The sequence below is a fragment of the Prosopis cineraria genome, unplaced genomic scaffold, assembly GCF_029017545.1.
Source record: "Prosopis cineraria cultivar Desert tree isolate PC_DT_omini unplaced genomic scaffold, ASM2901754v1 PC3, whole genome shotgun sequence".
NCBI lineage: Eukaryota > Viridiplantae > Streptophyta > Magnoliopsida > Fabales > Fabaceae > Prosopis > Prosopis cineraria.
The window spans coordinates 20898185-20970273 of record NW_026555334.1 but is presented as its reverse complement, the minus strand read 5'-3'; the positions used below and the strand labels follow the sequence as shown (position 1 = coordinate 20970273).

Below are 72089 nucleotides of genomic sequence, written 5' to 3'. Positions count from 1 at the left end.
CATTGACCAAGTACAAATGGACAATACACACCTAATTGACCACACACATGCACAATATATCACACATACACACATTTGGCTTATAAATTGTCCATTTGACACTTTAGACCAAAATCACATTTTTCATTTCTATATTCTCACACATGGCCAAATCATCTCAAACATTCTTTATACATCTCAAAGTCACACATATATACATTCCTCCATGAGCCCATCCAAGCATTTCATCATTCACATATATACAAAGGGCTAGGGAAGTGAAAACCAATCAGGCATACCACAATATGCACATGCTCAAGTCCTAAGGCAACTTATACATATTTACAACCATTAACAACAAATTCATTCCACCCACTCTTACAAAGACTTAGGTGAGAGATCTCAACTCAGCCAATGTCTTTACCTTTTGAACTACTAGCACCAGAGGCTGAAAATGTAAATAATCACAAGTGAGATAAAAATCTCAATAACCAACATAGCTCATTTAATGCCTATTACCACGAATGACCATGCTAAAGTAAAGAAAATAAAGTAATATCACATATATATTAAAGTAAGAAAAAATATCATCTTTTTAAGAGTGTTTCCAAACAAATACACACTAGCATGATCGTCTAGCCATCAAACCTCCAATGCTCCCCAACATGAAACCATAGGCTCTCTTGAATCAACCACTTATTGACCTGAGCACACTTTTAATGGTAGAAACACTGAGCCAAAGGTAATCTAACCCACCTATGAACTATAGTTTCCCTCTTCACACACTTGTGATAGAGGTGTCATTGACTCCTAACTGCACCCTATCAGGCATCTGACAGTTCCTAGATTGCTCAGATGTTCCTGGTAATAGTCCCATAATATGCTGTAATGGATTAGCCATGGTAACAACCCATATAATGCTATATCAGATATCACATGGTGCCAGCTCGACCATATAGATGTTTCACTCACATATCTTCACACACACACATCCCTACATATCCTGGGTAAACTTCCACCCCCTATGATCATGCTCTTTCATAATTTCCAATACTTATCTACATTTTCACAACATATAGTGTCATAATATATATATATATATATATTATTTGAAATCAATTAACCTTTCAGATTGCATTTTACAAATCAATGTTCATGCTAAAACCATTTCAATAACAATCATGCATAGAACTTACAAAATTCACAATTTATCATTTGATAATCATTTCTACACAATTATAATAGTTAATAAATAAAAAAAACTATATGGTTACCTCAACCCTTCTATTTACTAAAAAGAATTACCCCTATTCCAACAACCCTATTCAAGCTTCTTTCTCATAATTCATGTGTCACATACTAGAATCTACATAGAATTGGCATTTAGAGTCAATTTTATTATTGACAAAAAGTGTCAATTATCGCAATAACATACCTAATCACTATCAAATCCATATTTCACACTCAATTACACATATTACCACTAATACCCCTCATTTCAAGCTTTAACATTTTATAACCAATTTCTCTCACTACTCTCTCTCTAGATTAGGGCAAATCTTGCCTATAGCTTTAAAACTTTATCATTTTGATTCAAACCGGTCACAAAGTACTAGTTTAGTTTTAAATAACCTTTTTATTACTATAGGGTAGAAAATCAACTCATTGAAACTATTGAATTTAATTTCTCACTAGTTAAAACTAAGAGAAAATAAGATAGAATTGAAGGTTAAGGCAGTATGTGACTTACTCGATAAGTAACAAGTCAAAAACATCATCCTAACTCCTAATCATACTTGCCCTAACACATTGTTCTTCTCCACACTAGAACTATACTCGTATATTTCTCCCTTCTATTTTACTAGCTGGACACGTCCATATTAATATAATTTTTGCTCCATGCGCCGTGACACATTTATCCCCTACCATAGTATATGGCACAATGAGGAAAATCCTCACTATGCCCACATACTTTACTTCGAAACTCTGCTCTTCTACTCATATTTATTCACATAACACCCTAATGAGTCAATATAACACTTCACCACTCATAACCCTAATCTCACATTAAATCACTAATTCATTCTTAATCATTCATTATCATAGGATTAAAAATTCAAGATGTTATAGTTGTAGACTCAAATTAGCCTAAATGGTTAAGTTGATACGGGTGAGAATGCTAGTTAAGTGAGTAAAAAGGGTGTTTGGGTTACTTTAATGGCCTAAAGGTATGTGATTGTGGTGAGTAGGTTAAGTGAACTAAAAAGTACCATTAAAATTATTATAGATGTTGAGTAATATAGTTTAGCCATATTAGAGCTTTGTATTGATCTTAAAAACCCTTTTAATAGGTAACTGAAATAACCCTTTTATTTATTAGCTTGTAAAATTATTTATAAGTATTTTATGTTAACTACATGTATTATGTTCTGTAAAAAAAGTAGAGTAGAAATGTTGTAAAAAAGTGATGCATGTGTGAGTAAGTAGAGATGCTTGATATGTGTGTGACATGTGTATTTATAGCCATAAGTACACCGTAGACTAAGGTAGGGGGTTATGGCCCTACTCTGTCTAAGGCTACAAAATTTTGAAGGTCTAAAATGTTGATTATTATCCACTAGTAAGGACTCAAGAATGCAACCATGAGTGTACTCTAGACAAGAGTAAGGGGTCATGGCTTTATTCTTTGTAAGGCTAAGAAGTTTTGGTAGTCCAAGCATAAATTTTTATCTACTAGTAAGAGTACAAGAGAGCATACCACCATATGTGATACCCTAGTATGAGGCAGTAGTGGTGGGCCTTATTTTGTGTAAGATTGGGAAGTCTTGGTCCAAGCACAGAGCATGCTTCATTAGTGGGACTGAGATTGCATGAGCATAGTGTTTATTTGTGTGAAACTTGACTAAATGGTAAGGTTGGCCCAATTTGTGTAAATAAAGTACATTGTTGACTCTTAACTATATGGTGTGGCTTAGCCTTATATGTGGAAGTCAGATGTATAAAAGTAGAACAAGTATGGATGTGTATGTGTGAATGTATGTGATACCTCATATAAGACCACAAGTGTATAATATGGCATTGGAAGGTTAAAATGTGCTTGATATGTGTTGCTTATTATATAATGTGCCAATTAGGTATATTTAGTTCTTTTAGACTTAGTTTAAGGCCCAAATTGATCTAATGAGGCAAGGGGTAGAAATTGAACATTTAGGGTACTTATTTTTAAAAAAGGTAACTTTTTGCACTTGGGCATCCAATTATGATGAGACTATTAGATTGTGTCCAAACTTGTGTTATTAGATAGTTTATGTTACAACCTTAATATGAGCACTTGAATCACTTTAATCGGACATTAGATATGAAAATAGCATGAGGTGGAAGTTCGTATCAAAAATTTATCATGATTGTAGATTTTGATACATGTGCCATGGTGCATGGTAGCAAGCTGTAGTGCATGGCATAAAGCAAGAACCTGTGGCTCTATGCCACATGCTGCAATGCATGTGGTACATACCATAGTGCATGGCATGCTTTTGGGGATAAAAATTTATGCATTTTTTTTATACATGGGTATGGCATCTATGCTTCTATAAAGCCCTTTTTATTAAACTTTAAGATTATGATAAATGTGTTTTCAATAAAGTTATGATCCCACATTTTAAAAATAAATTAAGTGCTTATTTATATTTGTGGTATTGTAATTATGTTGTGATGTGTAGATTAGAGTAAGGAAAGTCCGAGGGTGGAAAGCAAGACTTTACACACTATAGCATGTAATACAGAACCATAGGGCCTCACTCTATGCCATGCATCATGGCATGTGCACCCTACGCCATGTATCAGTTTCTACTATTAAAACAACTCAACTGATATGAACTTTCAATGTGCTTTGTTTCTTCATATGATGTCCAATTGGAATGATTTAAGTTTTTACATATAGCTTATTTTATAATCTAACTAATAACATAAGTTTCACCTTAATCAAATATTTCATTTGAAAATTGGACATCTAGATGCAAAATGACAACTTAATGACATTTTCACCCATCTGAGCATCCCAAATCCAAACTATATGTCATTAACCAATTTTAGGGTCTTGACCACATCTAATAGGATATTATCTGCCTAGTAAACCATATACATCATCAATAATATCATCATACATAATTTTGGCCAATTAAGTGCCCTTCTCATACGATAGGGCCTTTTGTACACTTATGCATGAATAAATATTTTTTGACCAAAAGTTCATATAAACATTTCAAAACACACAATCATGCACTTATACTAGTATCTTGGCCCTCCTAGCCTCAATTCACTTATATATCTAGATTTGCCCATAATTCTGCCCTTCACAATTGAATAAGGCTACTTTTACACAAATTTATAGAAAACATACGCGCATAGCCAAAATTCCTCACCATTAAAGACATTATCACATCCTAGGGCTAAGATACATATACTCACACTAGTGCATCAAACACCATATATGCATGCATTCCTTTAGTAACTTATAAACATATTTGTTTGTAACATTACTAATTCATTACATTAAACTTAGGGTCTCCAATAGTCTCACTACTCCTAGGCTAACTCTTTTCCCTTATTGTTTCTAGTCTCAAGACTTGTAAATTGTTAACCATAAGAGGAGATAAATATAACACCTTGAGAAAGAAGACCTAAGTGATAACCATAATTTTGAGGGTTAAGGGAGTTGATTTAGGGTCTGAGTATCCCTAAGCTAAGGTAATGACCTTAGGTTTAGACTTGAATTAAGTGGGATTGAATTAGACACTCGCCTAGGTGAGTAGGTTAGCTCGTTTGGGCGAGAATGAAAAGACACATTAAGGTAAGTGTGATATCTCATCAAGGTGAGTAGTGCATTTTTAGAAATTTATAAATAGACATCTTAACCATAAAAATATAACTACAACTCAATTTTAAACTTTTTGAAATGTAATTTTTAGAAAAACTTTACTAGGGTTAATCTCCAATGACCTAAGGAGCCTCAATTGAGTCAGACTCTTTAAAGGTATGCCTTTTAAGATCAATCTATACTTTTGTTCTATAGATTTAATGTCTAAGGTCTTGCTTTGGGGTTGAATGCTATGTCTAAATTCTTAGAATTTATCCATCTAAGTCTCAAAAAGGGATTTCTAACTAGTTTAATTATTGATATGAAACCTATTTATGGTGTGAGTTCATCCTAGACACTATTAGGATCCAAGTATGATAAAACTTAGGAGTGAGAGATTAAACCTTTGATCTCTCAAAGGTTTGTAGTAATTGGGAATTCAAATTAATATATCTTATAGTTTGTAACACTGTTTGGGAAATTATTTGTGTTATTGAGAAATTGATTCTACATGTCTTGCATCAAAGTAATGAAATCCAAATATGAATGAGACATGTTGATTATGTGAGATGTTATGAAATTGATATGAGCATGTGTGGTAAGCTTATTTGTTATTTGGTGTATTAGTAATTTAATGATATACATGGTAAACTATTGTAGATTGAGAATTGGATCATATATATTAACTCTAAAATGAGAAATTATGATAAGTTATCTACATATCTATAAATTTGATAATCCAAATGCATGTATCATGGTAGGAGTTCACCTATAGGGGAGTGGATATAATATGAAAAATCCATAGTCTGCTCTACTAAGGTTTCCCCTTAATAGTGATTTATATAATTATGTGTGTTTGTGTATGTGTGTGTGTACTTAGTTTCACTACTCCGATTGGCAGTATTGGTCGAACACTTGCTCAAGTTCACTACTTGGATTGACAGTGATGGTCAGGTATATCATGACACCTTGAAGGTTGAGTAAGGGGAACTGTGGTCCAAACTAGAGTGAGGAAGCCTTTAACTAAGTAACCCTCCTAATTTAGAGAGTAGAATTGGCCTAGTAATATTAACTAGAGCTACAACAAGATGCCCATAAGTTCATTCAAAGGTGATAAGAAGGTTAAAAGGGGAAATTGAGCATGCATCATCTGGTATATACTCTCCTATAAAGTTTGATTAAATAAATGGTTGATATAAATTTTGAAATTTATCTTTTATATGATTTAAGTTAAATATGTGCATTGTATGAATTGTATGTTACCACTATTTTATATGCTAGTTTAAATATCTTTGTTAGAGATTTTGTATGAAATCTCATTCCATTACATTTACTTATTTTTAGGAGAAGAAAAGGGCAAGGAGAAGGTCAAAGCTTTGAGAACTAGACACTAGAGATCTTTGGACTTTAGTAATTTTTGTAATGCATGGTTATCTTGTGATTTTGCCCACTAAAAGGAACTTTAGCTACATGTCTAGTTCATATTAAATTGTGTATTTTGGTATTTGAAGTTTCTTACCTAAGCTGGTTCAGAGTTTTGCATTTATATTCATAACATATTTGAGCTAGATTAGCTCTATTTTACCTGTTAAACTCTAATTTATATTGAAAGCATACTTGGAAACAATTTTTGGATAAATTATTATTTTGTAGACAATCTTGATAATTATACGTTTGAGTTGTTATCTTTAAATATTATGAAGGATTGAATTTTGGCGAGAGATACATGTTGGCTGCCAAGGTAAGTACATGCATAAGTAAGGAATTTGACTTCTTGCCTAGGTGAGGTGCTGAACTAGTCGAGGCGAGTGACGCTTTAGTGTGCAGGCCAATTTCATGGCTGAAACATGAAAGTAAATAACTATTAAAAACCATAATTTAATTGTTTTGGCATAATGTGAAACTATATATGGGATTTATATGTTTGTCTTATGGATAGTAAGTCACAAAGGCTAGTCTAAGTTGTTAAATTGATAACAATATGTGGCATACTAGGAGTGGTGAAAAGGGGTCTTTACAATAAATATCTTAGTAACTAAGACAATTTAAAACTATCTATTAACAAGAATAATCAAGAACAAGTAATTATAACTTTGCCTTTTTCAATTTCAAAGTGTATATATATTTTTCGTGTTGGGATTGTACACAAAATCAAGATGGTTAAAGCTCCCACAAGTACTCTCGAGGATTGTTTTTGGTGGAGAAAATATTCACATGGAAACTTCAACATTTGTTCAGCTTACAAATTTTTTCAAAACTATGAGAATCATCATTTTGATCTGTTATGGAAAAAGATATAGTGATAGTCAATTCCAAAGAAAATAAAACACTTTATGTGGCAAGAAAATCATGAGAGAATGCCTTTCAACTCCCTTAGAGCTAAAAGAGGATTAAGTGAGAATGGTTTGTGCCTTTTTGAGTGTAATAGTGAGGAAACACCTTTACATATTCTTCACGACTGTGAGATTGCTAAATTAATAGGGTCTAATTTAGTTAATCCTATATTTGTGTATTCTTTTTTAACATGTGATTTACAGGTATGGTTAAAAAAATGGTACAAATGCTTTTGGTGGTACAGCTGTGAATATTTAGAAATGGTCTATAGTGTTTAGCACCACTTGCTAGACGCTTTAGAAGAATAGATGCAAGAACAATTGAAGGGCAACGGCTTAGTGCATATGAACTAATTTACATCATCAAGTATCAACTCATGGAATAGGTGGACAATGGAAAGCTTAACATAGAATATTTTAAAATTGCAAGGAGCCTGAGGACAAGAAATCCTCAAATAGAGGTTTATCTCATATTGGACATGGATGGCTCAGTCAATCAATAGGGACATGCCACAAGAGGAGGTATACTTTGGGATACATTTGGTAATTTTGAATGGTTTGGATATCTAAACCTCTTTGGATTCCAAAAGAGGTTTGGATATTATTCTCCTACTGGTGCTGAAAATTTGGCTTTAAAAGAGGGACTACACTTGTGTAAACAATTTAACATAACCAAGGTTCAATGTCATATGGATTCTTTAGAAGGCATCCAACTAATCAAAAAGGGAGGAAGGATTAACCATCCACTACGATATGTTGTTCAGGAAGTGAGAGACTTAATTTTTTATGACTATAATTTAGAAATTATTTATTCACCAAGGGAGGTGATTAGATTAGCAAATTGGTTGCTATGGAAGCTCAAAATAAATAGGATGAATTTAGCACTTTGCATAAACCTCTTGTAACCCCCTCTCATATAGCCACACAATATAAGAGAAGATTACAGTGTTACCACTACCTCTTATCATTCAACATAATAAATTTCATTTTAAAAGCTTCGGCTAAAGACTTATTTTACAAAATCAATTAAATCACAATACAATTAAAGAAAACAAAGCAGAAATAATTCATGCACTCCTTAATTACATAATGGACAAATCCACTAGCATTACTATCTCCATTGCATGCATTCCGGCACATAAAATAGAACTGAATTTTGGTCCGTGCGTCATGGCAAACGGTCAATGCACTATGGCATGTTCTTCCATGCACCGTGGTGCACCTGTCTGTTTTTCTACTGTCATTTTGACAGCAAAAATGATGAACTTCTAGCGTGTGCTAATTTCTCATATGTCATCCGATCGGAATGATTCAAGTGCCCACACGAAGCTTAACTCGTATACTAACCAATGAGATCGGTTTGGACACGATCTAATAGTTTGATCAAAATTTGGACACCCAGGTGTAAAAAGTCACTTTTTCTAAAAATTTACGCACCCAAGTGCTCAAATCGATCCCTTTCTCTCATTAGCCCACTTTAGGCCTTGAACTAAGTCTAAAAGGATCTAATACACTTGATTGACCACCATTATTTACAATCATACTCATATATCAAAATATGACCCTTCTACAGTTAATTTTCACAATTCACTAACTTAACATATTATGCCATTTCTTGGCATAACTTAGCCTACTTAGCTATTTCTCAACTCATACATATGCAATCATATTCACAACAAAATCTTAGCCCCTAGATTACTCATTTCATCATAATTTGTCCTTTGGCTTAAAATTCATCAATCATAATCACAATACAATCTTAGCCCCTAAATTACTCATTTCATCATAATTTATCCTTTGGCTTAAGATTCACAAACACATAATCATTGTAACTCAAACAACATTTTACACATATACTCCAAGTCATAGCCTTTTTTTGTTTCATTTCAACACATATACAATTAATAGGCTAGACTTCACAGAATCTCAATTCAATACATACATGCAATCATATGGCAACTTATATATACCTATGTATACAATCATTCAATTAAGTTCATTACACAACCTTAAAGTGCACGGCTTCTCAACTCAAGCCAGTCCAAACTCTCTTTCCCTAGCCTGATCACTTCCCGATCCTGTAAACATGTAACCATGGGGTGAGATAAAAATCTCAGTAACAAAATAACTTACTCCTATTAACTATCACATGCAACAATATAAAAGTAAACATAGTATACCATTAAAACCTCATCAAGTAGTATTTCCATCACATATCACATTTCATTTTTCATCTTTTCATCAATCCCAAAGGATTCCATATTATCTCAAGATATTTCATCATATCACATAAAATACTAGCATGATCTCTACCAACTAAACCTCCAAATTACGCCAACACGAAATCATAGACTCATATTAGACCAATTTATACTCTCATTAGTCTTGAGCTAACTTGTAGTGGTAGAATCACCCAGTTAAAGATGTTCTAATGCACAATACGGACTATGATTTTCCTTCAGTACACATAATAGGGTGTCGTTGACTCTAACTCATATTGTAAAGATATTAAGGAGTCTCTCATCTCTAACACAATACCTTAACAGGCACTCAGGAGATCTTCTCCTACATAGCACCTTTCAAGGCACTAAGGAGAATTATTTCCAACACCGCACCCTAACAAGGTATTAAGGAAACCTTTTCATATGGTCTTTATCATCTCCTATACTCTCGGGTAAACTCCCACCACTCAGATCATGCATTCTCAAATCATATAAGGTTCCTTTTTCACAATTTAACACTTTCTTATACAATATATGATGTTTTTCATTACAAAACACATTTCTATGCTTATTTAAATCAAAAACCATTTCACACACAACAATCACTCAATGCTATAAAACATGCTCAATTGGAAACCATTTTATGCATTATACAGCATACTAAGATACAGTTACAATAAACAGTCAAATAAAGAAAGTTATTCAGTTACCTCAACCCTTCTATCACTAGAAAGGTTACCTATAGATTTCAACTATCACACAAGCTTATCACAAGCTTCCTTTCTCTACTCACGCATCCAATATGCCAATCTGAATACATTTGGCACATTTTAGTCATTTGGTCCATTTTGACTAAAAACTCATTTTTACTACTTAGAGCTATATTCATCTGTAAACTCTTTTTCATTTATCCATTCTAAATCCATAACTACCCAATTACTACTTTACATAACTTTAATCAGTCTTATTTCACTCAAATCAAATTTTTACCTTAACTCTCTCTTTCTAAAGGCTAAAATTAAGCCTCTGGGTTCAAAGCTCTACTGTTCAGCTCTAAACCAGTCACAAAGCTCTAATTTAACTTTCAAAAACCTTTTTATTGCTATTGGGCAAGAATTAAAACCCTCAAATTCTATCGATTCAATTTTCCTATAACTCATTTTTAGAAAAATTTGTGTAGAATGGAAGGTAAGAGTTATATGTAGCTTACCTGGCAAGTTACCGATCTGAACCACCTTCCACCGCTCCAAAATGACTTGACCTAGCTCGTTAGCCTTTCTCCTCTCTCTATCTTGTATGTTTCTTAAATTCTCTCCTCTAAAATTTCTAAAAATTCATGACTTATGAAGTGAATTTTTGGTTCATGCACTACGGTACACGTAGCACAAGCTGCGGTGCGTGGCATAGTGAGATTTATTCTCGCAATGCACACTTGCTTTGACATAAAATGTACTCCTATCACCCATATCTGTTCATATATCATAAACAAGTAAAAATATTAATTAAACATCCGAATCCCTAATATGATGTAATTCAAGATGTTACACCTCTAGTGGAATGTTATAACCTATATTAGTCAGATAAGATGATGTAACTCTCCTCCAAGTTTACTCCTGCCATTTTGTAATAAAAAAAAGTATATGTATATATATAAAATATATGTATACAATTTCACTAAATCATTTTCTCACATATATGATCATCCTAATCTTTCTATCTTCCATACATCCCTGACTAAATTCATAAGCGACTCTAACTATCCATAAGAGATTATTCCTCACTTAACCTTTTATAGGCAGACTACTAGGCCAAGTTGTTATGTCCTACATCAGGACTATGAATTCCCCTTATTACAAGCAATTGGGGTGTCATTAACTCCTAACTATACCCTTACGGGTAGTAGGGAGTTGACAGACTGCCCGAGTTTTTCATGATACATTTTGTTAATAATTTACTACACCATGAGTCCCCTCGTGTCAGCTTAACCATATGGATTTCACACATTCTTCTTTAATACAATGTGAACTCCTGCCCTCTCTAATGCAAATGATGAAAATATATGCATATCATTTTTTGTATATATATCCAGTTTACTTTTAAATCCCCTTTTGCAAATTCACATTATAAATAAATTTCTTTTAATACAAAATCATGCAACTTTACAAGTCAAGATAGTGATGAAAATCATATACATCATACACAAAAACATTTAAAGTAACACATAGAAAAAATAAATTATTTGGCTACCTCAACTCTTTTATTTTTAGAAAGATTACTCGTGATATTCCTCTTTATTCTATTAACTTCCTCTTGCTCAAGTCACACACATATGCCACATTAATATACACAATTTAGTACTTTATGTCATTACTATAAGTATTAATTATCAAGTTAATCACAATTAACTACCTAATCACCTTTACTTAACAATCTTAGGTCCTAAACATTCCCCTTAAGCCTTCTATCACTTTTATTAACTTCTCTACAGCAATACACACATTATCAATCCTTTAAGCTTCAAAATTTAGGTTAAATTAAGCCTATAGCCTCAAAGCTTAACTGTTAGTCCCCAAACTAGTCATAAAACCTTAGTTTAACTCTTTAACATCTTCTTAATATGAAAAGATAAGAAAAAAAACCCCTTAAAACTCCTTAATTTAATTTCCTTATATCCCAAATCAAGAGAAATTAGTATGGAATAGGAGCATAGGGTGGTATGAAACTTATCCAATAAGCGGTAAGTTAAAAATATCTACCATGACTTGAAAATCAATTACCCTAAAAGAGCTGAACCTCTCTTCCTCTCCTTCGTGCTTCTTTCCCTTTTTCCTTTTCTTTCCTTACATCTGATCTATGCCTTTACATTCAACTTTTTATGCCATACATTATGATGCATGTAACGTATGCCGTGGCATGTGGCACAGTGAGCATTCTCACTGTAGCCCACACACTTTAAGCCAGATTGCTATTCTTCTACTTAATCATATTCATTCAACAAGCCAACAAGCCAAAATATCAATTCACTACCCAAAATCCTAATTATTCAACTATACTAATTTACTAATTTATCCCTAATTAGAAATTAGTTTTTAGATTAAGAATTCAAGATGTTATAGTTCCTAGTAGTCTTAACCATCCCAAACTATATGCAGGACTTCATTTAAGTTAGTAGGTAATGAATTACCATGCATTAAGTATCAAAGTATTGAAATTATATCATCTTGCATTCAATTCATGAGAAATAAGTTATCAACAAGTTTATAGGCTATAAATGTATTATTTACTCTTTTAAGAGAGTTTCTTGAGTGTGCCTAAATTGTTTCCATCATCTCTTAAAGAGAGAGTTATCTAGAAGACACCTTCCATTTAATCTCAAGTGAATTAAGGGGACAGAGAATAGATTTTCTCTGTAAAGGTGATTTAATAAGGAGAGATTTTCTTACTGTCAAGAGAGATGTTCTCTTGAATTTAAGAGACTCACTAGTATAGTGAAATAGCTTTAGTGATTTTCAAGTACCTAAAGTAAAGTTGTGGATTGTATTATAGTAGCAAGCACCCTTTGAAGCTTATGAATATAGTGAAAAATCTCAAGGGTTTATTGAGAACTGGATGTAAGCCAAGTGGTTGGGCTAAACCAAGATAAACACTTTGTGAAATACTTCTATCCCGACACTTTTATGTTTAGCATATTTACATTACGCTTTCTCTCTTAGTTCTTTAAATTTAGATTGTGAAAGCTTTATTCTTTACTCTGGTTGTTCATGTTTTCATCTTTCTACACTTGAATATAAAATCTTGAATTATTTTTTCTATCTAGTAATTTGATAAATCTCCTACAACTAGCAGTACTTAAGTTCCTTACTCACCTATTCCTTCCAATCTTCTTGTCATGCCTTCAACCTGTTCCAAAGTTTATGAAATGTTTTATTTTGTTAAAAAATTCTTAAACACCCAATCCCCCCCTAATTAAGTATTTCTAACTAATCTAACACTAATCTTTTTGAGTAAGTTCACTCTTCCTCCCTCTTCCTCTCTACTCAGTTTTTTAGTAACATTTTATAGAGGTAATAGTGACTTAAGATGTCAGGGCGTTTAGTTTGAACCCACTTGTCTAAATAGGATTAATAAGAGTTGTTTAAACTTTCTACTCCTTTGGTTGGTGATTTTATGAGTCTATGTGGATGGGTCCTCAAATTTGGACCAATTTTGAGGATGTTTAAGTTTATGCTAGTTAAATAGAGTTAATGAGATTGAACATACCGATTGATTGTAAGAAAATTCTAGAGGTTAGGATTTTGGGTTGATTATGTGTTAGTTAAAGTTTTAAAATGAGTTAAATGGAAGTTAATGTGATGGATATTGTTACTAATTGTAGATTAACATCATTGTGCATTAATTTGGACTCAATGATAGCTTGGGAAACAAGTATACTAGAGAGGTAACCTCTGATTTCTCAAAGATTCTAAGAAACCATGGGATGCTACTTTATGCTAATTGCTTATTAAATTAATTATGGATATTTGTGAATATGTTGAATGTGTTTTGTAACTCAATAAACTTGATTTAATGATTTTAGAAATTCAAATGTAAGTATGGCCCTTTTCATATAAATAATAAGGGTTTTGTGAAAAGGGTTGATTTATTATTGAAAACATATGATTTTGAGTATGTTGAAATTTAGTGGTGGATCCAAGCATAATTGAGGGTGGGCAAGTGTTCCCACTCAACTTGAAAAAATTTATAAGGAAGAGGTGGAATTTTTAAAAATTTACCCTCATTACCTTAATAGTTTTGAACCCACTAAGTCCAAATTAAAATATATTTGAGTTTTAAAAAATTTAGGTCTTTTATATTACATTTAAGTTCAAATTTTTTAAATTTTGAGTAATTTATATTTATATTTAGATTATTTTTATGAAAATATCATTTTAATTTTTCATTTCCTAATATTATTTTACAAAACTAAATATTTATTTTATAAATATTAAATTATTTTTTATTATTTTAAAATTTTATATAATTATACCCCCACTGGAGCCAGAGTCCTTTGTCCACCACTATTGAGATTGATTGGGACAATTGTGTTAATTAATGCATGATGATATATGCTTCGTTCTGAGTATGCGATCATATGGAATGATAATGTCATGATAGGAGTTTACCTTAAGAGGAGTTAGTATTCATCCTATCCATATGGATATTACTAATAGCACAAGTGGCCCCTGTGTTTGGTTTAGGGTGAGGTCTTCCTAAATCTTACCTGTAGAGTGGGTGTAAGTGTAGGTTACCCATACCATGTGCCCTTAACATCAACCTAGATTAGGTATGGTTTGACCAGTAGCTCCTAACAATTGGTGAACTTCAGTTATTCCATTCACACATACACAACCTTATTTGATTTGTCAAACCACAGATTCATTTGGTAGTATAAGGAGGAGATAAATTTTATTCTTGATCATGCATTACATATATCATGCAACAAGATATTGTATTATGAATGTGAATAATTTAAACTACCAACTTTTCATGCCTTAATTGGTTTAACTTATATGTGCTTGATTTAGAGTTTTCTTAGTTACTAAGTAGTTATACTTACTCCTCATTTAATATATTACAGGCATAGTCCTAGTCATGGCAAAAGGAAAGCAACCAAGGCACAAGGTAGGTTGAGCTTTTCCTACTGAAATGCCTTGGTAAATGTGTAATATGTGTAAATGTTAATGATATTGCCAACTAGTTCATTTATTTTGATATACTTGTATTGTTTGCATATCTTGTGTGATGGGTTGTAATTGGGGCCTTAAACCTAGGTGTTGTATATCACAACATACCACACAAATCTATGATAACAACTTGCTGTCACAAAAATAGTTTGGTTGTCATGCATCAAGTCTAAGATGTGGCAAATAGCCTTTGTACTATCAGCCATAGCAAACACCCTATTTGCCACAGCTAATATCTCATATTTGGAAAATGATATTTTTAAAACTATTTTCAAATCCTTCTGGTATTCCATGCTTGTATATGTTTTATTACTATGATATTTATGTCTTTTTAGCCTTGAAAAGTTAATCTTTTACTTTAAAACTTGGGATCCCATTCATTAGAATGTTTTACATCATATCAAATATTGGTTTCAAACTGTTCTAATACACTAAAGCATTTTTACTCAATTTTAAGCTATTCTACCACAATCGAATTCATTCTATCTTGGTAGGGGCCTTTATATTTATATGATATATGAATTGATTTAGTGAGTTTAATTCCAATAATCATAGTAAACCTTTAAATTGAGTCTTTTCCTTTTTTACTATAGTTAGTTCTTTTATAACTGTAATTAAATAATCTACCATGGTCAATTACTTGGGATAAGTTATTCCCTAATTACCATGGTAGAATGTAATTATTATGATTATGTATTTTTTTATTTAGGAGATATTACATTGGGGTAACTTTGGATTTTTTCAAACGTAAGAAGATCAATTGTACCTTTTTAAAAGTATCCAAAATAAATTTATACTTTAGCCCTAAATGAATTTAAGCGTGCGTTACAACTTTAGTATGTACTTGGTTTTTGATTTGATAAAAGTCTATTTGTTGAAAGTTTGTTTGGTAAAAGTTAATTATGGTAATGATTTTCTATTCAAATACAGTTTCTTAAAAGTTAGTTTAATAAAGTTATTTAAATGATATATAATGAAAAACAATTTTAAATATATAATTATTAAAAAGAGCATGAGTTTGTGATAGGTAATCTTTATTACAACAAGCTCGACTTATTAAACAAATATATAAATAATATAAAATATAATTTGATAAATAATTTATGTAATAAAAGAATGCAGAAATAATATAAAATTTTATATGTTTAATCAGCTTTTTGGCTATTCAAAAAGCCAGGTTGATGCGAAACACGTCGATTCGCATCCAACAAATTGGCTTTTTGGCTTCCAAATCTAAAAGAGGTTTCATAGTATGATATTTTATCCCAAATAACTGCTAAACAAATGTACTTTAATTTTGAAAAAAGACTTGCCAAAACAAAAGATGAATCCAAATGAGCTTTTAATTTAAGTCGATTATAGAAGGCCCAAAACATTTAATTAATGAAATACTGTTAGGTTGTGTTTGGATAGGTGAATTTAAGCTAGGAATTTAGATTTAAAATCTCACATTTGAAATTCATAGATTTCAAATTCTTTGTTTGGATAATATAAAAAATTTTAAATTATAATATTAAGATCATTTGTTTGAATTTAAAGTAAAATTTTAAATTTTAAATTATATATTTGAATTTATAAGAAACATGGAAGGCTATTCAAAGTCAGCGGTCTGAATGGCCAACTTCCACCGGGATCAGGCAATCAAAGCCAACTGAGACTGTAGCATCAGTGACAACAAAGACGGGATGACCAACTTCTATTGGGACCTGACTGACAACAATGATGGAGACTGCATGGTAGCCTTCCATTAAGATTGGATTGATGGGGACTAGAAGATTACCTTCCACTGGGATTAGATCATCAGTGATGACGAGGACGGAACAACTGACTTCCACCAGGATCGAACTGATGGTGACCATGAGGATCGGATTGCTACCTTTCAAAGGGACCAGATCAAAGGCTACTATGGGGACTAGATGGATGCCTTCTATAGGGACTAAATTGATGGCAACCATGGAGACCAAACAACTGCCTTCCACCTGAACCAAACAGCCAACTTCTATAAGGATTGGACTAACGGTGACGATCGAGACTTAACGGTTGACTTCTACTAAGATCGTATTGATGGTGACTGCTTGGATTGAACCAATAACATCTAGCATGACCAAACTGACAATGATGATTGGGATAGGATGATCGACTTCCACCAGAATTAAACTGTCAACTTCCATCAAGACTAGATCTTGTGAAAGTTGGCTATTGAGTCCTCATCGCCATCATAGGTTTGGTCCTAATGAAAGTCAGCCATTCAACCCCTATAGAAGTCAGCCATTTAGTCCCCATCATCGCCATCGATCGTGTCCCGATAAAAGTTAATCAGCCATTTCATGTCATCGTCGTTGGTCCTATCGTGGAGGAATTTGGCTATTAATCTCCATCGACACCATTCATTTAGTCTCAGTGTAAGTTGATCGTCCCATCCCGATCATCATCGTTGGTCCAGTCTAGGTGGAAATCGGTCGTCTAGTCTTGGTCAATGGTGGCGCCTTGTTTTCATCAACTTTGGTAGTCCGGTCCAATTACAATTAACGAGTAGATCAAACCTTCTTGCATTTAGGTCAAATTACAAAAGAGATTAAGTTAGGATTTGAAATAATAAAGGTTTAAAAAGGATTTTAAATTATAAAGATATTGAGATAGAATTTGGATTTGGATTTGACCCTATCTAAACAATAGATTTGAATTTTAATTTTGAAATCTAAATCCATACATTTTTAATTATCTAAACAATTGATTTGGCTCAAATCCAAATTCAATTCTAAATCTATATGTATCCAAACATAGCATTATTTAATTTTCAAAGTCTCATTAATTAATTGATAGAGTAAAGTGCTCTAGTGCATGTATTGCTGCCTTCATCATGAGTCATGACACTATCCCAATCCCGAGTCCCAACTAATTATGTTAACTGCTGATCCACATGACCCACGTGTGCTATTACATTGCTGCTTCCACAACTAATAAATGTGGACCATATAGTCCAACTATAATACCCTATCCGCTTCAAATTATAAGACACTTTTAAATAAATTTTTATATACCAATAAAGCTCATTTAATACACTTTAAAACCTTATTTTTTGAAAAGAAAAATATAAACTTTTAAAAATTCTCTTTATTTAATACTCCATTAATGAAAACATGTTGAAGAGAGAGAATATATGAGAAGGATAATATTGAAAAAGAATAATTAATGAAACCTTATATTTATCAAAATATCTTATATTTTGAGATGCTAAATCTTCTCTAAAAGTATCTTATAATTTGGGACAAAGGGAGCACATATAATATTAGTAATTACTTCACAATTTTTCAAAAAATTGTACATTTTGTTATTATGCACTCATTAAATATCCTTTATAAATACCTAAATAATGACAATTGAAATTACAATATACCATTCTTCAAAAAAAATATAATAATAAATGAGGTAGGGGAATAATTGAAAAAAATTTACTCCCTTCAAACCAAAATATAGGACATTGATAAATAATTCACGGCTCTTAAAAAAATTTACACCTTTCTAATTTTACCTCATTAAATACCCTATATGAGTGCTTTGATAATTATAATTAAAATTTCAATGCAACATTTTTCAAAAAGAGTAATAAATGAAGTAGGAATATAGTTGAAAAAAATAATTATAAAAGTTACTCAATACCCTATATTTTGGATCAAGTAAAAATTTTAAAAAATGTTCTATGTTGTGGTCCAAAGGGAACATAAGAAGTAGTCAATATTCTAAATTTTGGCCCAGTGAAGGTTTCTATAAGATTCCCTATGTAACCCTCACTTTCATTAATTATTTTCACAATAATTTTCATAAGCCTACCATCTAGTACATCTACATTTATTGTGTCCTTGATTATTTTTTATTAAAATTAAAAAAACTGAGAGATTCGATTATAATTATGTTCAATAAAGGATTGACTTCATTTATTCACAATTTCTTTTTTAGGTAACATGATGCATGCATTTAGCTCATTTATTGTTATACATAATAAGTTGCTGAACTCCACCTATGTTCATAGCCGGTCCTAAGCCCGGGTAAAGGAGGAGGGTTATGTTAGGCCATCAACAGCCAATGTAAAACTTTGTTGAATCTATCATGAACATGGACAATAGACGTTATAATGTTAATGCTAGGTCGTTGCTCGTAAGTAACACGCTGTATGGTTTGAGTACAGTGATAAGTGAGTTAGAGCCGCTGCATTGGCGCCCGGATGTAGTGTTAAATGAGCAAGGGCTATCGCATCATTCTGGACGCGTACGGCTAAAGAGGTTAGTCCATGAGAGCAAAATTAGATTTGGTACTTGGAATGTTGAGACATTGAATTGTAAATCTACAGAGGTTGTAGGGGTTATGATTTAAAGAAAAATCAATATCCTTTACCTGCAAGAAACAAGATGGCGTGGAGAAGAAGCTAAGGATATTCAAGGTTTTAAACTTTGGTATACAAGAAAAGTAAACGCACGCAATGGAGTAGGCATCATTATGGATAAGGAGTGGAAGAAGAATGTTATAGAAGTTAGTAGAATTAGAGACAGAATTATTTCTTTAAAAATGATAATTGGACATAAGATTGTTAATATTGTTAGCGCTTATGCGCCGCAAGTCAGGACAGAAGCTAGTTTTAAGGAATTATTTTGGGAGGATCTAGAGGGGTTAATTCGACACATACCACAGAGTGAAAAGATTTTTATTGGAGGAGACTTTAATGGGCATGTTGGGAGGGAGGCTAGTCAGTATACGAGGGTACATGGTGGTTTTAGTTTTGGAGAGCTAAACAATGAAGGACAAACTCTTCTTGATTTCTCATTGGCATATGATTCTAAGATTGCCAACACTTGTTTCAAGAAGAGAGATGAGCATCTCATCACTTACAAAAGTGGAGCCTCAAGGTTACAGATTAATTTTCTTTTAGTTAGGAACACAAATAGAAGACTTTGTAAAAATTGCAAGGTGATCCCTGGAGATGCTGTAACGACACAACATAGGGTCCTAGTCCTTAATGTGTGTATTATGAGTAAAATCCAAAAGCGTCGACAAGTAGTAGCACCAAGGATTAGGTGGTGGCGATTAAAAGGTGAGAAGCAAGATATTTTCAAGCGAAATCTTTTGGACAAAGGAATTTAGAAATCTCAAGGAAGTGCTAACATCATGTGGGAGGATATGGCTAAAAAGATACGGGAGGTTGCAAAAGTAGTTTTTGGAGAATCAAAAGGTTCTGGTCTGAGAGATAAGGAGTCTTAGTGGTGGAATAATAGTGTACAGGACAAAATCAAGTATAAGAAGAATTGTTCTAAAGCCATACATTTGTGTAATAATGAGGAAAATTGGGAGAGGTACCGTATGGCTAAGAAGGAAACTAAAAGAGATGTGGGTGAAGCTCGTTCTAAAGCTTTTGAACAATTTTATGAGACCCTTGAGATGAAGGAAGGAGAACGAAACATTTATAAGATTGCCAAGAGTAGGGAAAGAAAATCATGGGATCTAGAACAGCTAAGGTATATTAAGGATAAAGAGGGAAGAATTTTAGTTACAGATGATGAAATTACAAATAGATGGGAGACTTACTTTTCCAAACTTTTCAATGATGGAGAGGGTTCATCTAGTAACTTGGAGGATTTAGTAATTGGTGAAGGAGAACAAAATTTGTCATTCTATCGAATAATACGTGATAAGGACGTAAAGAAAGCTCTTAAGAAAATGGCAAATGGTAGAGCCAATGGACCTGATTGTATATCTATTAAAGCGTGGAAATGTTTAGGTGAAGAAGGGGTGAGATGGTTAACTAAGTTATTTAATGTGATTTTACGATCCAAGAAAATGCCTGATGAGTGGAGGAGAAGTACATTAATTCTTATTTATAAAAATGAAGGAGATATTCAAAATTATACTAACTATAGAGGGATTAAACTTATGAGCCACATAATAAAATTGTGGGAGAAAGTAATTGAGCACAGGTTGAGATTGGAGACAAGTATTTTTGAGAATCAGTTTGGTTTTATGCCAGGTAGATCAACTACAGAGGCTATTTATCTACTAAGGGGATTAATGGAAAAGTATCCTTGTAAAGATAAAGATTTACACATGGTTTTTATTGATTTGGAAAAAGCTTATGACTGTATACTAAGAGAAATGTTTTGGAAAGCGTTGGAAAAAAAGGGAGTGCGGATTGCTTATATTAAAGCCATACAAGATAAGTATGAGGGGGTAAAAACTAGTATAAAAATGCCTAGTGGTCAAACAAAGGATTTTCCTATAAAGATTGGACTACATCAGGGATCATCTTTGAGTCCTTATCTGTTCAACTTGATCCTAAAAGTTTTGACGGAACATATTCTAGGGGAAATTCCCAAATGTATGCTCTTCACGAATGATATATTTCTTATAGCAGAGACAAGAGAAAAGGTTAATTGCAAACTTGAGTTATGGAGGAGGACATTAGAGTCGAAAGGTTTTTGTTTGAGTAGGAGTAAGACGGAATATTTATATTATAAATTTGGTAAGAGACTATTCGACAATAATTTAGAAGTGAAATTGAAAGATTAAATTATACCTCAAGTGAAAAAGTTTAGATATTTAGGAGCTATTATTCAAAATGATGGCGAAATCAGTGGAGATATTTCACATAGGATTCAAGTTGGGTGGTTTAATTGGAGAAAAGTTAAAGGAGTTATTTGCAATCATAAGGTGCCTAATAAACTTAAAGGAAAGTTTTATCGCACTGCTATCAGACCAGCAATGTTATATTGTAGTGAATGCTGAGCTTTAACGGGACAGCAAGAGCATAAAGTTGGAGTAGCAGAGATGAGAATGTTACGATGGATGTGCGGACATACACATAAAGATAAAATTCAAAATGAGCACGTAAGCGAAAAAGTGAGGGTAGCACCTATTGAGAAAAAAATGGTAGAAAATCGGTTGAGATGGTTTGGGCATGTACAAAGAAGACCAAAGGAGGCACCAGTGAGAAGAGTAGAACATATAACCTTGAGTCCAATTAAGAGGGGTAGAGGAAGGCCTAAGAAAACACTCTTGGAAGTTGTTGAACGCAATCTCTTAATTAATAATATTTCTAAAAGATTGATAAATGATAGAGCACAATGGTGTCTTACAATCCATGTAGCCGATCCCACCTAGTGGGATAAAGGCTTGTTGTTGTTGTTGTATAATAAGTTGCTGGCTACTATTTCTTTTTTTAGATAACATGTGCTCCTTGCTTTTGTCTTATTTATTACATTATGGAGTGTATATAATATATCATAATTTAAATGCTAGTTTAATTCATTAACTTCTTGCTCTTTTCTTACAATAAAAAAGTTCGTATGAGTTGGATTTCTTTTTTTTTTTCTTTTGGGTGAATCATATGAGTTGGATTTCTAATTTTTATTGATGTTGAGGCAAATTTTACGACTTAAAACTTATTTAAAAATACTTATAAATTATTCTCTAACGAAATCTTTACATTGATAGCCAAATTCTAATCAAAGCTTTTGTGAAGTATGAGCATAACAAAAGCTTCTTCTATTTGTTTTGATATATTACACACACACACACACACAGAGAGAGAGAGAGATAGAGAGAGATATATATATATATATATGTATGTATTTAGAATCTTTATATATTAATTAATTAATATAGTCCTGCAAATTGAATGTCCAAGTGTATACATCCATTGAGTAGCTACGCTCCCTCAAATAAGTGTCTCATGTGGCATGATAATAGTAGTTTGATTTAATTGAAAGGCTATCAAAGATTGTTATATAATACTCAGAAATTATGAAATTTTAAATTTTTGGAAGAGACAACATAAGTAAAGAGTATTCTAATCATAATGATTGTTTAAAATATTTGGAGGGAAATATATTTTAATAATTTTAGAGTATTGATAAAATTTAATTACTATAATTAAGACATTCGTTGAATACATGTACTTACTACTTAGGCCACTCACCGAATTCAAACCCTATGGCTTAGTAGTGTTGATTTTGAAATAACTAGCTTACTAATATAGTGGCTAACACTAGACGTCAACACATGATGCCCCACTAGCTAATGCATTATGAATGAATCCATAACTTTGATTGCACCAAAATTTTTATCTTTGACAAATAAAATATAATATAATTTTGCACGAAGAAATCAACATGAGGCCCCACTAGCTAATCCAGTCTGATTCAATCCATAGTTTTGATTGCATCAAAACTTTTATCATTGAAATGTAAAATAAAATTTTGCACAAAATTGTAATTTTTTTCATTATTAGTCACTAAACATTTTTATCATAAACAGAAAACATTAACCGATTTAAAAATTCACGAATTTCATACCCAAGTTAGATAATTAAACTATTCCGACTGCAATTGAATTTGGATCACTGAAAAGGTGGGAATAATAAAATTACTTAAAGTGATAAACACAAATTGTTGCTCTAACGACATCATACAAACTATATAGAATTCAATTCAACTCATTTAATTGGATAAAGCTTCTTATTATTTTTTTTATAGATATAAATTACTGAACCTTACTTCTAAATATGGGACCCATTATATCATATTGAACACTTTAATTTCCTCTGACTGCTCTACATGGTTTGGAATGAAGAAACTGGATTACCATATATGTTTAAGTTTGAAATTAAACTTAGCCAAAATTCAATCCTATACGGACGCCGTGTGCACATAAATTTACCTAAGTCACAATCTCATCATGTATTTTCAACTTTCCGGCAAACATTTTTCTGACCAAAACCACACAAAGACTGCCTCAAATCAAATTATTGCCCCTGTGCCAATATATAAAAGGTTTTTAACCAGATCTTGCATATCAATAAAAATTTATTATTTAAACAACAAACAATTTTCCCATTTTATCCCTTAATAATTTCACAATATCATGGTAATGGGTAATAAAGTATACAATTAATATCTCTCCCTATTTTCAAGACATTGATAAAATTGTTTAATTTTTTAAAAAATATCATGACCATTCCCTTATATTTAGAGACAAAATAAGCTTCTAACAAACATTTGTTATATAGAGAACGAAGGAGTTAGATGTTCCACAATACTCCTTGGCTTTGTTAATGTAAGAAAATTTAAACTAGTTGTCCAATTTAAGAAAGTTTGTTAAATTAGATATGTCTAAATTTTTTTTAAAAAAAATTGAACTAAATATAATAGTTATGTCTTATGAAAATAAACTTTGATTTTATGTATAAGGCAATTTGAGACAAATTAATGTAATAAATTCCTCTTGAATTTTGTAGTTTGATTACCTTCAGTATCCTAAAATATAAGATACTTATAGAAGATTAAAGTTTTATTAAATAAAATTATCCCAATATTACCCTCTTTCTCTCATCGATATATTAAATGAAGTGTATTATAAAATTTTATATTTTTATTTTAAAAAATAAAATTGTTAAATGTATTTATTATTATATGAGATTTTATTCAAAAGTACCTCATAATTTGAGGCAGAGAAAAGTATAATAGTTATGTCTAAAATTAAAAAATTAAAGTAAATTATCACTGCAATTAATGAAATAAGTTTATCTTATGAAAATAAACTTTAATTTTATGACACAAATTTTGAAAAAATAAATGTAATATATATCTCTTGAATTTTGTAGTTTTGATTATAAAAAAAAAAATAGAAGAGTTTATCTCATAATAAATATCGGAAGGAGTATAGCCACCACGCAAGTCAACAAGCGACAAAACCCCATGATCTTGACATTGAGAGTTTTCCCACATTATGTCACTGACATAAACACAAGTTTTCGAGAAGCAGCCCCTCTTTTGTCCACAAGTCTCTCTTCTCGTCTCCATCAGAAGAATAGTCAAAAGGTCGAACATTTTACTCTGACCAACACAAAAATCCCACACTTCACGTATTGCTATAAGAACATGACTTCCAGTCTTCCCTCTTTTCAAACCTGTATGTTTCATCAAAGTCCTTTTGTCCTCCATTATCGGTCAAACCTTCCTTGCCAGTTACCAAAACCTTCATACTATGACCGCAACTACCGACCAGTGGATGATGCAGTTCTATCACCAAAGCCCCGATGATGATACTAATAATCTTCTTCAGGTTTCGGCCATGGTAGGATTGATCTCTGATGCTAACACCGTCGCAATGAGGACATCGAAAACCTCACCGTCTAGCCCTAGTTCCACAAGCCCAAAGGACGTTAACAATGGTTCCAGACCGATACGAGGAAGGTCTAGTGCTTCAAAGAGAACCCCAATCACACTACTCAACGCCAACACGACCAACTTTAGGGAACTGGTACAGCAGGTCACAGGGTGCCCTAGTAGTACGGCCATGTCGTTTGAGGTCTACAAGGGACCTATCACCTTAAATTTCCAACAAGGAAGACGACAAGTCGTTCATCATAACACATCAAGGAAGGTCACGACGACGGCGCCGTTTGGAAACACAGGTTTCAGTACTGATGTTCAACATCATCATCTTCAGTATCAGCAGCAGCAGCAGCTAGCAGATCAGCAACAATGGAGGCTGCAGCAAGACCAGCAGCAGCAGCAGCAAAGTGATGATGATAATTTATTTGAGTACAACAGCAGTACTGACTTGTTTTCGCGTTCAATTAACTCGTTGAAGCCTAGCATGGAGATATCTCATGGGTTGATCGTGGATCATAACTATAGTTTGCATGAGTACATGACCATGAATAATGATTTCTTCTCCAATAATAATGTTATTCAGAATGGTAGTTATTTAATGTGATGCGGCAAGTTAATTAGGTCTTTTGTAAGATTTCCGAATAATTATGTAGATCTGTCTCCTCTTCGTTTATGTGAGAATAATCAAGATAGATAGGCCGCCATGTCATTACCAAGGAAAAACTCATCAAGATGCACCTGTTCAGTTTGTTTTTCCGATTCAATTTCTTTCTTTGGTTCTATTAATTAGTGGAAGTCATTATCATTATTTTTAGAGTAAAATACATTCCCCTCCGATCCCCTCTGTTTTACCTAATTAATTACAAATCTTTCATAAAATCAATAATCTCAAAATACAAATATCCAATTTCATTTTTATCTACCCAACGATTAGTTGACTATTAAATTACATTTGTTAGACCAAAATATCTCTCTTTAAACATAATTGTTATCTAAATATCATTTACAATTATTTTATTTTTAGTTACGTAAATTTATTTATAATTCAAATCTTATTTTATTTTTTATTTGCATTCATATTGTAATTTTAGTAATGTAAAATTTTTTATTTATTAATTACTTAAAAAATAAATAGATAAGTTTGTTGAAATAACTTTTCAAGCATTGATTCATGTCAATATTTTAAAATCAGACCAAACATTCAACCGAACAAGGGACTAATTTAAGGGTTAAGGGTTCGATCATTTAAAAAATAAATAGATAAGTTGGCTAAAATAAATTTTCAAGCATTCATATCAACGTTTTGAAATCAGACCATATATTCATCCAAACAAGGGACTGGTTTAAAGGTTAAACCATGATCGAACCTGTTATAGTTAATTTATTATATTTTAAATTTTATATATATATATATATATATATTTGTGTCTATGTGAATAAACAATAAGATAAATTCAGCTACAATCATAAAAATTAATATTTAAATAAAAATATTCATATAAAGATAAGAAAATTATAAGTTGTTTATAATTCTTTTTCTTTAAAATTAATATTTATATAAAAATATTCATCTTCCTGTTTTTTTATAAGCAGAAATAGTATTTAATAATATTAATATGAATCCATTAATAGATGATTTTATCTCCCTCTCATTCCAAATTAGTAAAGGTTTTAAAAATTGAATTGGTAATTAAATTGGACAAGGCATTGGTTTAAAAATTAATACTCTAACAGTGATTGAACTATGGTCCAATTAGTGATTATTTATTTAATATTTTCAAATAATTTATTTCTACAAAAATCATAAAATAAATTCATTAATAACTAGTAAAAATAATTTTTAAATAAAAATAATTATCTAAAGATTAAAAAAATTATAGTATTATTCAACAATTTTCTTTTAATTTTATTATAATTATTAGAGTAATATTTTGGTATAGTTTATTTTATTCCCTCCATTTTCTATAAGCATAAATAATATTAATTAATAAGATTCTTTTCGTTACAAAAAGATGAATGTGAAATTTTATCCAAAATTTGAAAGTTTTGCACTGCCATTTCGTCTTTTCCGCTTGCCGACTAATGCTCATTTTTTTAATGTATTATTATTATAATATAATATTATTAACCAGATGCTTGCATGGGGAGAGAGGAGCAAGACCCATTCCAACATCCCCTTTCCCCTTGTGGTTTGCACAATCGGACCAGACCAATTGGTTTGACAAGTGAACCGGCAGACCAACCTTTTATCTTATCTGGTTTACTATTTTTTGGGGCCAACAATTGTAACATCCTAAAACTTCAGATCTGGAAAAATAGATTAATTAAGAGATAAATTAGTTAAAAATATAATTAATTTATTTAATTTGTTTTTGGATGGCTAATTGGATTTTTGGGTCTCATTTGGCTCTAAATTGAGATAGGATGAAAGTCGAATCAAGTTGTTGCTCGCTGCACCGTGAGCCGCGGCTTGCAACGCACGCCACAACAGGCAACTTAAATTTTCAGGAATCATCAAAAATGGTCAATTTTGGGGTGGAAAACCTAGAGCACAAAGGAGACAACTTTGAGCACTGCTAGAGCATCAATTTGGAAGGATTTTGAAGATCATTTGAGCCTTCAAACTCTTGGGTAAGTTTTCTACCCTTCTCCTCTATCTTTTCATCTCATTTTCCATGGGATTTGAAAGAGTGAGAATTTGGTCTGATGGGATTAAGCCATGAGTCAATGTTTTAAAAGTTTCCATTGACTCTAAAGGTTTAATTTAGGTTTATTGATTTTGGATATGTGGTAATATGAAGCTACTTTGTTGTTTTAATGGGAGTTAGATCAAGCTTTATCTTGATCATAGGGTGTTAAAGTGTGATAAGTTGAGATATTGAGTTTTATGTTGTGATAGAGTTAGAAGGAGGCTTGAAGGGATGAAGTGAAAAAATTCTAATCTTGACAAATTTATTTGTTGAGAATTTGAGTGAGAAGTGGGAGAATTGGGAGGTTATTATTAGCTAATGGTGCTTGTGTTAACTAAAAATTAACATATAGTACTTGTTGATGTAGATTGTTGTGTGGGAAGACTTACCTTGACACAAGAAAAAATTTAGTACTACAGGTAACCCTTTTAGTAACAAAAGGGTTGAGGTAAGTAGATAATTTGAATTGTTTATTACCTTGTATAAGTTATTCTCAAGATGCTTTTCTATGAGTTGTTGAATATATATGCATAAATTCTTTACAGGTTAACTATTTTAGAAAAAGTGGAGTATTGGTCTGAAAAATTCTATATTTTTGAAGTAAATGGAAAGATTTTGTTATACTTGTTTAAAAAGTTGTTTATGCATGGTCAAGTGGAGATATGTAGTGAAATGTGGCATATTAGAGGGTAGGAGGTCACCCTAGTGGAGATAGTGAAGATTAAGTTCATATGGCATTGCTAGCACCTTGGGAAACCAGGTACAACATTTACTCTCCTTAGTACCCGAAATGGGTGTGGTGTTGGAGACTTACTCTCCTTAGTACCTAAAAGAGTGCGGAGTTGGAGACTATGCTCCTTAGCATCCGTAGTATGTGGTGTTAGAGTAACAACACCCTAATTACTTGTAATAGGGGGAAACAGTAGTCTAGAAGTAGTTTAGGACACCTTGGCCAGGTAGTCCTACCATGGATAGTGAGCTTGGGGACCATACATATGGTTTAGTTCTGTGAAATAGCCTACTGGTTCGGTCGAGAGTATTGGAGGACCGGATGGTTAGGGATCATGCATGCAAATTTGTGGTGATATTATATGATGTGATTGTGTTACTTATTTTAATGCTTGTTTATAACTTGGCTTGTTAATCAATAATGTAGATTATCTTAGTTACTGAGATTTTTATCTCACCCCGTGGATTATCATTTTATAGGTGCTACCAGTGAGACTGAGCCAGGGAGGGAATCAGGCAGGGGTTAGCATATCTACTACACTCTTTGTAAAGCTCGATTTTGGTTTGAGTGGTGTACATAAACTTGTTATATGATATTATATGTTGCCAACTAGGAATGCATATCATTTTGACTGGTTGCACTTGTTTCATACTATGTTGTTTTATATTTTAGCCCAATATGGTATGTGATGTGAATAAGTGAAAATTTTTGTGGTGATGGGCTAAAATACTAATACAAGTGCAAGGAATGTTTTATCTAAGTGTGATAATGTATTGGTAGTATATTATGTGGCAATAGAGGCCAAATAATGCTTGTAGTGCTAATTGTGCATTTTGGCCATATTGGGCAAAATGCCCATTGAGTGGCCAAATTTTGTGTTTCATATGTTTTTGTGTGTTTGATTGGTCACTCAAGTGTATTTTGGTCCATTGGACTTGGTTCAAGCCTCACAATGGGTTAATGGTATTAGTTATGAGTTTTGGGTACTTAGATGGTTGAAAATTTCTTTAAAAAATTGACTTTTGCATCTGAGTATCTAAAATTCTCATATGTTGTTGGATCGTAATGAAACCTATATCATTAGTTAGCTTATTGAATAAGCTTCGCGTGGACACTTAAATCACTCCAATCGGACATCGAATGTGAAAATGGTGCGCGTTCGAAGTTCGTCAGGAAAAGCTATCATAACAGCATTGCTATCATGGACAAGTGCGACACAGCGCATTTTGCGCAAGTTGTGATGCACAGTATAGCAAGAAAAAAAATGGCATTCTGTGCCACAAGCTGCAGTGCACGGACCACGAGCCGCGGCACACGGACCAAAATACTCAAAAATGACATTTTGGGCCTTGTTTTGAAGTGGTTTACTTTCCAAAACTTTTCCATGCCTCCAATGCCTATATAAATCATTAAGTTTGAGCTCAAACTATCAATTTAAAGGGTTTTTATGGGATCCCAAATATTCCTCAATTATTTTTAAAAGATTATTAGTTTTAACCCTTTTATATATAATGTGAGATTAGGAGCAAATCCTTGCTCTTAATTATGATTGGTTGTTGTGATTGTGTGGTGAATTTTGGTAATGTCAAGGTGGACATTACAACAATCAACTCAAGTTGACTCAAGTGACCCGAGAAAAACTTGAATCAACTCACTCAGCCCCAAGGGTTAGGTGAGTTGAGAGAGCTGATATTTGTTTCCTCGCACCTTAAAAAATGCTGACAAAATAAAAAGGAAGAAGAAGAAAAATCAAATATCAAGCATCAACATGGCATAATTATGATTACGATTTCCATTCTTCCTCTTTTGAATCAGATCTATGCATGTTCTCTATGATGTCTATCTTAACATTATCAAAACATATCATACATATCACACCATCATTATCAAGGATTTAATTAATCCCAATGACTTATCACAATAGAAAAAGGGTTGAATAAAATAATTTAAAATTATTGAAAGTCAAGATCCCATTAAAAGCCCTTTTTTAAAACATTGGTTAAATTCAATGTGCTTTTAAAATCAGAGTTTAACACTTTTAGGATAGGCATAAAGACTAAAAAAATAACGTATTACAAAGAAATGGGGCACAATAGTAATTTATTCAAAAAAGGGGCCATGTGTTATGACTAAAGTGTAATGCTCGCCTTGATGTTACCAAAACAATACACTAACACATTGTTGTGATAAGCAGGATTAATTTAAATTCTAAATAAAAGTTATCACAACCCAAGAGTTTAAAAGTAATTACTTTAAAACGTTGGGATCCTAAGAAAACTCCTTTTTCAAAAGTTGTTTGAGCTCAAACTATGATTTAAAATAAATCAAATAAGATAATGGAAGCATGGGAAGCAAATAGCACCTAAAAATAAGTGGAAGAAAACTACAATTTCTCTAGAAATTGGCTCATTTGCCGCAGGACAGGCCACACCTGTCGCTGTGGATGGCACGAAAGGAGGAGCCCCTTATGCAATTGTGTAAACCTACTATATTGCTGTTAGAATAGCACTTTAAAATTTTGAAGCACGTCGTTTCGCCATTTGACGTCCAATTTGAGCGATTCAAGTGTCCACGTGAAGCTCTTCAACCCTTCTAGCTAATGGCATTAGCCTCACACTCAAATACTTATGCATTAGAAAGATGAACACCTAAATTCAAAATGGTCTGTTTTCACCTTAAAACACATTCAAAGGTGTCCAATTTAGACCACCAAATGCCATTAGCTCCGAAATCACACATAACATACATGGCCAATCATATTACACAAATAACCATTCTACTCAAAATAACCACCAAACCCCCAATTCTTAACAATACAAAGGGGTGGATGAAATTCAACATAAATATCATTTTGGTCATTCCAACATATAGTTAACACAATAAATCACTTGTACTAGTATCTTGGTCATTCATACACACTTAATCATAAGCATCATAATTTTAGGTCGAGAAACACACATATTTCACAAAGTTTGATACAAGTGATAGCAAAACATTGTAATAATCCCTAGTTGGCATAACATCATAACATATTCATTACAAAACCCAAAAAGAGGAAAGAGAAAAGCTATACAATGATTCTTTTTACTCTTCGAGCATCCCTTCCTTCCCCTTGCCCCTACCAGAGCCTTCACATGTAAAATATAATCACAAAGTGAGATAAACATCTCAGTAACAAAATAATTCACTACTATTAATTAATATGTATAACAAAAAGTGAGTAAAGCTTATATACTTCAAAAATACTCTTTTAGCATATTCAAACATATCATTTTTGTGAACACAAGTTATTTACCACTAGCATGATCATTCTACCATTCGAGCCTCCATATCATTTCGAATGAAACCATAGACTATTGGATCAAGTGCACATTCATAATGTCCTGAGCTTACCTATAATGGTAGGTTCACTCGGCCAAAGGCGTCCTATTTTACTTTTAGATTATGGTCTCCCCCTATCGCAAACTCATCGGGGTGTCGTTACTCTAAGACTGCATAACTGATGTTAATGAGCATCAATCTCCAACGCCATATCCCACTTGGATACAAAGGAAAAAATCTCCAACATCGTGCCACTCTAGGTACTAAGGAGATACATGTCATATGGACTTTTACTCCTTCATATGGTGAACTCCTACCCCCATCATGATCATGCTCACGCATCATGTATAACACATTCATATCCAATTCTTATTAAATTCACATAAGACTTTCACAATCATTATCATTTGAAAATTGTTTCACATGCACAAAATCATAGTTCGCAATATGCAATGCTTTCAAATCATAAGTAAAAAGTGTACATGTCTACTTACAAACAATTAAGCAATATAATCAAATAGTGTAAATTATTCTGTTATCTCCACCCTTTGTCACAAAAGGGTTATCGTGGTTCAACGTTAGCTCCACACATTCTCTATGTACTATAAGGCTCAAGCACACTTAATCTACACAATTTAGCAATAATTATCAATTATTACCCCAAATAAACCTCAAATTCACTAGGTTTCAAGTATCTAAAACTCTCAAATTTCTTACTAAATGACATTAACCCTTCCAAAATACTCTAAAAATTCTATTTAACATCTAAATATACCAAAATCATCAACCATTATCCACATTATCCCAAAACCTCAAATAGGGTTCATTTAAACCCTAGTCAAAAATTTTAAATCACCATAAAACCCATAAACATAGGGTTAGAAACTTGATTTAACTTTTCAAGACCTTAAATAAGTTAATGGGTTTGGTTTACACTAGAAGAAACTAAAATCATAGCTCCCATTGCCCCAAAATTTAAAAATTTTAGATATGGAAGGGAAAACTTTCCCAACCATAAACAAGCTCCCAAATACTTTTAAATCAATCCCAAGGTCAAGCCCTGGAAGCCTCAGGTTGCTTCTCATCGCTTTCTTGCATTTCCTCTTCTCCCATATCTAATTTTCACACATTCTAGCATGTCTGGTAAAGGTTGATTTTGCACGTGTGCCATGGCACATGGCATAAAATGCTACCTTCATGATTGAAACCTCCTTCTGTCCCATGGCCTGCTCAAAATCCAACAAAGCCCTCTTTTAAGTTTATCCAATGATCCTAAAACTATATTAGTCTCCTATAAACATCATTAATCAAAAATATACTCAAAATTATGATTATACCTTTATAAAAACTTAAAATTCCTAAATTAAAGACTTAGAATGTTACGTAAAGTATCATCCACCATGGTCGATGACACAGGGAGCCAAGGCTCACACTATGCCATACATTGTGTATGTGAGCACCATGCGTCACGATGCAATATGTTGTCATTGCTATCATGGCGTGCAGTATATCGAACTAACTTTTGGCTTATACTATTTGTCTGTCTAACATTCAATTGGAGTAATTCAAATACACACGTGATAGTTACTTAGTTATCTAGTTAATGGCATTAGTTTCACAATAAAATCACAAGCTTGTTTGAAAGTTAGATGCTCGGATGTATAATGGTCACATTTATAAAATTTTCGACATCTAAGGTTTCCAAACTAAAGCCAAATGCCCTTAGTCTTCATTAAGGCTTGAATCAAGTCTAATGGATGGAAAAGTAGCTAATAGAGAAATCATACACATAACAACACAATCCAAGCACAAATTGGTCATATAACCCCATTATAAGTCATTAATAGGGGCAATTTTACCAACATTGGCACTTATCTACCCAAAACATTCAAATATCAAAATAACTTGTTTAATGTCTCTTATCATGTACTTGCATGAGTGATTTGGCCACACAACACAATCTCATCCTAATATATATAGCCCATGACAAATTACAATCATATTAGTCCACTAAATCATGCAAGTACAGCTAAAACAATTATGTGATCCTAGTTGGTAATGTATACATATATATATATATATATACTCAATTACACATAATTAACTAAAAGTCAAAGGGCAATTACAAAGAAGCAAAGCTCTATTCTACTCTTTCCCCTAACTGCATTTCCCCTTACTCCTACTAATGCATCACTTGTAAAATTATAACTATGAGGTGACGAAGAGTCCTAATAACTAAATAAACTGCATTACCTACTAGGAAGTTAAAACATAAATGAGTATGTAAAGTAGAAATACAAAGTATATCAAGATCATGGCACATAACACAACATATAACACAGGTCACAACATGCATGATCTATAGTTCCATTCGAACCTCCTCAACATTGGCAACTAAATCCATAGGCCATTAAAAGAATTGAGCCAAGTCTTTATGACTAGATGATTAACCGAATAGAGAAGGTGATGATGCCTTAGTCATGTCGGCACTTAATTAAATTAAGTTTGACTTAATATAGTGTAGGCTAACCTTAGGTCATTCTTTCTAAGGAACAATTTAGGGGTTATCTTAAGTTGGTTATAGGTATTTAATTACTAATGCTAAAAAGATCTAAAATTAAATGTAAGATTTTTACTCTTAAATGCAAATGAGAAAATGCAATTAATGCAACTAAAACTACTTAGATGCATGCTAATGCTTATGTCCATCACCTAAATTTTATTATACAATGCATAAGTCTTAAATTATGATTGGGAGAGTTTTGTGTCAAGAAAAATGAAATATAAACTAAAGAAATTAATTAACTAACAAAATGGATTAATTAATAAAAAAATTAAGAAAATTTTAATTCAATTCAGGTAAAGGGGATAACTCAGGACTTCACATAGAATTAACTTTCCTAGCTCAATTTAATTAGTTAGACCAAAGAAAAATGATAGAAAGTAAAATTAATAAATTCGATTACCTAATTAAAGTAAAGAAAACTCATAAATACAAAGTCTAACACTTAATCTACTAGAGAACTTAAGTGAACCAAATCTATAACTATGAATAAGCAAATTTAATCCATTAAAACCAATGACAATTACTTCAAAAAAATAAATCTAGAAAATAAATTTAAATTATCTAATCAAACAATTAGATAAATTACCACCTCAATTGAACAATCAAAAGGTCAAAAAAAACAGCCTATATTTGCAACAAACACTATAATGACAATTAAATCAACAATGAGAATTCAATAATTAATTTAATTGCAAAGCAAGGGTATATAAACATAAATTCTAAAAATTCATTCAATACAAATTTAGTCCAAAAATCAATTCAATGCAAGATTCAAAATATTTGCAACCTAAAACTAGATTGTACTTAAGTATTACAACTTAAAATCATTTAAAATTAAATAATTCTAAACTCTTAAATTAAAAAGATAAATGAAAAATTATATCTCAATGATTTTCAAGTACAAATTTTAGGATCTAGCTTCCTTAATCTATACTCTTCCCAAGTATGCCTCTCAAGCTAACTCAAACTCCCACGGATGACGCACTTCCTCCAAACTCAAAATGAGTTAGGCCATGTGAAGAAAGGTGATGCAATGAACATGTGATAGTGACATAGCATGGATTACGATGGAAGATGATGAGGTTCAAAGTGGCACGGTGATTTAGAGATGATGATGTGCATTAATGTGATTATTGATGAAGAAAAGGAGAACATGTGATAGTGATTCAAAGAAGTGTAGGTCTTTAGAATAAAATGGAGAATAATCAATGGATGATTGGGGAAAAGTGATGAAGAAGCTAGATATGGGAGCTATAGTAGAGTGAGTTGTCAAATTTTTTTTGAGATGGTGGTAGTGAGAGAGAGAGAGAGAGAAAGAGGGTTAAGAAAAAAATGATCCAATGATTAGAAGAGTAGGTAGAGAGTTTTGAAAAAATTACAACCATTAAATTAAAAAAGAGCCAACAAACAGATAAAAAGAAAAGTGTAAAAGTTATATAATTTTAGAAAAGTTAGTAAAAAGGACTAAGTTAGAAAGCAAATTAATCCTAGGGACCAAATATTTTTCAAGGACTAAACTAATTATTTTATTCAAAAAAGGATAAAGGGAATTGACTAAAATGCCCTAGGAGAAAAGAAACAGATTGGAGATGATTTTTGGCACACTACTTCTCATTTCTTGTCTTTCTCTTTGATTTATCAACTCTCGCTGTTAGCGTTCTCATTTCTTACGTCTTTCTCTTTGCCCTCAACATTCGACGTTCAACATTGACTCTAGTTCACCTCTGTAAGTCTATCACAAATGATTCACTGCATCTTTTCTCTCTCCTTCCCCACTCGATTTAGGTGACTAATAGTTTTAACTGGCTAAGTAATTACTTAAAGATGTCTCAATGAGTATCGTCATCAAAGTTTGATTTACCAATACAAGCTTTTGGTTCGAGCAACTTATAGAATAAGATGGTCACTAAAGTTTACATTGTGTGAGTGTGATAGGAAATTAGTCGTTTATCCTCAAAATTACACTAAAGCTAACCCTAATGCAATATAGGGCCAACCCTAAGTCATCTCCCAAGGAATGGTTTTAAGTCTAATTAAAAGTTATCTAGTGAAATAAATCAACCAAAGTTTGTAGGAATTTAGTTACCTATCTAATTATCTAAACTAATTACCTAATGTGCAAGTAATTAAAATGCTAGTGAAAGTGAGTGAAATGAACTTCCCTTTTTACAATAACAGAACCCTAGAGATTAGTTGATTTTGGACTCATTATCTTCTCATGATTAGGCTAAGTTTAGCTTCCCTTTCCTCTTGACTAAAGCTGTCATAACTTAAGAAAATTATCCTAAGCCAATTAACCTAATTAGCTAACCTTCCTAGGTCTTAGATTAAAGTCCCTAGTTCAATTAACCAATTGGTGAAGACATTAGCCAAGTGATTCACTCAAAATCCTCTCTTAACAGCCATAGTCAAACACATAAATTGAGCAACCACAAGATTATGTCAAGCTACTCAACAACACAAGCATTAACACCACAAGATTATGTAATATTACCACAAGAAATTCACTAATTGAAAAACACAAGATTATGTGCCAAACAAAGAGTGGCAAAATTCAGTCATGGCTGTCCAAGGAAGAAATTAAATGAAACAATCCTCTCTCTTTACATTAACATCAAATTCAAATTAGAATTTATAAGCTAAGATGATTAAACCCTAGATTAAGGAATCTAACCATCTAGTAAAAAGAGAAGAGGATAGGAAACAAAAGAACTTAGCCAATTTGAAGCTCAAAACTCATCCTCCATCTTCATCTCTCTAGGATTCCATAAAGAAACTTAGCCAATCTTCATCTTCAAGAACCCTAGTGATTGCTTGTGAAGGCCAAACTCCATAGCTCTTTAATGATAGAAATGAGCTTCAATCCTTGTGAAAATGGAAGGGATGGAACGAAAATGAAGAGAGGAGAAGAATGGTATGAGTTTTGTGGAGGTTTGGTGGCTGAAAATGGAGGTTAGGGTACTGGAAAATGAAGAACAAAAGAGAGAAAATGAAGAACACTATGAACAAGAGAAAGAGAATGTGGAAGATGAATGAGATATGTGTTGGATCCCATTTGGGGCTTAAAATGGCGTGCTCCTTGGTGTCTCCCATCAGCTGAAGCTTAATTAAAATAAGAAAAAAGAAATTAAAATGTAAATGGGAGCCTTGTCACACTTGCAAGGTGGCAACTTCCTATTGGTTTGTAGATGATTCCAATGTGTGCCTAATTTCCCATGTGTCATCCACATCATTTTAGCTGATTTAACCCCTCAAAATAATCATAATTCACGTGCAAACCATCAGCCATTGACCTCAAGGAGTGTTGACCTCAATTGCCCAATTGATGCACAAGTCACATGCCACCTATGTCACATAAATCACATAATTCAATTAAATAGCATATGATATAATAAAATCTAATTCATGTCCAGAATTAAATTCATAATTATAAGGGAGAATTTATTAAATTAACCAAGTTTCAGGCTGCACAAAATTATATAAAAATTTCCACACAAAGGCAAACCGAAAACTAGGACAAACTAAGACACTTAAGAAAGTGTTGACTTTTTTATTTAATTACTCCCAAACTAAAATAAATTTTAAAAATATAATTTCACCATTCATCAACTGGACATAAAATGCACTTTGTCAATTTTTCTTGTACATTTTCTCAAAAGTTCATTTTTTGGACCAAAATGCCCCTAGTGCACTGAACCTAGAAACTTAGGCAAAGTTCCAAATCTAATGCAATGTGTGCACTTGAAGGTGATAACTCATTAATAAAATGGTCCTAATTGACAAATAAAAGTGGGTAACAAATGTGTTCTATCAATTCCCCCACACTTAGCTTTTGCACTCCGGGCAAAATCAAGTGAAAAAGGTCCCAAAAGAAACTATAAGACAAAGAAATAAGAGAAAAACATTGTTTCAAGTCACTAAAATACTAGCTCATGAACTTCTACAAATTATCAATCAATGTGGCAATAATTAGGAAAGAATTATGCACATCACAAACAAACCCTTACCAAGAATCAATGTCAAAGAGTAAGCCTCTCTAGGTTAAGTATTTGCTCTCATCACTCATAAGGTATTAAATTTCACTCAAAATTTCTTAGGATAAACCCTACTATAAATTTGTAACCCTTCTACATCTCCATCACTAAATAGCACTTGCAATCAAGAATCAAGTGGACTTTATTAGGTTGTGATATAGGTAATGAAAGGATGTCTAAGAAATGCATGTATATAAAAAAATAGGGTTAGCATCAAAATAATGCTAAATCAAGATATATCCCCTTAATATGCAAAGCATAACCTAACTCAATTGAGTGAACACCTTAACACAATGAGGATGGAAAGAAATGATAAGAAATAATAAAACAAATGGAATGGATGAGTTAGGTAACTTTTTTTTTATCTCTTCTTCTTTTTGTTTCTTTTCTAGCAACTTTATTTCTTTTTTTTTTTACTATATTTTTTTTTTCAAATCTATCTTTTTTTTTTTTTGGTTGCCCCTAACGCTTTGAAAACAATGGAAGTAATGGATGTAATGGTGTAGCAATAAAGGATAAAGAGTAATGGATAGAAAAATAATAATAGGCATCCACTCATTTGATCTAGGACATGTAATGAATATTAAAAAGACATATAAAAGTATAACATGCATTCCTTGGGAAAAAATAGGGTGAATAAATAAATATATATATATATTTTAAGAATCAAACCAAAGGCTCAAAATAGCTAACAAAGGATAATAAATGATAATAGGTTGGCTATTTGGCTTTTGGCTATTTTTTATGAATGCCATCTCTCATCTCCTATCAAACAAGTACGAGATATGTGGTCTTAATTAAGAAGTGAAACAAATTCTAGAGGGTAACATCACTAGGAAATTAATCACACATGAGTGTTTAGCCTCTTCCATGAAAGGGTAATATGCCACTCTAATCTATTAATTCAAGGTAAAAGAATATTCACTTCACACCTATTCAATCCTAAAAATTACCACATCTCAAGAATCAAAATATCCATTTAAGAGCTAGGTAATTAAGTAACCTCAAACAAAACAAAACAAAGTAATTTTTTTTTTTTTTTAATTTTTTTTTTGCAAAACCAAACAAACAAAACAAAATGTTTATTTCTCTCCCCCATACTTAAATCATGCATTGTCCTCAATGTATGTATAGACTAGTGATAAAATAAGGTGAGATCAATAATGAATGCATAACAAAAGTGTGGTGCAGATATTCTCTTTTTTTTTCAAACTAAAACACAAAACAAAGAAGTTAAATAAAGCAAATAAACTCTAATTTTCCTACTAGGTTCATCTCCCCCACACTTGAACTATACCTATCATTAAATATATCAATTAAAGAAAAGTAAAAGCTCAAGGTTGGAGAGATACAACCTTATCATGGTGGTTCAAAAATATGTTGAGAGAAGTCCTCCTCCTTTTAAAGTGATTTGGCATCTTTGTAGACTTGCATAGGTGACCATTGATTTGCATAGTGGAACCCGTGGCTTTATTCAAGAGTTGCAAAACCCCATAGGGAAACACCTTGGTCACTAGATATGGTCCCTCCCACTTAGACTTCAACTTGGCATGCTTATGAATAAACCTTGTTTGGAATAAGAGGACTTGATCTCCTTCTTGAAACTTTTTCCTCAAGATTAGCTTGTCATGAAGGATCCTTGTTTTCTCCTTATAGATCCTAGAAGACTCATAAGCATCCAACCTAAGCTCCTTAAGTTCTTGCATTTGAAGAAATCTCTCCTTAGCCGAAAGATGGAAATCCAAGTTGAGTTTCTTGATGGCCCAATAGGCCTTATGCTCTATCTCCATAGGGAGGTGACAAGCCTTTTCATATACCAATCAAAAAGGAGACATGCCAATGGGAGTCTTATAAGCGGTCCGATAAGCCCACAAAGCATCTTCTAAGTGTAAAGACCAATTCTCTAAGGGACCCATGAAGTCAATGCCCCAAACATCAAAAATCTCACAAAATAAAATGGGTTGTTGAGGCATTTCATGTCTCTTACCCCAACTACTAACCTTTTGACATTTCAAGCATGCTTTACAAAATTCATAAGAGTCTTTAAACAAGCTAGGCCAATACAATCCACAATCTAAAACCTTCCTAGCTGTCTTATTTGAGCTAAAATGACCACCACATGCATGAGAGTGACAAAATTCAAGAACAGAAGGCACATCAACATCATCAACACACCTCCTAATCACTTTATCACTACAAATCTTCCACATCAAAGGTGGTTCCCAAATGTAAAATCTAGACTCTCTTTTCAATTTTTCAATGGCAAAACGTGAAGCACAAGGAGGCAAGACTCCACACTCAATATAGTTAGCAAAAGAGGCATACCATGGAGGCTTAGATGAAATGGCACACAATGCCTCATCAGGAAATGAATCACAAGGAATAGTAGGGTTAGAGTTTACCATAGTAGCTTTTAAATGAGGTAGTCTAGACAAATGATCCGCTACTTGATTGGTAGAACCACTCCTATCCCTTATCTCCACATCAAATTCTTGCATCAAGATCACCCATCGAATCAAGCGAGGCTTAGAATCTATCTTCTTAAACAAGTACCTCACAGCAGCATGGTCAGTGTACACAACAACTTTAGAGTTAAGAAGATATGATCTAAATTTATCAAGTGCAAAAACAATAGCAAACAACTCTTTCTCAGTTGTGGTGTAATTAACCTGAGCTGAATCTAGGGTCCTAGATGCATAAGCAATCACATATGATAACTTGCCCTCTCTTTGACCAAGCATAGCTCCCACAGCAAAATTAGAAGCATCACATGACAACTCAAAAGGCAAAGACCAATTTGGGGCTTTAAGAATGGGAGGGGAAATGAGCATACTTTTCAAAGTGTCAAAACTCCTTTTGCAAGCATCATCAAAAACAAAATCAACATCTTTTTGTAAGAGTTTAGACATAGGCAAAGCAATTTCACTAAACCCCTTTATAAATCTCCTATAAAAGCCTGCATGTCCCAAAAATGATCTCAAATCTTTCAAACAAACAGGATATGGCAAAGAAGCAATCACATCTACTTTGGCCTTATCCACCTCTATGCCATTGGAAGAAATCAAATGGCCTAAAACAATTCCTTTATCTACCATGAAATGGCATTTTTCAAAGTTAAGCACAAGCTTCTTTTCAATGCACCTACCAAGCACTTTATCTAAAGAATGCAAGCATGAATCAAAGGACTCACCATACACAGTAAAATCATCCATAAAGACTTCCATGCAATGTTCAATAAAATCACAAAATATGGACATCATGCATCTTTGAAAAGTACCAGGTGCATTGCAAAGACCAAAAGGCATCCTCCTATAGGCAAATGTACCAAAGGGGCATGTAAAGGTAGTCTTATCTTGGTCACTAGGAGCTATAGGAATCTGAAAATACCCACTAAACCCATCTAGGAAGCAATAATGGGACTTGGAAGCCAATCTCTCAAGCATTTGATCAATAAAAGGCAAAGGAAATGGTCCTTCCTAGTCACATTATTGAGCTTCCTATAGTCTATGCACACTCTCCAAGCATTTTGAACTCTAGTTGGAACAAGCTCTCCTTTCTCATTTTTTACCACAGTAATCCCCCCTTTCTTAGGTACAACTTGGGTTGGAGACACCCACTCACTGTCAGCTATAGGATAGATGATCCCAGCACTAAGTAGCTTAACAACCTCTTTCTTTACCACATCTAAAATCAATGGGTTAAGTCTCCTTTGTGGTTGCCTAATGGGCTTAGCATTGTCCTCAAGAAAAATTTTATGTGTGCACACAATAGGGTCAATACCAGGAATGTCAGCCAAAGTCCAACCAATAGCATGTATGTTCTTTCTCAACACATCAAGTAATGCATTTTCTTCCTCAAGAGATAAAGAGTTAGAAATTATTACCGGAAGCTTCTCATTCTCAATGAGATATGCATACTTGAGATTGGATGGTAAAGGCTTCAACTCCAAGGTAGGTGGCTCTACACAAGAGGGAATGAGCTTCTTCAAGTCTAATTTGGTGGAATATTCCATGGTACTATCTTGTCTTTTAGGCTTCTCACTTGTTTTTGATTTCTCCTCTTCTTTCTTTACAGCCTCCCCCTTTTCTTGCAACTTGTCCTCAAGTGCTTGGACTTGAGCCACGGCCTCGACATGTGAAAGTGTAGAATTTTCCTCCAATAGCTTGGGAATCCTAAGAACATCAAGCTCGAGTGGAGAAAAACTCATAGATTCGGCCTTAATGGCTTTAGTACCTACAACACAAGAAGATATACCCTTCTCAAGCATTTCAAGATCAAGCATAGGAGATATTTTAAACAAATCATGAGAAGAAGTAGTTGCATCATTCAAGCATGCATCAATCTCTAAACAAATAGGACAACTACATCCATCAATACATGTAGTAGTAACAAGAGACAAATCATCATCAACATGTGAGAAAGAATCAAGCATGTGAGACTCACAAGCATCATGAAGCAATAACTCAATGGAACTTACACCTAACAAAGAATAATCCTCAAAAGGATGTTTCATTGCTTCATATATATTAAAAATAACATGATCCTCTCCACATTTCAAAATCAAACTACCTTTTTCCATGTCAATCAATGTACGGGCAGTCCTCATAAATGGCCTTCCTAAAATCAAAATATCATCCCCACTCCCTTCTTTTGACATATCAAGCACATAGAAATCCACAGGAAATAATAGACCTTTAACACAAACCAATAAGTCTTCTACTACTCCATGTGGTCTTCTAACACTTCTATCCGCTAATTGGCATATCATAGGTGTCTTATGCATGCAATCAAGACTCAAGGCATGATAAATTGAAAGAGGCATAACATTAATGGCTGCACCTAAGTCTATCAATGCATGAGAAAAATGTGTGTTGCCAATCTTGCATGGAATTGTGAAGCAACCGGGGTCCTCACATTTTATAGGGAGATGAGGCTTCATGATAGCACTCACAGATGAGGGTAATTGTACCCTTGCATTAGGCCTAAATTTTCTTTTATTTGTACAACAATCTTTCAAAAATTTAGCATACTTAGGAAAGTTCTTAACTACATCCATCAAGGGTATATTAACATGAATCTTATGGAAGAAATCATATACCTCTTGATCAAATTATCCCTTCACTTGCTTAGGGACCACTTGTGCTTATGGAAAAGGAAGCTCCTTTATAATCTCTTGACTTTGCCTTCCTTCTTCCTTTCTTCAACTCTCCTTTCTTGTTTCACTTTGCTCGGCCTCTCCCTTTTTTCCTTACTAAACAACTCGGCCATAGTCCCCTTTTCCACCTTAGATGGTGGTTGCTCATATATGATCTCCTCAATGCTTTCATCCTCATCATCTCTACAAAAAGATGCATCATTAGGAGCAAAAGAAGAACTAGAAACATTAACATCAATTGAAGAATTTAAATAGGGCTTCTCGGCCTTCCCTTGTCTTTTGTTTTCTTGCACTCTTTCTCCCAACTCCTTGCCACTCCTTAATGTGATAGCATTAAGATTAGCTTTAGGATTAGTAATGGTGTTGGATGGTAATATAGAGGCTTGAGCATTGGCTGCACTTAATTGGTTAGCAAGTATATTCATTTGAGAAGTAAGGGTATCAATTTTAGAGTTCATGTTCTCATACTTGTTACCCATACTCTCTACCTTGTTCCCTAAGCCATCATACATGTTTTTATACAAAGAGTTCATTTCAATCAACTGCTTACGTAACACATTCACATCATTAAAAGAGTTTGAATTAGAAGAACTCTCAATTGGAACAAGTCTCCTATCACTATAAGAATTAGATGAAGGTGCAAGAGAATTACCACTTGGATTGTAGCTTTGAGAAGAGCTACCTTGAGACAAATGAGGTAGAGGGTCACGGCCAAAGGTGTTTTGATAGGATCCTCTTTGTTGATTGTCTTGTAAAGCCACATTTGGATTTGAATAGGAGAAATTAGGATGGTCTCTCCATGAAGGGTTGTAAGTATTAGAATAAGCTCCTTGCCCTTGCCTCCCACCATAAGATTATTTTCCATTGTAGATAGCATTTACTTGTTCAAACTTAATAGGACAACTGCTTTCTACATGCATAGGTGAGTCACAAAAAGTACAAGAATAAGGGACAAGTGCTTGAGAAGTACTTACATTGCTCACTTGAGATATTTGTGGAGCCAACATTCTCCCAATCTTGGCAGCTAGCAAGTCCACATATGAATCATTAAGAATTGAAGAACCTACCATATTCACATTTCTCTTTTCCCTTGTAGAGTATTGAGCACCACTTGAAGCCATCTTGTCAATTAGTTCCCAAGCCTTTAAGGAAGTGAGGTCAATTAAGCATCCCCCACTAGCGGCATCAATGTTAACTTTGTCTCTTGGAATCAAGCCCTCATAGAAATATTGGACTAAATTCTCACTAGAAATTTGATGGTGTGGGCATTTAGCCAAAAGGCCTTGGAATCTAGTCCAATACTCATAGAGACTCTCATCCTCTCCTTGTTGGACCCCATAGATTTGCTTCCTCAAATTGGTGACCTTGGAATTTGGAAAGAATTTATCTAAGAAGAGTCTTCTTAGCTCGGTCCATATGCTTACTTTCACATAAGAAGGGTAGTTGAAATACCACTCCTTTGCTAAACCTTCAGGAGAAAATACAAAAGCCTTAGCTTGAACATCATCAACATTTACATGCAAAGGCTTCATAGTATCACAAACCAATAGGAGAGTATGCAAAAACCTATGGCAATCCTCTCCTGGTAACCCATAAAATTTAGGCAATACATTAATCAAAGAGGATTTAATTTCAAATTGAACATTAGTAGGAGGAACATATAAGCTATAAGGATTATCATGCTAATTAGGTTGAGTTAATTGCCTAATGCTCCTCTCCTCTCTAGGGTTATGCAAGCCTTCAAATTCATTATTAACATGGCCATCATCATGCAAATTCTCATTCCCATTCCCATGGCCCTCATTATGCACATGCTCATGTCCTAAGATACCTTCCATTGTTGAATTACAAACCAAACAAGAATCAAGAATAGGTTGTGATCTTCTCAATCTAGAAATAGTCCTTTCAATTTCTGGATCTAATTCAACAAAAGAGGTATGTTTTCTTCGGGTCATGCACTAATCAAGCTCAAGAAAATTAAGAACAAAGAACAAGCTAAACTAAAATGCAAATCAACACGAAACAATTCAAAACACACAAAAGCAAGAGAAATATTTTTTTTCTTTTTTTTAATATACTCAATAGCAACAAAATGAAAAAAAAATAACACCAAACAAGTAGAAAGAGAGTTAGAAATGCTCAATCAAGAAGCTTTGGCAATTCTGGAATTCGCACAGTAGGCTCTCTGGAGACAGTGAACTTGTGAATTTTCTAGCAGCAAATCCACATGATAAATTCCCCTGAAAATTTTATGAGAAACACAAGAGATATACAGGAAAATTATAAAAAACTTTCAGATTAAAAATCCTTCCCAATCGTTCCCAGAATTTTTCACAAGTTGGTCCTCAGGTCTGGAGAAATAGGATTTCGTCCAGAAGACCTTCAAAGCTTCTAACAAACTTTCAAATAGGAAAATGGAAAAATTGAAGAAAATCCTAAACACAAGAAACAAATATAAGATAGTGATAATAAAAATGAAACCGGAATAAATCAATTTGAATACACAAAGAGGTAGATATGCTAACTCAAAATTGAAACAGGGTTTTGGGAATCCTCTGTAATGACTCCCTGGACCTTGTTAGTTTGTAAAATTCCCACAGGACACTTCCTACGTCCAAAATTAACCAAACCAATTTTAAAGTGAAGCTAAGATATATAGCTTTCAATGAAATAAATTCCACAAGTTCAAATTCCCTCAGACTCATTCCCAGTTAATTTTTAATTTCAGACAGAGACACTAGAAACAGAGTATTTTCAGCTCTACACCAAACCAACGAAAATTGCACTAAATTTTTTTTTTCAAAACAGAATAAAAACACTCAAAACACACAAAAAACACTAAACAAAACACAAAACACAAATTTTTATAATTTTTCAAAAAATTTTCCAGGAACACTAAAAATGTAAATTAAGTACTAAACAACCTTAGAATTAAACTTAAACCATTCCCTGGCAATGGCGCCAAAATTTTGATAGGAAATTAGTCGCTTATCCTCAAAATTACACTAAAGCTAACCCTAATGCAATATAGGGCCAACCCTAGGTCATCTCCCAAGGAATGGTTTTAAGTCTAATTGAAAGTTATCTAGTGAAATAAATCAACCAAAGTTTGTAGGAATTTAGTTACCTAGTTAATTATCTAAACTAATTACCTAATGTGCAAGTAATTAAAATGCTAGTGAAAGTGAGTAAAATGAACTTCCCTTTTTACAATAATGGAACCCTAGAGATTAGTTGATTTTGGACTCATTATCTTCTCATGATGAGGCTAAGTTTAGCTTCCCTTTCCTCTTGACTAAAGCTGTCATGACTTAAGAAAATTATCCTAAGCCAATTAACCTAATTAGCTAACCTCCCTAGGTCTTAGATTAAAGTCCCTAGTTCAATTAACCAATTGGTGAAGACATTAGCCAAGTGATTCACTCAAAATCCTCTCTCAACAGCCATGGTCAAACACATAAATTGAGCAACCACAAGATTATGTCAAGCTACTCAACAACACAAGCATTAACACCACAAGATTATGCAATATTAACACAAGAAATTCACTAATTGAAAAACACAAGATTATGTGCCAAACAAAGAGTGGCAAAATTCAGTCATGGCTGTCCAAGGAAGAAATTAAATGAAACAATCCTCTCTCTTTACATCAACATCAAATTCAAATTAGAATTTATAAGCTAAGATGATTAAACCCTAGATTAAGGAATCTAACGATCTAGTAAAAAGAGAAGAGGATAGGAAACAAAATAACTTAGCCAATTTGAAGCTCAAGACTCATCCTCCATCTTCATCTCTCTAGGATTTCACAAAGAAACTTAGCCAATCTTCATCTTCAAGAACCCTAGTGATTGCTTGTGAAGGCCAAACTCCATAGCTCTTGAATGATGGAAATGAGCTTCAATCCTTGTGAAAATGGAAGGGATGGAACAAAAATGAAGAGAGGAGAAGAATGGTATGAGTTTTGTGGAGGTTTGGTGGCTGAAAATGGAGGTTAGGGTGCTGGAAAATGAAGAACAAAAGAGAGAAAATGAAGAACACTATGAACAAGAGAGAGAGAGTGTGGAAGATGAATGAGATATATGTTGGATCCCATTTGGGGCTTAAAATGGCGTGCTCCTTGGTGTCTCCCATCAGCTGAAGCTTAATTAAAATAAGGAAAAAGAAATTAAAATGTAAATGGGAGCCTTGTCACACTTGCAAGGTGGCAACTTCCTATTGATTTGTAGATGATTCCAATGTGTGCCTAATTTTTCATGTGTCATCCACATCATTTTAGCTGATTTAACCCCTCAAAATAATCATAATTCACGTGCAAACCATCAGCCATTGACCTCAAGGAGTGCTAACCTCAATTGCCTAATTGATGCACAAGTCACATGCCACCTATGTCACATAAATCACATAATTCAATTAAATAGCATATGATATAATAAAATCTAATTCATGTCCAGAATTAAATTCATAATTAGAAGGGAGAATTTATTAAATTAACCAAGTTTTAGGCTGCACAAAATTATATAAAAATTTTCACACAAAGACAAACCGAAAACTAGGACAAACTAAGACACTTAAGAAAGTGTTGATTTTTTTATTTAATTACTCCCAAACTAAAATGAATTTTAAAAATATAATTTCACCATTCATCAACTGGACATAAAATGCACTTTTTTAATTTTTCTTGTACATTTTCTCAAAAGTTCATTTTTTAGACCAAAATGCCCCTAGTGTACTGAACCTAGAAACTTAGACAAAGTTCCAAATCTAATGCAATGTGTGCACTTGAATGTGATAACTCATTAATAAAATGGTCCTAATTGACAAATAAAAGTGGGTAACAAATGTGTTCTATCAGAGTGATTCTTCCTCTTTTCTATTTCTTTCTTTTTTGTGTATTCATTCTAATTGAGTGCCATCAACTGATTAGAAGGGCACCAAAATTTCATTTCATTTTCTTGTTTTCCCAATTTTTTTGGCTGCATTTCCATACAGTTCATAGATTTTCTTATGGATTCTAGGGTTTTCTAGTTTCTCCATCAATTTCATTAGCAAAATGATTGATTAGAGGATCACTCTTATTAACTAGTTGTGGAGTAACTGTCCCTTCTTGCTTTAGTACTATGTTTTCATTCTAGATATCAATGATGATGTGTTGAGAATTGAACGTAGATTTTCTTGGATAGCACAATTCCAAGTATATGAATTAGGATATAGGTTTTTCTTGTAGTAAGCTTTTTCTGCACTGCATTTCTTCAAATTGAAGGATTTTTCTAGAAGAAAGTGATAAAACACATTTGTTACAACTTATCTATGCCAATTAGAACCTTTTATTAATTTTTTATCACCTCAAAGTGTACTTATTGTATTAGATTTGGAAAATTACCTAAGTTTTTAGGTTTAGTGCACTAAGGGTATTTTGATCTAAAAAATGAACTTTTGAAAAAATGTACAAGAAAAATTTAAAAAGTACATTTTATGTCTATTTCATTAGTGGTGAAATTCATTTTAGTTTGGAAGTGATTAAATAAAAAGTCAACACTTTCTTAAATGTCATAGTTTGACCTAGTTTTTGATTTGCCTTTGTGTGAAAATTTTTATATAATTTTGTGTAGTCTAGAGCTTGGTTAATTTAATAAATTCTATATTCTAAATTATGAATTTAATTGTGGACATTAATTAGATTTTATTATGTCACATGTTATTTAATTGAATTATGTGATTTATATGATATAGATGGCATGTGACTTGAGCATCAATTGGGCAAGTGAAGTCAACACTCTTTAAGGTCAATGGATGATGTTTGGGAAGTGATTTTTGCCATTTTTAGGGGATTAAATTAGCTTGAAATGTGGATGACACATGGAAAATTAGGCACACATTAGAATAATCTACAAACCAATAGGAAGGTTCCACCTACAAGTGTGACAAGGCTCCCATTTCCTTTTTATTTTCTTTTCCTATTTTTAATTAAGCTTCAGCTAAGGGGAAACAAGTTTTGCATGCCATTTACCTTCAATTTCAAATTCATTCATCATCTCATTCATCTCTTACATTTTCTCTATCTTGTTTATCTTGTTCTTCATTTTCTCTTCCTTTTCTCTACACCAAAATCACGTTGAGCACCCATATCTCTCAATTTTTATCATCAAATTCACTTAAATCTTCCACCATTCTCTTCCCCTAGCATGGCTGACCATATCTCTACCATCTAGAAGAAGAATTGAAGCTCAAATCATCAAGTTCATAGAGCAAGGTGCCATGGCCATCATGTGTTTTAGAGAAAGCAAGAAGTTCTTGATGTTTTCTAGCTAGATTCTTCATGAAATCTAAGGGTAGAATTGATGGAAGAGGACTTTGAAGTCTTCACTTGGCTAAGCTCAATTATTTCTTCATCTTGTTTCAATTTCTTTTGAATACTATGTATAAGGTTGCTTGTAGTTTAATTTGACTTTAGTTTCATAGTTTGTGATAATTAGTTGCATTAGAACATGATTCTTGATTTAATTTTCATTCCCTTAGCATTCTGAAAGTTCAGCCACTTGTATGAATTTCATGACAATGTGATTTTTCAAGTGATTCTTAGTCTTGCATTAACCTTGCATTTGTTATGTTTGGTAAATGTTTAATTAAATGATTGAGTTGCATAATTTTGTGCTTGAGTTACCTATGAACCATGGCTATTGGGAAATGAAATTTAAGTAGACACTTGGTTAATTTTAAAGCTAAGCTAATGAGACAACTTAAGGGCTTGTTATAAGCACTTAGAAAATTGAATTAGTGAATCTAAGTTGCTTGAGATAGTTATCTTAAGTAAATACTTTTTTCAACCAAGGAAGAAAGGTTGAGTGAGTTGCCATAATCAATTAGAGACTAAGATTTTTCTATTAACAATATCCTAGGGTTCCTACCTTAATAGGAAAGCCAACCCCCACATTCTTAGGTTTAGTTTTCACTTAATTTCCTTAGGTAATTAGTTAACAAATCTCAATCAATGGTTAATCTATTCAACTAGTTTACTTGAGTTAGAGTTAGAACCTCCTTATTGAGAGAAGACGTAGGGTTGACCTAAGTACTATATTTAGGTTAGCTTTAGTTAATTTTGAGGGTTGAACAACTAGACCTATCAAAAAGTCAATTATGATGTCCTATTGTTCCTTGTCATCTTTTTCTATGCTGTTTGGATCCGATAGGGCTATCTATTGATACAGAACAAGTCTCGAAATTGTAGCATATTTTTTCAGACTAAAATTTTAGTTTAAAAGCATATCAATGTACTCACTGCTTCATATGGTTTCTTCATTTTATTTTCCTTTTTTTGCTAGGCTGGTGTAGGAGGGGAGAGAAAAGAAAAGTACTTATTGAGAACACAACTTCTAAATATACTATCATGAGAAGTATGTGTGTGCAGAGGAATTTGTTGAGTTTCTTAATTCTCTATTTATTATCTTTTAGTCACCAAAGTAGTCAAATGATTGACGTTAATGTTGGATAGGGAGGCATAGTGAAAGGTTAAAATTTTAAACTCCCTGTCCTAATATGGACTGAATGAACTCATTTAAGTCAAGGTGGATAGAAGAGTTACCTTTTTTAATTCTTTGAGGTTGGCGCACATTTGGATCTTAGGAGCTGACAACATAGATCTGCTCCCTCTACCAATATCCACATGAACAGCTCTCTAACTCGAACAATGTACTACAGCTCTCAGCGTCTGTTCTTCCTTGAACATTAATTTTCCTTTCTATAAGGTGTTTCGTGGCTGTTAGAGTGTTTTTGCTGTCAAAACTTTTCTAACTCTCTCTCTTTTCATAAGGACGTCCCTATCTATATATAGTATATAGATAAGGGTTTTTGTCTTCCACTTAAAAGCTCACGAAAATTTAATTAAATTTATCTCATAAATTTAATTCATAATATCATATCTAATTCAAATTTATCGTATAAATTCAAATTATAAAAATGACATGATATTCTCACTTATCATGTTAGTTATTAAATTTAATTTATCATATAAAATTAAATTTAAAACTAATATAAGATAATATAATATAATATATATCACGTATACATTTATATATACATATATATTTCGAGAATATATATATATTATATTATATTATCTATATTTAATTTTATATATCATATACATATATCATATATATATATTTGATATATATATACACATATATGAATATATATATATATATTTCAAAATATATCTATATATATATATAAAATTCATTCACCCTATATTACATTCATTGAATTTAGACATATTTCAGATTCAACGAACTTGGACAATATAGCTTGAGTTGGGCTGTTCTTGTGTGCGACCCTGTAGGCACATATGAAATTGGTAGTGGGCTAATTATGCTATTAACTCATAAGTTACAAGTGGCCTCTAGCAAGACATTGAAACTACCCAATTCACATGAGGATCAATGATCCAATATAACCTATTATACAACTATATCACATCCTTTTTGTTACGTGTTATTTCAGTCAAGTATGAGATATGAAATTGTCATTCTCCTTTACTTGACTATTGCTTTCTCGATCTCTGAGTAGACTGATAGTAGCAATGGAAAAACCCTTTCCATTATTGTATAGCTATATATTTTCTTAGTCTTACTCATCGAGAGGCCCAGTAATATCTCTCACTTCATGTGAGGGTCAAATTCCATCTTGATAACTCATATTCCTTTACATGAATATCACTAAACTCAATCATTGCTTTTATGATCACTCGGTCAAAGTTCAGTGGTCATCATGTAGGAATCCATGATGATCTCAGGTCAAAGGGCTTAGTGATCTAGTTACATATAAGATAAGCTTATGACTTGTACCATGCAGCTTTCTCATAATGGGTCGGTCTATTACCTTGTACTCTTTCAAGTGCCTATGACTTTAATTTGTATCTCTATAATTAATCAAAGTCATACCAGTCTTGTTTCATCTATGATCCTTCAAAGATAACCAACCAGGGATATTTAGAACAATCACTATAGTTTGTCCAGGGATACAGTTATCATATTAAACATGTAATTGTTATGATAACAAAAGAAAAATTCATTAAATAATAATGTGCATAGTACAATGATTGGCCCTAAGGCACAATTTCCAACAGTTAATTATTCAACCAAGTATCATAATCTATTAGAATCTCTTGAGAGACCTTCCTTACAGAACTTAACAGGTGCCTGAAATACTGCCTAAAGAGGTACTTGGGAAGATAGGAGCACCTCCAAAGAGTGACGTGCTAGTTATTACCCCTAATCAGCCAGCTGAGGCAAATGGGTTGTTGCTTAGTTTTCTCGCAAGATTTAGATTGATGGTTGCTCAATTCAAAGGCTTCTTAGATGCAACTGGAGGCTTATGACATATAGAGGCTCTTGCTAGAAAACCTATTGGAATTTGCTACAACATAGGATCTTAAGGTGGTGGACAAGAAACTACCCCGTGAGTTATGTGATCTCTTACTTGCAAATAAGATAAGATCAACAAAACATAGCTAGTTAAAGCGAATTATAACAATATAAAACATGTATTACTCAAAACTAATGAAAGCCTGGGAACACTTGATCACTAATCTAGTAGTTCTAAATTTCTTTAGATTGACATCCATTACTCAACTTGTTCATTATAGGATGATTTTTGTGTCGATTGGGTAAACATTCGATGCTGGCATGTTTGAGATAGAGGAGGTGAAAGGTGGATCTCCATATGGCACAGGACCATTTACTAGGGATGGCTTAAGATAGCCTTCTAAATTGGAATTGGCTCAAGCTTTCCATCAGGGCAAGTACTTTGCTAGCATTACTAAGAGGCTCAAGGGATCTTTTTCATCCGAATGACTTTTTTAGTTCTTATTTACATACTCTACCTTATGTTTCAATTACTTATAGTGAAATAGAATAAGATGCTATCTAGGATTAAAAAAACAAGAGTGAGAACACAAAGATGATGTTTTTGTTGAAAGCAATTGTTGTCACAGTGTAATTTATAATACAGTACTTTACTACTAATAACAAGAATTTGCTTGCTCTATAGTTTGAGTGGCTTAATGGGCTTTTTTATTTTGCATTATACTAGAATTTCTAATCAAAGTGCTTCATCATGGGCATCTTTAAGATCATAAGTTGCTTAATGGCTATCAAAATCAATTTACCTCACTATGTTACTTATTTTGGTTGCCTTAGATTTAGTTGAAAGCTATCCAACATGGCATTTATAACTCAATCTAAAATTTAAGAAAAATGTTTCATGCCATTGATTTTTGCTTCATTGATTTATGGATGCAAGGTGTAACATTTGAAAACTTCAAATCTAGAAAAATTAATTAATTAAGGGATAAATGAGTTAAAAATATGATTAATTTATTTAATTATGTTTTTGGATTGTTAATTGGATTTTTGGGTCACATTTGGCTCTAAATTGAGTTAGGATGAAATTCGAATCAAGTCAGGAGGCATCGGGGGGAGCAAAATCAACTTATTGCTTGCTGTGTCATAAACCATGGCTTGTGTGGTATGCGTTGCGGCGCACAGAATAGCAGACAACTTAAAAGTTCAAAAATCATCAAAAATTGACAAATTTTAAGGTGGACACCCTAGAACACGAAAGGGGCAACCTTGGGCACTGCTAGGGCATCAATTTGGGAGCATTTTGAAGACAAATTGAGCCTTAAAACTCTTGAGTAATTTTTCTACCCTTCTCCTTTACCTTTTCATCTTATTTTCCATGGGATTTGGAAGAGAGAGAATTTGGTCTGATTAGATTAAGTCATGAGTCAATGGTTTGAAGGTTTCTATTGACTTTAAAAATTTAATTTAGGTTTATTGGTCTTGGATATGTGGTAATATGAACCTACTTTGTTGTTTAGTGAAAGTTGGATCAAGCCTTAACTTGATCATGGAGTTTTGAAGTGTGATAAGTTGAGATATTGAGTTTTATGTTGTGATAGAGTTAGAAGGAGACTTGAAGGGATGGTGTGAACAAATTTTAATCTTAACAAGTCTCTTTGTTAAGAATATAAGTGAGAAATGGGAGAATTGGGAGGTTATTATTAGCTAATGGTGCTTGTGTTAATTGAAAATTAAAATGTAGTACTTGTTGATGTAGATGTGGTATGAAAAGACTTACCTTGACACAAGAAGAAATTTAGTACCACGGGTAACTCTTTTAGTAACAAAAGGGTTGAGATAACTAGATAATTTGCATTATTTATTACCTTGTACAAGTTATTCTCAAGTTGTTTTTCTATGATTTGTTGAGTATATATGTATAAATTCTTTAAAGGTTAACTATTTTAGAAAATGAGTAGAGCATTAGTTTGTGAAATTCTATATTTTTAAAGTAAATGGTAAGATTTGTTATATTTTTTTAGAAAGTTGTTTATACATGGTTAAGTGGAGATATGTAGTGAAATGTGGCATATTAGAGGGTGGGAGGTCACCCTAGTGGAGATAGTGAAGATTAAGTCCATATAACATTGCTGGCACCTTAGGATGCCAAGTATAACATTTACTCTCCTTAGTGCCTGAAAATGGGTGTGATGTTAGAGACTTACTCTTCTTAGTACCTAAAAGGGTGTGGAGTTGGAGACTATGCTCCTTAGCATCCGTAGGATGCGGTGTTGGAGTAAGGACACCCTAATTACTTGTAATAGGGGGAAACAATAGTCCAGAAGTGGTTTAAGACACCTTAGCCAGGTAGTCCTACTATGGATGGGGAGCTTGGGGACCACACATTTAGTTTAGTTCTATGAAATAGCCTACTAGTTTAGTTCAATAACTTATCATTATTATTTATTATTAATTATATTATTTTATTATGACTAATTTGATCTTCAGTTCAACCCCAGTTGAACCCTTAACCCTTAACATAGTATCTTAGCTGGTTTAATGATCGGTTCAATTTTTAGTGGCTTGTAGTGAAGAGAATCTCATTGTTGCTCACATTCTTTGTGTTGATTCATCATTCTTCCACTCAATCCTAATCATTCAACATCCTAATATGTCAAAAACATCAATTCACTATCGAAAATCTTGATTATTCAATTGATCCACTAATTTACTAATTTACCACTAATTAGCAATTAGTTCTTGGATTAAGAAAGGGATGTTACAAAATGGGTTGGCTGGTTCAATCGGTTGGACTAGGAATTGGTCATTGGTTTAGTTCAATTGAGGCTAGAAAATCAAGAAGTAATTGAACCGGTCAAAAATAGTAAACTAGTCAACAAACTAAGAAAACTAAAAACCTGGTTGGTTGATTGATTTAGTTGATTCAGTAGATGGGATTTGGAAAAAATGAAAAGTACATGGCAGAGGCTAGAGACAGAATGAAGATGAAGAGAATAAAGAATATTTATGAAAAGTAATTAAGAAAGTAAGACATTTTGCAAGAAAACACCACCATAAATGTGTTTTTTAGTCACAAAACTATTTTAGATAAATAAATTTTATTTAAATATTATTTTACGAATAAAAATATTTTATTATTTTTCTATGTATGTTATTTTAAAAATATTAAATTAGTCATGATCGGCTCAATCATGGTTCAACCCCAGTTTGACCATTAACCCTTAAACTACTACCTTCTTTAGTTCAATGACCAATCTCGTTTTTAAAAATCATGTGAAATTGTGATATATGCTTGCATGATCATGTTTGTGTGAGGGTGGGAGATTCACCTTAAGTGGAGTAATGCAAAACCTTATGTTATTCATTGACATCGCGAGTAGCCTAGGTATTTAGTTATATATATATATATATATCTGTTTTGATCAGGAGTATTGGAGGACTGGATGGTTAGGGATCATGCATGCAATTTATGGTGGTCTTATATGATGTGATTATGTTACTTATTTTAATGCTTGTTTATAACTTGGCTTATTAATCAATAATGTAAATTGACTTAGTTACTGAGATTTTTATCTCACCCCGTGGTTATTATTTTATAGGTTCTGCCTCTGAGACTAAGCAGGGAAAGGAATCGGGCAAGGACTAGTAGATTTGCTACATCATGAATAGTGAAGCCCGATTTTAGTTTGAGTGGTATACATAAACTTGTTATATGATATTATATGTTGCCAACTAGGAATGCATAGCATTTTGATTGGTTGTACTTGTTTCACACTATGTTATTTTGTGTTTTAGCCTAATATTGTATATGATGTGAATATATGGAAATTTTTGTGGTGACGAGCTAAAATGCTATTACAAGTGTAAGGAATGTTTTATCTATGTGGTGACAATCTATTTGTAGTGTATTATGTGGCAATAAAGGCGAAATAGCATATATAATGTTGATTTGGTATTTTGACCATATTAGGCAAAATGGCCATTGAGTGGCCAAATTTTGTGTTTGGTATGTTTTTGTGTGTTTGAATGCTCACTCAAGTGTTTTATGACTTGGGGTGTAAGGGGTATAATTTAGGTGCAAAGGGTATAACTTAAGTGCAAAGCTTCTAGCTTGGGTGCAAGAGATCTAGTTTAAGGTGCAAAGCATCTAGCTTAGTCATTTCCGTATAATTCATAATTGTTTTCATGTAATTCAAGGGCACTAACAAGGGTTTACATGTAATTCGCTAGATATTACATGTAAATTATTCCTTAAACATGCTCGTGAATTTCTTTATATATTGATTTACATGTAATCCGTAGTCATTTTCATGTAATTTAAGGGCATTGACAGGGGGATGATCCCTGTGTCTTTAATTTACATGTAATCCACTAGAGATTATATGTAAATCATTCCTTAGTTATGCTCACAAGTTTCTTCACATGTTAATTTACATGCAATCCATAGTCGTTTTCATGTAATTCTATCGGATTAATAAAGGGTGCTCTCCGTGTTTGATTTACATATACTCCATAGTCGTTTTCATGTAATTTTGAGGGATTGATAGGGGGTGCTCTCTGTGTGTTTGATTTAAATGTAATCGGTTAGAGATTACATGTAATTGTCTAAGCTAGAAGCCTTACACCCCAAGCTAGATGCCTTGCACCCCAAGCCAAACTCCTTGCACCCTAAGCCAAAAGCCTTGCACCCTAAGCCAAAAACCTCGCACCTAAAGCCAGAAGCCTTGCACCTTTAGCCAGAAGCTTGCACCTAAGCCAGAAGCCTTGCACATTAAGCTAAAAGCTTTACACCCCTTAGTTGTTGAGTTTACATGTAAACCTTGATGATTACATGTAATTAAGGGGTTTTGAATTTTTATAGCAACATTTTCTAACAACCCTTCACCTGCCAGTAAGAGCTCCGACAAGTGTGCCGTCAACTATTAGAGCTCTGGCCGGAGGTCAATGAAGCTCCGGCAACAAAATTTTGTGCCTTCTTAATTATTTTAGTTAACACGGAGGGGTATTTTTGTCATTTGATTAAATTATTTTATGAATAAAATAATAGGCTTGGTCTTTTCATGAACTTTAGTCATTAAGCACAATTTTGGTTCTCACCTAGTACTTTTCACCAATTTTCCCTATAATTTTTTTTGATTGAAAATGCCTATTATATCCTTAATGAATTTTAGTAATTCCTTTCTTATCTTATTTCTTCATTGTCCTTGGATACTCTTTTAATTTTTAAGATTCTATCTTCAACATTGAATTCCACTAATATTATCTCCATGGCCTCAAAAAAATCAAGTACTCCCATTAGTATATGTTATGTGCAAAGTAAATCTCATGTCTCAAAAAATTTCAAAATTAATTTTTTTTAACAACTAAAATTTCCCCACAAAATGGCCAAAAAGGCAAAAACTCAAATAATGTATGATAATTCAAATTAAGCTCAATTAAAGATTGACAAAATTAAACTATGTGAAAAATAGGAAAAATAAAATATTAACGATAAACTCTAAATTCCCATAATTAATCTAAAAATATATTATTCCTCAAAATTGGCTAATAATTCAAATAATAACTAATAAACTCAAATTAATCCAAAATTATTATTAAAATGCGAGCCTGTAGTCACAATTCCCTATATTTTACTTCACATCTCCACTTTCTCTCTCTCTCCTTCTTTACCTTTTTCTTAGGCAATCCCTCTTCCCTCCCTCACTCTTCCTTTTTTTCATATTATTTTCTCTACCTCTTCCAAAATTAGGCATGTTGCTTATAAAAATTATAATTTATTAGAAAGCAACATGGCCAAGGTTTCAGTCCACTTTTGGACCATGGTTTACCATTTTTGAATTATCAGGGTATCACATGCCTAATTATTGCTACATGTGGTGAGTAAGGACTTCTAAACAGATATATATATATATATATATATAACTAAACACCTAGGCTACTCGCGATATCAATGAATAACATAAGGTTTTGCATTGCTCCACTTAAGGTGAATCTCCCACCCTCACACAAACATGATCATGCAAGCATATATCACAATTTTACATGATTTTTAAAAACTAGATTGGTCATTAAATTAGAGAAGGTAGTAGTTCAAGGGTTAATGGTCAAACTGGGGTTGAACCGTGATTGAGCCGATTATGACTAATTTAATATTTTTAAAATAATATACATAGACAAATAATAAAATATTTTTATTGATAAAATAATATTTAAATAAAATTTATTTATCTAAAATAGTTTTGTGACTAAAAAACACATTTATGGTGGTGTTTTCTTGCAAAATGTCTTACTTTCTTAATTACTTTTCATAAATATTCTTCATTCTCTTCATCTTCATTCTGTCTCTAGCCTCTGCCATGTACTTTTCATTTTTTCCAAATCCCATCTACTGAATCAACTAAATCAATCAACCAACCAGGTTTTTAGTTTTCTTAGTTTGTTGACTAGTTTACTATTTTTTGACCAGTTCAATTACTTCTTGATTTTCTAGCCTCAACTGAACTAAACCAATGACCAATTCCTGGTCCAACCGATTGAACTAGCCAACCCATTTTGTAACATCCCTTTCTTAATCCAAGAACTAATTGCTAATTAGTGGTAAATTAGTAAATTAGTGGATCAATTAAATAATCAAGATTTTCGATAGTGAATTGATGTTTTTGACATATTAGGATGTTGAATGATTAGGATCGAGTGGAAGAATGATGAATAAACACAAAGGGTGTGAGCAACAATGAGATTCTCTTCACTGCAAGGCACTAAAAATTGAACCGATCATTGAACCAGCTAAGATACTATGTTAAGGGTTAAGGGTTCAAATGGGGTTGAACTGAAGATCAAATTAATCATAATAAAATAATATAATTAATAATAAATAATAATGATAAGTTATTTTACTCCTTATTAATATAAATTTATCCTAATTTTTAATTTTTCATCTTATTTTTTTAACTTATTTGTGTCATTTCTAAGCCTACAATCAGGATTCCCCATATATTACATCACATCTCCACACTCTCTCTCTTTTTTCTTTTTCTTCGGTGGTCCCTCTTCCCTCCCTCACTCTTACTTTTTTCATCTTATTTTCTCTACCTCTAGTAGCCATCTCTTGAAAGGTTACCATCACCCCTTACCCCCTCTCTCTCTCTCTTCTTTCTTCGTTACTCTCTATCTCTTCCACCCCTCCTTCTTCCTCCTTCATCTCATTCTCTCTTCCTTTATGTCATCTGATGACATTTCATTCCCCTTCTTCCTTCAAATACTGAGAATAGAAGGCAACCAAATAGCTGAGTCATCTATGAGAGTGCCAAGAGAACTAGGTAGTATAGTTGTATATGAGAACACTAAGGTTGATGGAAGATGAAGATTGCATAGAAAGGTAAAGGTTGAAGGAAGGACAGAATGCCAAGAACAAGAGGTGAAGATCTGAGATTTTGAGAAGGTAGCTATAATGTCCCCCTGTTAGACATTGCTAACCTATGTACACACATAATCTTTAAGTAATTCGATGTCTTTCAACTTTATAACTATAATTACAATCATTAAAACATAGATATTTAGGATTAGCAAAAAATAGAGATCCCAATAACTTAAAACATAGTTCATACATTCAAATACACATAATTATACACAACAGAAGCGTTCATACTATAAAATACCATAACCGAGAACAAAAGGTCAAAACTGTAATTTCAAAAAATTGAGCCAAACGTCTTGGCATGTCGTGCAAAGCTATTAGTCATGCGCCATAGTACACATTATAGTTTTTCTACTGTTAAGACAACTTGCTGATGTGAACTTCTAGCATACACCATTTTCACATACGATGTCTAATTAAGGTAGTTTAAGTGCCTACATGAAGCTTATTTCAAAATCTAACTAACGACATAAGCTTTATCTCAATTTGGATTTCTATTTGAAAGTTGGACACTTGAATGCAAAATGACCTAAATTTGTGTCATTTTCATTTACCCAACTGTCCTAAACCTAAACCTAAAACTTATGTCATTAGCCACTTTCAAGGGCTTAACCACATCCAATGGGACACATTCCACCTAATTGACCACACATAATATCAATAACATCATTATACCTAACTTTGGCAAGTTAACCACCCCTTTTTCACATAATAGGGCCTCTTGCACATTTGTGCCTATTACATAATCTGTAAAGTTCCTTACTCTAGCTAGACTTTACCATCCCAAACACACAATTATTAAACAATAATAACATAATATCATAGTAATAGCACTAAAATTGTTTTCAAAATATGGGATCTCGATTTCATAAAAGTATATTTAAATAAGAGAGCTTACAGAAATGTAAACATGAAGGAGTCAGATGCTTCTTCTATTCTTTTCCTTGGCACACCTGGGTCATCCTGGACTTAAACTAGAGACCTCACCCGTGAAGTAAATCATTGCACTTACGGTCCAACCAATTGGGAGAGAATCAATAGATTCCTTTTCGAGAGTCATTCATCCTTCCCGAACGCAGCATACAACTCTCTGTTGTACCACGCTCTCTAAATGTGCTTGTTCCCCCCATCTTTGGCACAATAATTTTTTAAGAAATATGCCATGCATTGCATCTTACACCACCATGCATTGCGGCATGTGGTATAAAGCAATATACTCTGTTATTCTCTATGCCATGTACCACAACATGGCACACAATGTACCGTGATGCATATCTCGAAAGATGAACTTCTACCACACATCATTTCCACATCCCACATTCGATTGGAGTGATTCAAGTGCCCACACAAAACTTACAACATATTCAAGCTAATAAGATAAGTTTAGACTTGATCTGATAGTTTAATCTAAAATTGAACACCTAAATGTAAAAAGTTACTTTTTCTTTCAAAACTTGCACCTTAAGTGCTCAATTCTCGTTCCTTATCCTATTAATCCACTTCGGACCTGAACTAAGTCCAAAAGGACTATATACACCTGACTAATAGAACTAATCACATATGTCACATCAAATGCTCATTTGACCTCTTAATGCCACATTACACAATTGTAGACTTAAATGAGGCACAACACATATAACTACATACATATATATATATATATACTTGTTCCACTTCAATCACCTGACTTCCTCATATAGGGCCAGGCCTCATCATATAGTCAAGAATCATAAATATACTCGACTTTTTCAAATAGGGCTCATCCTTACCATTTATGTCAAGTTCTCATATATACACATAATTCACAATCAATTCACATTCATATAAGTGGAACAAGTTATATAATAACCTATAGTTGCTTGATTAGCATTTAGGCCGACCCACATACCTACTCTATGGTACCCTCAGCGATATGCAATTCAAAATATACAAGTAAGTTCTCAACCACAATATACATATATAATCACATAATCATTTCACATACACTTATGCATCCTAGTCGGCAACTTAACTCTAATAATATACTATACATTCATTTATAAAATGGTAGTCATACCACTACCAACCAAAGTTACTCTTTCCTTGCTTCTTTTCCTAGCCTTCTCATGCTCTCTTTACCTATATATAAAGGTAACAGAGTGAGACATACATCCCAATAACTTAGATAAAACCCAAATATCGGTTAGTAAGAAAAATCATAAACAAGAGAAAAAATAGCATTATTTCAATAAAAATAGTATAACATACATATACATGAATTCATATTCAACATCCATCATGTTCATCCTCAAGCACTCTTGATTTCACCTAGTAGAGCAAGCTCTACGCTTGAACTAATACTTCTAGTCTTACATGAAATAGGGCCTACTAAACCTCAGTCTCAAACCAAGTATCCTCTTCACATATGGGTAGTCTCTTAGGTCCTTCTTAAAGGAGTCAAGCTTTAAGCTCAAGACCTTCAGGACTTTCTAGCTTTGCATAGAGTAGGACATGACCCCCTACCTTAGTTTAGGGTATACTCATAGATCATTATCCTAGGTCTACTGTAGTGGAGTGAAGCTTGAAGCTCAAGACCTTTAAGATCTCCTAAGTCCTTCCTGAGAGAGTCAAGCTCTACACTCAAGACCTTTAGGACTTTCTAGACTTACATAGAGTAGAGTCGTAACCCCCTACCCTAGTCTAGGGTATACTCACAGGTGAAATACACATGTGTATGCGTACATCTCATCTTATACATCTCAAACATTACTCACACAGCCGCATGCATTTTCTTTCACAATGTTGCTACTCTATCAGTTCATAAATTATAATACACATAGTTATAAACAATTTCACAAACAAACAAGTAAAAGGGTTACTCCAGTTACCTTTTTACCGTTTCTAGTAAGGGTTACTAGTTACAGTGGACCTTTAAGGTGTAGATTCTCACAAGAAACTTCTCAAATTCTCAATCTACATAATATAAGGTCCCTTAGTCAATTTAGAACACTCAGTGTAGCAGTGATTTGGCTAAACTGAATTCCTTAACACACAAAACCATTCAATCAACATTTTTCAAATTTATAAAGTCCATTATCTATAGTCATTGGCCCATATAGGCTATTCAAATGACCATAATACCTTTCTAACTCGTTCATTCACCAATTTCATCATTTTAACCTAACTATATATTTAGGTTAATATGTGCCTAAACTCTTATGGTTTAACAATTTAACTACAGATTAGTTGCAAAACCTTAGCTTTGCATTCGAAAGCCCTTTTTAAACCTTTCCTTTATATTCCAATTCCTTAAAACTTCTTGATTCAATTTCTCTACTGATCAAATTCAGAGAATATAAGGTAGAAATATAGTGTAGGGCTGTACGATGCTTACCCAACAAGTCATTAGTTGAAGTAAACCCCCGAGCTCTCACAAATGAATGCCCTGATAGAGCCAAGCCTTCTCTCCTCTTCAAATAGGTTTTCCTAACTTCTCCTTTCTATTTTCACAAGTTCTGACTTAGCTCTTAAGTAAAATTCTGTGCAATGCACCGTGACACATGCATCACCCACCATAGTGCATGGCATAATGAATCAATTCTCACTGCTACTCACATGTTTTGCCTTAAATTACCATTCTACCCTTCAATCTTATCGATATAACAACCAATCAATACAAAATATCAACTCACATCTAAACTATAATCAATCTACTAATTACTAATTTACTCCTGATTAACAACTAGTTTTCTTGGATTGAAATTTAGGATGTTACACAATCTCTTAGCCATCAATTCATATAAGCATCTAAAACATTTAATTATGCACTTGCACAAGTATCTTAGCCCTTAAAGCCTCAATTTACACATGTTTACATAAATATACATGCACATACTGATATATATATATATATATATTTGAATTTGATCATAAAAATTCCCTTTGTCACACACACAATGCTATTTTTATACATTCTATCACATATGGCCAAATTCCACATCACTACACATGTTCATTTTAGGGCTAAGAGACACACACACATAAGAGCATCAACATCACATATATGCATGCATTCATATAGCAACTTATAATCATAAGTATATATTTACACACTAGTAATTCATTACATAATAATCTAGGGCGATCATAGTCTCAGTACTCTTAGCCCAGTTCTTTCCTTCTACAGCTGCCCAACTCAAAACTTGTAAAATATTAACCACAAGGTAAAATAAACATCTTAGTAACTAACATAATCTAAAGATATCTATTAAGTAAAATAACTATAAACAAGTAATAATAACTTTATCTTTCTCAAATTCTAAAGTGTGCAAATTGCATATGCATAACCAGTTTCATCAAATCATTGTTCACACACATATGACTATCCTAAGTCCATCTATCCTTTATACATCCCCAACTGAATTCATAAGTGACTCTGACTATTTCTTAAGAAATAGGTCCTCACCCAACCTTCCGTAGGTGAATCACCAGGCCAAGGTGTTCTATCCTATTTTAGAACTATGAATTCACCTTTCACACATGCTAAGGGTGTTGTTGACTCCTATTTACACTCTTATGGGAACTAAGAAGTTGCTAGACTGCCTGAATTTTTCATAGAGTAGTCCCTTAAATTGGCTACACCATGGGTCCCCTAGTGTCAGCTAATCCATATGGAACCTAGGGGTCTCCTAATGTTAGCTAATCCCTCAAATTCATATAACCACAAGGGGACCCATGGTGTAGCCATATTAGGGGACTGTATCATGAAAAATTCAGGCAACCTAAAAACTCCCTAGTTCCTGTAAGGGTGTGGTTAAGAGTTAATGACACCCTAGTTTTGTGAAATTGGGGAAAATTGTAGTCTCAAAGTATGATGAAACACCCTAGCCTAGTAGTTTACCTACGAAAGGTTAGGTAAGGACTATATCTATTAAGATGATCAAGGTTGCTTATGATTTTAGTTGGGGATGTATAGAGGATGGATGGAATAGGATAATCATGTGTGTTAGAATGATTTTGATAGAATCTAAATTTATACAAATATATGTATGTGCTTTGAAAAGTTGAGAAATAACATTTTAATGACTTGCTTGTGGTTATTGTTATTAATAGGTAGTTTTGAATTATCTTTGTTACTGAGATGTTTATCTCACCTCGTGGTTAATATTTTATAGGTCTTGAGATTAGTAGCAATAGAGGGAAAGAACTAGGCCAATGAGATGAGACTATAATCACCCTGAAGTTTTGTGTAAGGGATTAGTAATGTTGTAAAATATATTTACATTTATAAGTTGTCATTGGAATACATGCATATGTTATTTGATTCACTTATGTGAATGTTTATCTTAGCCCTGAAGTGTGAAATGTGCTAAGTAGATGATTGTGAAGTTTGGCCATGTGTGTGTATTTATGTAAATGAGAAAATAGCCCTCGTGTGTATGAAGGGCATGATTGTGGCCAAATTTGAATATATGTGTGAAATCATGTAAATTACGGCCAAAAGGGCCAAGATACTAGTGTACATGCATAATTGTATATTTTGAATGTTTTATGTTGAGATTTGGCCGTAGGGGTGAAATTGTGGGGGAAAATGTGGAAAAAAGGGCCCTATTGTGATGCAAAGAGCATGTTGATGGCCAAATTTGATTATCCTTGTATTTTTTATGTGATAATTGTTCAATCACGTGATAAATATTGATGGGACTTAGTCACTTATCTCTTAAAATTAAACCAGAACTAACCTAAATGTAGTATTTAGGCCAACTTTAGGTCTTCTCACAAGAAGGTGATTTAGACATCCTAAGCAAGCTAGTAAACTAATTATATAGATTAAACAAATGAGCGAAGTTGTTACCTAATTATCAAATGAATTAAAATTACAAACTATAAGGTGTGATTGGTGAACTTCCCTAATTAAGTAGGAACCCTAAGACATTGTTAATGGAAGAATCCTAACTTATAATTGAGTATGACAACTCACTCAACTTGTCTCCCTTAGCTAAAAATGGTGATCATTCAAGACAACTATCTTAAGTAATCTAGCCTCTCTAATTTAATTCCCTAAGTGTTAATTACAAGCCCTTTAGTAACCTCACTAGCTTAGCTTAAAAATTAACTAAGTGTTTAGTCAAGTTCCTTCTCCCAATTACCATGGTCAATAAGTTACTCAAGCATAATATTATGTAACTTAAGCATTTAATCAAGCATTTACCAAACAGGTACATGCTAATTCAATACAAGACATTCACTATTTGAAAATCACATATTACAATGTAATTTGTAAAGTCCTAGCTCAAAATTGGGCTTTACCAATCCAAACCATAGAATCAATAATTACCAACACAATAATATCAGAGTAATAGCCCTTTATTTATTTGCAAATCACAGGATCCTGAATTCTTAAAACATATATTCACATAAGAGGGCTAGCGGAAGCACAAACGTAGTCAAATAACTCAAAAAGACCCAACATTCTCAACCCTAAAAATAAGCCACAAACCGCAGCGTATGGTACAAAGTGACTTGCTCTATTTCTATTTATGTCATGTGCTGCAGTGTATACAAGAACAAATTTTGCTGTCATATGGTAGCTCGGACGGCGAACTTCCACCACGCGTCATTTCCACATCCAATGTCATATTAGAGTGATTCAAGCACCCACACAAATCTTGCAAGGTATACTAACTAATGGAATAAGTCTGGACTCAATCGAACAATCTGATCTAAAATTGAACACCCAGGTGCAAAAAGTCACTTTCTTTTAAAACTTTTACCCTAAGTGTTTAATTCTCATTTCTTATCACATTAGACTACTCTGGGCCTTGAACTAAGTTCAAAAGGACCTCATACACCTGATTGATACTACAAACCACAAATATCATATCAATTACCTATTTTAGCCTCTCAATACCACATTACACAATTGTAGACTTATCTAAGGAATCTATATCTACAACATATGTTCATATATATAACTAAACTTGTTCCACTTTCAACTCTTCAACTCTTACATATAGGGCTCTGCCTCACCACATGGTCAAGAATCACAACATACTCAACTCTTCCAAATGGGGCTTCGCCTTATCATTTGTGTCAAGTTCTCACATATAATAATAGTTCACAACCAATTCACAATCAACATATATATACACAAGTGGAACAAGTTACAAAACAACATGTACTTGCTTGTTTTACATTTAGGCCTACCTATATACCCTCCATTAGGGAACCTTTAGCATAATGTAACACCATATATATGTACAAGAAAGTTTTTGAAACACAATTTACTTTCTCATATTCACATACACTTATATATCTTAGTTGGCAACTTAACTCTATCAGCACATTATACATTTATTCACATTAATAGTAGCTATACCCCTACCAAGCAAAGCTACTCTTTCCTTGCTTCCTTTCCCAGCCTTCTCACAATCTCTTTACCTGTGTTTAAAAGTAATAAAGTGAGACATACGTCTTAATAACTTGGAGGTAACATAATTATCGGTTAGTAAGCAAAATCATGAACAAGCAATAAAGTAGCATGTGTATCATTAAAAGCAATATCATATGCATATACAGGAATTCATTCTCATCAATCTCATTATGCTCATGCAATGCATTTTTGGTTTCACCTAATGGAGTAATCTCTATCCTTGAACCAAGACTTTTAGTAATAAGAAACAGGGCTTACCATACCACTGCTTAGACCAGGTAATCCTCTTCATGTATTGGTGGTCTTTTAGAATCTGTCATAGCAAAGTTAAACTCTATACTCTAGATCATTAGGACTTTCAAGCCTTATACAGAGTAATGCCATAACCCCCTACCCTAGTCTCGGGTAACCTCATGGATCATTCAATATCTTAGGTTTGTCATAGCGGAGCCAAGCTCTACCTCTAGATCATCAAGACTTCTTGGACCTCTTTATGGTAGGGCTATATCCCCCTACCATAATCTAGGGTATTCTTGCAGATGCGATGCATGTCAATGTATGTGCTACTTTAAAATTATTTCAATCAATACTCACACACTCGCATGCCCACTTTCACAATGTTGCTACTCTATCAATTTATAATACAATGCACATAGTTATATCAAAATACTTATAAATAATTTCACAAACAAACAAGTAAAAGGGTTACTCCAGTTATATTTAATCCTTACTACTAAGGGTTACTAACCATACTAAACTCCCAGGGGTGTAAATTCTTATAAGAAACTTCACAGGTGCTGAATCTACATAACACAGTGCCCCTTAATCAACTCTCAACACTTAACATAGGTATTGATTCGGCTAAACCAAATCCCTTAACACATGAAACAATTTAATTGAACCCTTTTGAATTCACTTATCCATTATTTATAGTCATTAGCCTTATAGGCTACTCAAAAAACCATAATAACTTCCTAATTTATTCATTTACTCAATTTCTCAGTCTCAACCAAACTTTTAGGCCATTTTGAGCTTAAACTCTCAAAGCTTAACCATTCAACTCCAAACTAGTCATAAAACCTTAGTTCTGTATTCGATATCCCATTTTAACCCTTTCTTTTAGATTACAATACCTTAGAACTTCATGATTCAATTTCTCGACTGATGAAATTTCATAAAAATGGGGTAAAAATGAAGCTTAGGATTGTGCGATACTTACCCAACAAGTTACTAATCAAAGCAAAATCTCAATAGCCGGATAAGGCTTGCCCTAGAAAAGATGGACTCCTCTTCCCCTTCAAATGCATTTTCAGCAATTCCTTTTCTAATTTCATAAGCTGATCACATTAGCTTTAAGTGACTCCTAGACAATGCACCACAACACATGGCACAGTGAGTCCAATCTCACTTGTGCTCACGCATTATGTCTCAAATTGTCGTTTCACCCTTCAATCCTATTAATACAATATCCAATCAATATAAATTATCAGCTCAACATCCAGACCACAATCAACCCACTAATTACTAATTTACTTCTGATTAGAAACTAGTTCCTAGGATTGAAATTCAGGATGTTACATAATTACTCATAATGGCTGAAAAATCTAATGGCAAAAGAAGAAGAAATTTAAGTCAACAAACTTGTTTCAATACCAACATTCACAACCAACCATGAAACTAGAGTCAAATTAAACTATAATCAACCATAGTCTTAGTCTATTAATCAAAATGAAACAAGTTGAGCTTAGCCAAAAGTGATCATCAATGCTCCTCTTCCATCAAATCCTTTTGAGGTTTCCATGGAGAATTTAGCAAGAAAATATCAATACCATCTTGCTCTCCCAAGAACTTGACAAGGCCTAGTAGAGCTTTATGGAAATGGTGGAATCAAGCTTCAAATCTCCTTGCAAGTAGTAGGGAATGGTGGAAGAATTGAGTGAATTTGATGGTCAAAAATGGAGAAATGAGTGGCTGGACATGCAAGGATTTTAGAGAGAAGGAGGAGAAAATGAAGAACAAAATGAATAAGAGAGAGAGTAGAAGAGATAAATGAATTTTAGTGTGTAAATATGAAATTCTAATGAAAGAGCTAAAGAAGCGTGTTTTGTGATTAGATTGGCTCCCAAAAATAATTCAAAAAGAAATTAGTATAACACAAGAGAGCTTTACACTATATGCACATGCCCTTAGATGGCACTTTCTAATTGGTTAGGTGTTAAATCTTATGCTAATATGAGTAATCCCATGCTTTGCACTTAGAAAATCTGATCTACCCCATCCTTAAGCCATTTTCATGCCATCATTGTCCATGATGTCCTCTTATACTTCCTTGGCCAAGTGATACAAGTCCAAGTGATACATGTGTCACATAATGAACAAAATTTAATCAAATAAATGTACATGATATAATAATTCATATCTTAGCACATGGAATTAATTATTTAAATGGGAGAAAAATAATAAAATGAAATTTAAGGGATGCCACATATGAAAACACCATGCACACTCACATGCACAAAACTCTAATTAGGTCAATGAAGTCAACAACCTTAATTTATAATTTTTCATTTATATCTTCCAAACCAAATTGAATTTTCAAATTATAATTTCATATTCATTCTTATGAGAATCAAACAAATTTTGACAAATTTTCTTGTAAATTTTCTCAAAAGTTTACTTTTTTGACCAAAATACCCCTAGTGCACAATTTTGCCCCTTAGGCAATTTTCTTGCTTTTAAAACCATAAATTCACCAAAATATGAAATATGACATGTAAAATGGGTCCTAAATGAATGAACAAAGTGTGTAAATAATGTGTTTTATCAAATGTCCCATTGAAAGTGGTCAAACCCTTAAAAGTGATTATGACACGAGGTTTGGTTTTAAGGTGCTATAATGGGTGAAAATGACATAAAATGATCACTTTGCATTTAAGTATCCAATTTTCAAAAGGAAAGTTAGATTGAGATGAAACTTGTGTCATTAGTTATATTTTGAAATAAGCTTTGTGTGAACACTGGAATCATCACAATTGGACATCGTATGTAGAAATGACATTTGTGTCAGCGAACTGCCATAACAGCAAAAAGCTTTCATGTGCACCACGATGTATGATATAGAATGAGAACTTATGGCTCTGTACCACATATTACAATGCATGTGACACAAGCCTAAATATAACACTCAAAACTAATCTTCGTAAGAGATTAACCTTATAAATCATTGAGCTATGAAATTCATGATCATATTACTCTTATTATACTAAAATCATTATTCTTGAGCCAATATCATTAATATCTTCATCATTTGAGTATTAAAGCTTTATTATACTTATTATTACTCTTAGAGAGTTTCAATTGAGTGATTCACATACTCAAAATCTTTATAAAGGTGAGGGAGAGATTTTTCTTGGAATCAAAAGAGGATGTTCTCTTGGAAAAAGAAGCTCACTAGTAAAGTGAGTTGTTGCAAAAGCTCATAATTGCCTAAACTGAACTTGTGGATGTATTGAGATAGCAAGCACCTATTCAAGCTTGTGTTATAGTGGAGAAATCTCAAGTAATTGCTTGGGAAGTAGGCTTAAGAGGAGGAGCTGAATCAAGATAAATCATTATTTGTAATCTCTCTTCCCTTATCTCTTTATATTTCCAATAACATTGGCTTATGATATGTTTTAGTGTGTAAAATTGAATTTGATTTATCTACACACTGTTACTTAAACTTCCACATAGAAATTGATTTTACACTTATTGAGCTTGTACAAATTACTTTGGCTTTCTTCCTATAAGAGTTTCGATGCTTGAATTTGCTTAAACTTTTCATTATATATAGTTTTGCTAAAAAGGATTTGAAAGAATCAAATTTTCCTTAAACACCCAATTCACCCCTTTCATGGTGTGTTGCCATATCTAACACAATCTTTATAGTTTTTTTTTATTGAGTGGTTTGATTATCCTTTAGTTTTTTGCCTTACTCAAACTAGACTGATGATCAATTCTTGGTCTAACTAGTTGAACCAGCAGGTCCCATCCGAATTTTAAAACCTTGATTCATATATATACAAAAAAACTTAATGAAATAGATATTTAATATAATAAGAGATAAATTACTTATTATAATTTAAGTTTATT

General features: G+C 33.0%; 1 protein-coding gene, 1 non-coding gene and 1 pseudogene across 2 annotated transcripts; all 3 read left to right on the top strand.

Moving 5' to 3' along the window:
- Nucleotides 1-25087: 25087 nt before the first annotated feature.
- On the top strand, nt 25088-26054 carry LOC129304652 (uncharacterized). Its single transcript, XM_054944372.1, has one exon. It carries the CDS (start codon nt 25142-25144, stop codon nt 25874-25876), a length of 735 nt encoding a protein of 244 aa, XP_054800347.1. The 5' UTR covers nt 25088-25141; the 3' UTR covers nt 25877-26054.
- A 3839-nt stretch (nt 26055-29893) lies between these two features.
- Nucleotides 29894-53619, top strand: LOC129305441 (probable NAD(P)H dehydrogenase (quinone) FQR1-like 1; annotated as a pseudogene).
- LOC129307568 (small nucleolar RNA R71) lies at nt 45020-45126 on the top strand. Its single transcript, XR_008592456.1, has one exon. It is a non-coding gene; the product is annotated as a small nucleolar RNA R71 (small nucleolar RNA).
- Nucleotides 53620-72089: the final 18470 nt, after the last annotated feature.

Coding starts and splice junctions, on each gene's coding strand:
- LOC129304652 (XM_054944372.1), top strand. CDS start 25,142: ATGACCGCAACTACCGACCAGTGGATGATGCAGTTCTATCACCAAAGC.